General features: G+C 35.2%; 1 long non-coding RNA gene across 1 annotated transcript; it reads left to right on the top strand.

Moving 5' to 3' along the window:
* Positions 1-17,804: 17,804 nt before the first annotated feature.
* LOC112653223 (uncharacterized) lies at positions 17,805-30,725 on the top strand. The gene is made up of 3 exons (XR_003131981.2): positions 17,805-17,914; positions 22,154-22,352; positions 30,588-30,725. It is a non-coding gene; the product is annotated as an uncharacterized LOC112653223 (long non-coding RNA).
* The last annotated feature ends 41,364 nt before the right edge of the window (positions 30,726-72,089 follow it).

Raw genomic sequence — 72,089 nt, 5'->3', positions numbered from 1 at the left:
CCTGAAAAATTGGGCTCTAGCGAAAAATGGTTATACTTCAGGATATTCCTCTACTAAAATACCTGCTATTTCATTTATGGATAATGTTGTAATAACCAAAGTCACAGTATATCTGGGTTTTGCTTCTCCCTATTTCAATCCTAGGACATGTTATTGGTGTTTGTGTAGCTAGTGCCATTGCTGCTACCCGTGAAAAAGAGATTTACATGAATGTATTATTTGATATTGCAGATGGAGGATGATTCCCTATTTAAGTTGTGTTTGTGTTAGTGGGAGGGCAGGTAATTAACTTGAGTGTAGCAGTGGACATAAGGGCCAAAAAAGTTTGAGAAAAGCAAAATACTTGAAAGAGTCCTGGAAAAGAAACTTGGAATGAATGTTTCTTATGTAAAAATATTACTAGCAGCATATATAAAGAATCATTTTGAAAATGCATGATATCACTAAGGGCCATATAAAATGCACACTGTGTCTGCATGTAACAAAGTGCACTAAAATATTTAGTCAACTTGATCAGCATATGCAATGTATCATATTGAGAACCCATCCTAATTTTTTTATTGTTTATCCATGCAGTTACATTTAGCAGTTTCACCAGAGTTGGAAAGGTAATGGTAGAACCACTAAGATTTTACTGTTTTCTCTACAAAATAATAAATCTTTTTAAAAATCTTTATTTCCTAAATTGCTCATTCAAAATCAGTTTATGCTCATTTTATGTAGAGAATGACTTCTGTAACCCTTTAGGGGCACAGGAAGTCTGGGGAGTGTCTGGATAGCCTGTCCTGATACTTCACTAAGTTCTTCTGACACAGCCAAGGCATTACTCTAAGAAAGGAAGAGTATCCATTGGGGTTTGCTATTGGTCACTCATTGGTCTGGCTTCATTTTGGGACTGTTCTAATTAGAAAAAAGAAAAGGACACTACAAAACTAACACTGTTGATGCTCCAAAGTCCTTCAAAGTTTAGAAAGATGGCCTTCTAAAGATTAATGGTAGCTCGACTTCTCAGTGCTCAAATTGGGAAAATAGACAAAAATAGTTGACTTCTGTTACTTCTAATAAGACACAAACCTTTAACTACATGCAGAAGGTTTGGGAAGAAGCATTAAGTACACAGCAATAGCACAATTCTTATTAGCTCCTCAAAGGATACCTGGAGACTCATGTGTAAAACATCTTTTACTTTTCCCAAGTACATATGGAAATTACCTTAGATTTTTATCATTCATTGTCCTATCGATCTGGTTTCTTAGACTCTTTTGTTCTCCAGGAAATACTCTTTCTACCCTTTTGTTCCTCTTCCAGGGCCTAAAATACACACAAGCATCACATCTTGAAGCCTCTGTGACTTGCTGGGTAAGACTTAAGGACTTCAGAATCAGGGCAGCCTGGGTAGCTCAGCGGTTTAGCACCGCCTTCAGCCTAGGGCATGATCCTGGGGTCCTGGGATCAAGTCCCATGTCAGTGTCCCTGTGTGTAGCCTGCTTCTCCCTCTGCCCCTCTCTCTCTCTCTCTCTCTCTCTCATGAATAAATAAATATTTAGAAAAAAAAAGGACTTCAGAATCTTCAGAGAAAAAAAATCTATAGGAAGTTATTAGTATTTTTCTAACTAATATTGATAAATTCCGAGTTTAACTTTAATTCCTTTAACAGAATATCTCTTTACCTGTCTTTCAAAAAAGACTCTCCATATACAATAAGTGAACACAAAGGGGGAAAAAAAAAAAAACAAATGTGGATGACAGGAAAAGAAAATCTTGTATTGCCTACATATATTCTCTTCCTGACCCTCAAAGTTAATTATTTCTCTCTAAATGCATTTGTAAAACCAATTTATTTGAGAAACCTTGATAAGAGACCTTATAAATGATATGTTCAGGTGACTGACTCAAAACTTTCTACCTCTTACTCACAGTATTAATAATTTTGATGGATAAAAAGATGTGCTAGATAGAGGTCAAATTTAGGTGGCTTCAAGCCTAAAAAAAAAAAAAGAAAAAAAAAAAAAAAAGCCTAATTTCATTTTTTGAGTAGATGGAATGGCCTCAGTGGCCTTAAAAGTCACTGCAGTTTTATATGAGGCTTGGCAAATTCCCAGTCCTTTGATAGGGACTCATGCATAGGCATAGAGTACAAAGGCCCTGTGCAGGTCGAGATGATCTCAGTATTTATGTTTTGGCACCAACAGTCCATGAAAAATAAATGGCTTATCTTAGCAGGTCCTTCATATTTTTAAGAAGTCATTTAACTTCAGCTATATTTCAGATTAAGGGCTATTAAGATCTTTAGTATACCTAAAATGCTTGCATTCAAGTTCATTTCTACATCATTAATTCACTATGTCTGCCTGTTTTAAATTACTGAGTTTGTGGATAGAGATGTTTATTTCATTAGGAGGTTAAAAACATTTTCCCTAGAAATGATTCTCTGAGTAAAGCCTCTTGGTCCTCTTTCTTGATCAGAGGTGGTCATACTTGATAGACTTTAGGATCTACCTAAAAGCTGTAAGAAGTCTGGAAATACCACAACTGAAATTTTTTGCTTTTGTTTTGTTTTTGTTTTTGCTTATTTTATTTTCATGTAGTCTAAGCCAAATTGTAAATATCTGCCTCCCCACATGTACTGCATATTCTTTTTTTCCTCATAGACACACTATTCTTATTTCAAAGTAAATGATTTCATTAATTTCCATTCCCCACAAATATAAGTTGCTACTCTCCCCCAATCATACAAAGTCACACAAAACCTACAAATATGAGATAGTTGGTTGCCCACACTGAGGCTTCCCCAGTCATTTCCAGCCCTAAAGTATTCAGTCTGCAAGATTGGCCTTTAGTGAGGAGCTACAAATATTGAGATACTTGCTAAGAATTTAGAGAAAAGAGAAGAAAACACACGTGCACACACACACACACACACAGACATGCTAAAATGAATAACTATTTCATTCTCAAGAAGCTTGCAATCAAGTAGGATGGATAAGATCAAGAGAATGATGTGAGGAAATTTTTCTTAAGGGATCTTAGAAAATCAAGTAGAACCCTGCTACTCAACATTTTCAAATTAATGGTGTTGGCATCTGTTGGTATCTGGTTAGAAATGAAGACTCTCAGGGCCCACCCCAAACTTAATCAAATTTGCCTTTTAATAACATCCATAGCAAAATCCTGTACAGAATAAAGTTTAAGAAAATTTGTGCAGGAGTTATGGGGTTCTAAGTTGAGATCAAAAATTTATGTGAGGAAACGACAGTATTGGAGCTACATCTTAAATATAGAAATAGAGAGGGAAGAAACATAATAATCAAAGTCACATCAATTGTACAAAGAAAGGCATTATCATCCATAGGTTACTGTCTCTGGATGGGTTATATGGTAGACCATATGGAATGAAACCAGAATGATCAGCTTGTCCTTAATATTTTGTTGAGTCAGAAATTGACATATATTACTACATAATATTGTGGGTACTATTAGTGTTTTGATTTTTCTTTCCCCAAGAAGTTGGGACCCAGAGAAGGAGCAACACTATCCCCAGATTTAGTAATGGGGTAAAAACTTAATAAATTTGCAAGTCTGTAGTTAGAGGTTGTCTCAGCCTATTCGGGCTGCTATAACAAAATATCACAGACTGGGTAGCTTGTTCTCATGGCTCTGGAGCCTAGGAAGTCCAAGATCGAGGTGCCAGCATGGTCACATTCTGTGAGAGCCTTCTTCCTGGTTCACAGCCAGTGCCTTAAGGCAGAAAAGGCAACGGATTGCAGCAGATTCTCAAAAAGAATACTAATTCTATTCATAAGGGCTCCACCCTCTTATGATCTTAGTACTTTGCAAAACCATAATCGTTGGGAGTTAGAATTTCAACATACCAATTTGGGTGGGGGCAGTGATTTGGAAGAGCTTGGTTCTTGTTTTATGGAGTCAAAGAATGAACCACGGACAAAGGAGAGTGAATAAAGTGATAGAAGTTTATTAAGCAAAGATACAGAGAAAGCTCTCAGAAGTGAGAGGGGTCCTGACAGGGTTGCCACTGAGGGCTCGTAGGGTTGGTCTTTTATTGAAAGCCAACTAGGGAACCTAAAGCTTTTTAACATTATCTATTGATAGCACCATTAAAAAGGGACTAGTGATGACATCCTTAATAGCTTACTTCTTCTTTGGGGTCTGGTTACTCTTTGTTGGTCACAGATGACTGTCATAAAAAGACACCCTCACCACCCACACCTAGGGCAGGGTGGTCTGGCTTGTTCCCTTATCTCTGGTTTCCTTACATCTCAGCATTTTCAGAATTTTTGTGAGCCTGCTTCCGTGGTCCCTTATGTCACTAACTCAGGAAGACACAACTATGAAGACTATAGCAGATACATTCAGAATTATCTAGTTCTATTCTCAACTTGCTCTATAACTATTCTCTACTACTCTAATAGTTCTATCTCAGACTAGTCTTAAAAGAAATCCTATTTGGGGAAAAAAAAATCATATTTGAGAAATGGTCATCACTGGGATTCTTTTTCATCTGCCAGTATTGAGATACAAGAATTTTGTTCTTACTCTGTAGTATTAAATATTATGAATTTGGATTTTTGTCAGAGCCTTTCTTTTTGGCTACTGTAGCAGAGAAAACTGAGTGCTGTGGAAAATGAAAAGCCTTCAATAATATAAAAAAGGACATTGTAGCTGCTAAAATCATGTGAGTTGATGGAAGAAGCTGCGAGGATATGCATATATCATAAATTTTGTATAAATATTTGAATTTGTAATAAGCCATTATTTTATGCTTCTATATTCATGTGTGAGTATAATACTCATACAGGGGTGTATATGTAGGTATATATATCTTTTTTAAAGAAGAAAAGCTTTTTAACTGAGGTTTTATTTTCCAATTGAAAAAAAAAATTACATATATAAAATAAATACTGAGCCAAGTCCTATTTGAGAGTTTATGTCATTGATAGGAAGTAATTACCAAAAACATGAACGTGTCCTTTTAATTCAATAGACTTACAATTTGAATAACTGATAATAAGTCACCACACCTAGCAAAATGTATTCTACTCATCCTTTTGCTCTAGGTTTTGATCTACATACTTGTCTGGCAGTGAAGTTAATAATTATATTTCATAGATCGAGATTGTCCCTAGGAAACTATACAAAACAAAGACACTACAGGAAAATCTGCCATTTTACTCAATTCTAAATTCAATCCAAAACATATGCTCAGCACATAAATGATCTGAATACTGGCTTAAATAATTAAGATACCGAAATTAATAATACAGTGGCTCTGTCCTCGAGAAAACTATTAAAGGAAACAAGTATATTCAATTAATTATTACACAAAATAAGTCTCCTGCAAATTTTTTGAGATTGAAATTATTAATTTCCTATGAGAAAATAGGAAATTCTTGACAGAGAATGTGATATTTAATCAGTATCTTGAAGGTTTGGTAGGATATCAAAAATTAGAAAAGGGAGGAAAAGACTTTTCTATTCATTAACTTGACAAAGCCTAAGGACTGTGAGCAATCATGGCACATGTAGGACATGGCAAAATTTTGAAGTTATCAGAGGCAATAGTGTGTTAAGAGGAGTGTTGGGGAAAAAGAGGACAAGAAAGCAATGCTGAAAGTGAGTGGATAGGTTTAGGGAGCATGATGTTATAGAAAGAAATAAGTGTTTGATCTTTGTCCCTGTACTTGGCCCAGAGCTAAAAGCCTTGGAATTTCCTAGTGATAAGTGCAATAAAGGTGAAAGGGCAGTTTCTTAAAATTCATAACAAAGTCCTTTCAACCACACTTGCATTTATGTTAGTGAATTAATTTTTGAAAAGCCTCAGGAATGAGCATTTATCCCAGGGGCACTATGTGATTACAGGGTTGAAACTTTCAGCCCCATCCCCTAACTCCTGGGAGGGGAGAAGGGCTAAAGGTTGAATAAATCATCAAGGACAGTGATTCATTCAGTCATGTCTATGTAATGAGGCCTCTGTAAGAAACTCTTACTGAAGGGAATCTGAGAACTTCTGAGTTGCCAAACATGTAGTGTTGGGTGAGCGGCACTCCTGGAAAGGGTTTGGAGGTCCTCTGCACCCCTTCCCCTATGCTTTGCCCTATGTATCTCTTCCACTCGGCTGCTCCTAAGTCATATAACCTTTTATAATAAACTGCTTATCGAGTAAGTAAGCTTCTAGGAAATTATAGGGAGGTGATAAGAACTTATAATTTAGATAGCCATTAAATAGTCAAGTGTCAGAAGCAAAGATGGCAACCTGAACTGGTTATTGGTGTCTGAAGTAAGGGGCAGTCTTAGCCTCTAAGTTCTGCTCTAATTCCGGCAGTTAATGTCCACATTAATTTAAATTGTAAGACATCCAGTGGCTGTCCACCAAAAATTGGAAAATTGCTTAGTGTGAGAAACCCGACATATTAGCATCAGACTACTGAGTGTGGTAGTGATAGAAACTACACGAGAAAATTGTTTTTTCCTTTCAGACAAAAAAGTCCTACAAATAAGCAGCTATGTCAAATGTTGTTGGAATAGTTAAGGCAAGATATCATAAGAAAGTACTTTTTTAAAAGGGGTTCAATAGAAAATGGAGAGAAATTGGAGACAGTATAAATGTCTTTTTGTTTTGTTTTTAAGGAATTTATACAGGGAAAGAGAAAAAGTGGTAGCTGAAAGGTAAAATGGGTTTAAAATAATTTACTGTGGTTTGCTTATTGTGAAATATAAAGATATGTTTGTTTTCTGACAGGAATAAGGCAGTAAGCAAGGAAATATTGATGAGGTCTTTGAGTGCATAATGAAGAACAAGGAGCTTGATATTGCATTCTCAGTAAAAGGACATAGGCCATCGTAAGTGGGCCCCGGTAGGTATTGTTGGGTAAATCATAGTAGGAAGAACTAGTGAGAATGGAAATTCTTATAATTGCTACAATTTGTGTGTGTGTGTGAATTAGGATAAAATAATATATCAGCTTATAACGAGGATGAGATTGTTGGAAATTATAGCTTTTAGAAATGAACAGAAAATAAATCCTATTTCACATTGCACAGAAAAGATAATAGACTAAGCATCACAATCCTCTCTGGGGGGTCAATTATTAGTGTGACACTAGTGATATTAGTGTGCATTATTTTGAGAGAAAGTACAACAAACTAAAATGAGAATGGGTAAACCATTGGATAGAAGTAGGTTGTGTGGCACAAACACTGCAGAAGGATAGAAAGGTCGGTGTGGGGAGTGTATAGAGTAGAATGCTCAAAATGATTGACAATAGCATAAAGTTAGCTAAAAAGGGAATAAAGTTCATGAAGAGGATGATAAGAGGTGAACAAAAAAGTGCGTCATTGGATTTGAACTTCTATTTGAATTAAACATTTGCTGTCAGTGGAGTAATAAGAGTGTGATTTGAAAAGCATTGATATGATAATGGACTGGCTGAGGTAGGATGGAAGGCAACATCATCGGAGGAAATTTGATCCTGGAACTGAAAGGAGTACAATTTACGTGGATATTGAAATCATCAAGAGCAATAACAGGCATATTATTGGAGAGAGAGGGACAATGATCCGAAAAATAAAATATTCAGGGAGGAAAGAGGAGAAAGGGTGGGTTGCAGAGGACTACAAGGAGTAGTGGTACTAGAAGATAGAACACACAGGCCCTGGGATTGATGGTAGAAGATGAAGGAAATATTTACAAGTGCTCAAAGAGTCCAAAGGCTTTTATTTCTAACCTTGACTTTAAGGGTGCACAATGGAAGTTAGGGAAATGGAGGGATGTAGCAGATGGGGTGAAAGGAATATGTATAGGATCACGAGAATTACAGTGCAGAGAGTACGGTGTGACTTCTGTTCCCACGTCTCCTGTTGGATAGGAAAACAAATGACAGAGTAAATGCTGTAGGTGTCAAGAGAGAAGGCAAGGTGGGAGGAGTCTGGTCAAAACCGAGGATGAATTCTGGGGCCCCCACCTAATGTTGCTGATTGAGGTGGGGATTCCAATCAAAGGATATTATTACAGCTTAAATCAGTTCGGAAGGACACGGTGATCTTAGCATGAAAAAACACTTCTTTTAAGTTTAAGAAAACATACAAAAATATCTCTAGGAGTTCAGTAGTAGACAAAGAAGATTTAAATAGGCACAAATCATAAGATGAAAAAGTGAAAATATGTGCCTACCGTAGTCTTCAAAATTCGGTATTTGAACAAGTAGATAATTTGCAGGCTGAGAGAAGACATTTGCAATATTTATGAACAGCAAAGGGCTCACAGCTAGAGCATTTAAAGAGTTCTGACCATGTATAAGAAAATGTTAAGCTTTAGGAAAAATAGTAGAAATATAAACAGGCAATACAATTAAGTATCTGAGAGGGGAAAATACTCAAGTTCTTAAGAAAACAAATCTTTTTTAAAGATTTTATTTATTCATGAGAGACAGAGAAAGCGAGGCAGAGACACAGGCAGAGGAGAAGCAGGCTCCATGTGGGGAGCCCGATGTGGGACTCGATCCCAGGACCCCAGGATCACACCCTGGGCCTAATGTAGACGCTCAACCGCTGAGCCACCCAGGCATCCCTAGAAGATAAAATTAAAACCACAAGCAATAAGAGACTGATTTACAGCCCAAACCCTCCATCTGAGTAAGTATAAAAGTTTCACAGCACTAAATGTTGTAAGGATCTGGACCAAGCATAAATCTTTTTTATAGTGAAAATAAAATGAGTACGATCGTTTTCAGAATGCATCTGCAACATCTAGTTAAAGGTCCCAGTTCTCCTGACTCTAACACCCTCCTTTTCATAGATCTTCTTGAGAACCTCCATAGCTCATAGGCATGAAGCAGCGTTGTTTATGAGGGTGAGGATTTGGGGGAGTCTCTGCAGACTGGTTCATCTCCAGAAGGCCCTTGATGAATACCAGTGATCCAAAATCTCCTCCAAAATACAGTTTGCTAATTGCTCCTGGTGTAAAGAAGAAAAAGAGCCTTCCTAGTATAATGTTCATTAGGCCATCGCACACTCATCTACTTTGTCTGGAACTACCAAATATGTCCACATTCACCCGTCCTCGTCCTCAACTCCCCCAGCTATTCCAACCTCAAAGACACTCCCAATTGCCTGTGTTCCCTCTCTCTGTCATTCTGCTTCTCTAACCATGTTCCTGCGCCTCCATCACCACGTTCTTACCCTCCTTGCTTTTTACCCACCCCTTTTCCTATTTTTCCCAAACCCCAGTTGCCCAAAGTGACTCGAGATCTTGGTCCTGCTCCCCATCTATTCGCCACCAGAGAAGTGAAGTTAAATGACTTCAATTGCCTTCTCTCCTCAACTAATTACTTTAGTCGCTCTACATGTAACAAGAAGGAATTCCACTAACTCCCCCCCACACACACCCAACTGGGAGGGATTTTCTGTATAATTGAGAGGTAGGAAAACATTTCCATCAAAAGCCAATACGAATTCCAAAATACAAATCCATGGGACGATTATTTCCATAAACCCTGGATAGCATCCCCTGAGACACGTTTTTGTTTTGTTTTGTTTTGTTTTGTTTTTTGTTTGTTTGTTTTTGGCAATTGTGCCTAATGGTATCTATTGGACTAAATCCTAATTCTAGCTAATCTTATTAGCCCTTATCAAATCTTCAACCAGATGCTTTTCTTAACTACTCTGTGACCTCAGATCTTTACAGGCACTAGGTAATCCAAAAGGTCTATAAAAATGTGTTACAACTCTAAGCTTAGGTGTAAAATTTCCAAAACTAAGAGCAATGTATGAACTTCCTTTCTCATCATGTTCCTAAGAAGAGAAAACAAGAAATTGGAAGTAAACCTAAAAGATTTGCCTGCCATTACAGATCCTTTTGGGGGCAGCTTTTGTGCTTATGGGCACTACACTATGAGTCATGCAGGAGGTTCACTAGAAATCCTGCAATTTATGAACTTTGCTCCTGGAAATTATCAGGACTCAGGACAATCTTGCCCCAAATAATCAACATCATTGCCAAAGACCTCCAGGAACTCTAGTGAAGGTCAGACAGGATCGGATGTGGTTCTGGCTTCCTAAGGATCCACCTGTGCAGTGACTATGGTGACTGCCATGTATCTGTTCCCTGAAAACTCTGATGTTGAAGCCATCAATGAATATATTCAGCCCACACACCAGGAAATTTGTTGCGTCACCACTGCCATCCTTACTCTATTATCTAAGGACACTTTGGGCCCAATATTCTTTTTACTCCTGACTGGCTCCCTTCTAATCTCTGATCTTTTTATTCTTATTCAAACTTTGATACCCATTATTTTTCTTCATTTTTATGTGTATGATGTGCTTCTCCCCAGCCTTACTAAAGTGTAAGTGACCAATACAAATGTAGGATATTTAAAGCATCCAATGTGAGGACTCAGGAATCACTTTTCTATTTTTGCTTCTAGCAGATGAACTCCCCCCGCCCCCTACAAATAAGTGATGCTATAGAGCATTTGTCTTCCTCTGTCTGGTTTATTTCACTTAGCATAGTGCCCTCCAAGTTTATCCTGAACCATGTGGTACCAAATGACAGAATTTCCGTTTTTTTTTTTTTTTTTTTAAGACTAATACTCCATTGTGTATACACACCCATGATACTCCTAGCATTCATCTGCTGATAGAAACCTAGGTTGTATTTTTTTTTTTCCATTTTATGGCTACCGTGAACAATGCTATGAACATGATGAATACAGGTATTTCTTCGAGATAATGATTTTGTTTCCTTTGAAAGTATACTCAGAAGTAGAATTGCTGGATCATATGCTGGTTCCATTTTTAACTTCTTGAGGAACCTCTGATATTTTCTAAAGTGCCTGTACTGGTTTACATTCCCACCAGAATATAAGGGTTCCTTTTTCTTCTTCCCATTCTCACGAGCATTTGCGCTCTCTTATCTTTTTCATAACAGACCTTTTAACAGGTGAGGTGGGATCTCATTGTGATTTTGACTTACATTTCCCTGATCATGTGTGATGTTAAACAATTTTTCAAGTACCTGTTGATCATCTGTATGTATTGTGGGTATTATCCCTTTATGTGGTTTACAAATATTATCTCCCTTTCCATAGTTTACCTTTTCATTTTGTTGATTGTTTCCTTTACTTTGCAGAATATTTTTAGTTGGAGGTAGTTCTGCTGTTTATTTTTGCTATGGTTGCTTTCATTGTTATTGTCAAATCCAATCCAAGTGTTAAGGAGACTTAAGGAGACTACCGCCTATGTTTTCTTCTAATTCTTTTTTTTTTTTTTTTTTGGTTTTAGGTCTTACATTTAAGTCCTCAGTCCATTTCAAGTTAATTTTTGTGGCTAGTATAACCCATTTCATTCATTTGCATGTGGTTTTCCAGTTTGCCTAACACCATCTATGGAAGAAACTACCAATTCCTAATATTCTTGGCTCCTTTATTGAAAATTAATTGACCATATGCATGGGTTCATTTCTAGGCTCCCTATTCTGTTCAGTTGCTCTCTGTGTCTCTTTTTAAGCCAATACCATAATATTTAACCTACTATAGCTTTGTAATAATGTTTAAAATTAGGAAATGTGAGGCCTCCAGCTTCATTCTGCTTTCCTAACATGCTTTGGCTATTTGGAATCTTTTGCTATCCATACAAATGTTGGGAATTTTTTTTTTTTCCCATTTCTCTGAAAAATGCCATTGGAATTGAATCTGTGGATTGCTTTGAGTGGTATGGACATCCTAGCAATATTCTTACAATCCCTAAGCATGAAATACTTCTGTATATATTTGTGTCCTCTTCAATTTCTTTCATCATTGACATAGTTTTCAGTGTACAGAAATCTATCCTTGGTTAAATTTATACCTTTTCTTTTTGATATTGTTGCAAATGGGATTGTTTTCCTAATTTCTTTTTGGGGTAGTTTCTTGTTAATATATAGAAACAACTAATGTTTTTATACTGATTTTGTATACTGTAATTTTACTGAAATTGTTGATGAGTTCCAGAGGTTTTCGGGTGGAGACCTAGTGTATTCTTAATATAATTTGAGTCCTATAGGTGTCAATTATAGGTAGTTGACAGGATAGTTGATAATAGCATCAGCAAACAAAAATAATATACTTCCTTTTCCGTTTGAATGCCTTTACTTCTTTTTCAAGCCTAATATGCCAAGAAATTTTAGTACCATGTTTGGAAAAAGTGGTGAGTTGATCTTTTGAGGTTTTGTTGTTTTGTGTGTGTGTGTCTGTTTTATTTGCTTATTTCCTTTTCTCTACCAACCCTGAGCTTTGTTGTTGTTGTTCTTCTTCTTTTTTTTTTTTTTTTTGTTTCTTTTAGGTAAAGTTAGATTTCTCTTGTTTCAGGACACATGGCTGGCTCAGTGGTTGAGGGTCTGCCTTGGGCTCAGGGTATGATCCTGGAGTCCTAGGATCAGGTCCTGCATTGGGCTCCCTGCATGGAGCCTATTTCTCTCTCTGCCAGTATCTCTGCCTCTCTCTCTCTCTCTGTGTCTTTCATGAAAAAATAAATAAAAACTTAAAAAAAAAGAAGATTTCTCTTGTTTCATGAGGTAGACTATATTCTTGTAAATTTCTTAGAACTGTTTTCATTGAGTCCCAAAGATTTTGGACTTTTGTGTTTCATTTTCTTTCATCTCCATGTGTGTTTATTTTCTCTTTGATTCCTTTGTTAACCCATAGGCTTTTTAGTAGCCTGTTGTTTAGCCTCCACATGTTCATGTTTTTTTCCAGTGTTTTCTTGTGATTAATTTCTAGTCTCATACCATTGTGGTTGGAAAAGATGAATAATATGATTGCAATCTTAAATTTATTGACACTTGTTTTTTGGTCTAATGTGATCTGTCCTGGAGAATGTTCCATTTGCACTTGAAAAAGAATGTTCTTTTGTTTTTAGATGGAATGTTCTCTCTGTCAAGTCCACCTGGTCTAATGTGTCATTCAAAGATACTGTTTCCTTATTGATTTTCTGCCTCAATGGTATATCCATTGATGTAACTAAGATGTGAAAGTTCTCTATCTACTATTGTATACCTACTAATTTCTCCCTTTATGTCTGCTAATATTTTCTTTATGTATTTAGCTGCCTCAATGTTGGGTGCATAGAAGTTTATAATTTTAAATCCTCTTATTGGATTGACTCTTATCAGTAGGTAACTTTTTTTTCCTTTTTGTTCTTTTTGTCCCTTATTACAGTCTTTGTTTTAAAGTCTATTTTGGGGCAGCCTGGGTTGCTCAGTGGTTTAGCGCTGCCTTTGCCCCAGGGTGTGATACTGGAGACTCGGGATTGAGTCCCATGTTGGGCTCCCTGCATGGAGCCTGCTTCTCCCTCTGCCTGTGTCTCTGCCTGTCTCTCGCTCTGTGTGTCTCTCATGAATAAATAAATAAAATCTTTATTTTATTTTATTTTATTTTATTTTATTTTATTTTATTTTATTTTATTTTATTTTATTTCAGTCTATTTTGCCTGATATAAGCATTGCTTCTCTGGCTTTTTTTTTTTTCTTCTATTTGCAAAGCATATATTTTTCCATTCTTTCAGTTTGATGTGGCTGTAGGTCTGCCAAGAGTCTCTTGTAGGCAGCATATAAATGGGTCTTTTAAAAAAACAATCAGTTCTTCCACCCTATGTCTTTTGATTAGAGTATTTAGACAATTTACATTTAAATCATTAAAAGGCATGTACTTAAGGTCATTTCAGTAATTATTTTCTAGTTATTTTTGTAGTTGTCTGTTCCTTCTCTTTCTCTCTATGATTGGTGACTTTCTGTAATGTTATGCTTGGCTTACTTTATTTTTTCCTGTATCTGTTAGAGGGTTTGAGTTTGCAATACTATGAGGTTCATATCTAGAATCCTAAGTTGTTAACAGTCTATATTAAGTTAACAGTCATTTAAGTTTGAAGAGATTCTAAAACAACTTTTTTACATCCTCCTCCTCACATTGAAAGTATATGCTTTCATATTTTGTAGACTTTTATCCATCATTGTCTTCTTCTTATGGCTGCTTTTAAGTACCTTTAGCATTTCTTATAAGTACCTTTAGCATTTCTTATAAGGCCAGTGTAGTGGTGATGAATTTCTTTAATGTTTGGGAAATTTTTTATCTTTTCTTCAATTCTGAATGACAACCTTGCCAACTAAGTACAGTATTCTTGGTTGTAGATTTTTTCATTTAGCTCTTTGAATATAATATGCCATTCCATTCTTGCCTCCAAAGTATCTGCTTTCTGTCTCTCATGAATAAATAAAGTCTTAAAAAAAAAAAAAGAAAAAGAAAAATCAAAACATGAGGATGGCTTAAGGGATCTCTTGGACATCAAGTGAACATTCACATTATAGGGGTCCCAGAAGGAGAAAATAAAGGGGAGAAAACTTAATGAATAATACCTGAAAACTTTCCTAACCTGACAAAGGAACCAGACATCCAGGTTGAAGAAGCACCAAAAGTTCCAAGACGGTCCATAGCAAGATAATTAAAAGGCAAAGGTTAAAGATCTAGAGAGAATCATAATAGCAGCATGAAAGAGCAAAGTATTATCTACAAGGGAAACCTCATTAGGTTATCAGATGATTTTTCAGCACATACTTTGGAGGAGATCTAGGGCTGGGTCTTTTATAATCCACTTACTCTTTTAAACCTGGGCTTGCCTGCCTTGCCTGGGGCAACCTGATGCTCTTTGAGGAGGCAAACTGGCTATGGTGTCCAGATTCTGTTCCCAAGGGAGAGGGGAAGTATAAACCACAGCATTCACAACTCCTCCTTCCTGGAAGTTTCTTTGCTATTTGGTGGAGTTCTAAGGTTGGATCTTTTATGTACCAGTTGCTTTTTTAAATGGTGGCTTTTGTGTGTGTGTGTGTGTGTGTGTGTGTGTGTGCGCCCAGAGCACAGGAATCTGCTCATGATTTCTCACTACTATCCCTCCCCACTGCAGTTTGCAGCATTGTTCCCTTTGTTACTGTGTCTACTTTTCTCTTCCTTGTTCTCTATATGGTTTATCTTTTGTTGTGCCAAAGCTGTCCAGTTCTTCTGAAGGAATTACTCTATAAATAGGTGCAGATTGGGTGTGTCTGTGGAGGAGGTAAATTCAGGGCCTTTCTACAATGACATCTTGGACCAGAAATACCACAAAGTATAATCTTTAAGGGAAAGCCACATGCTAGCTATTTTCAAAGTGCAGGGCGGGGGGGGGGGGGGGGGGGGGGAAGGGGGGGGAACATTTATTCTTAAAGAAATAGTAAAGACCTGGAAATTACATAGTGCACCTGGGGCTGTACAGCAAGGTTGTGGGGAGAGGGAATTTCCCTTCTTGTAGATAAGCAACATACAATATCGCAGATCCTTGCCTTAGGCCCAGGTGAAAACTTGTATCATAGGTGCATACAGTTGACTCTTCTGTCTTAATAGTAGTTCTGTGTTAAAAAAAAAAAAAAAAAATCAAGATCACCTCTGGCAAAGCAATTGTTTTTGGGAATTATTGGAGCCTGAGCAAAACAAAAATATTTAATTTAAGGGCACCCATTTTATAGATGATATAATGTAAGCTCCTAGAACAAATGAATTTATTTTATTTAACCTTGTCTTCAGCATTTACCACTTACTGTGGTATATTACTATTACATGCTCAACAAAAATATTTTACAGAGGCCAAAATATATATCTTATTAGTATCAGGGCTGGTATTATAATGCAAGTCTCTCAACTTCTAAAATGATCTCTTAAATATTTTTTCTTTTTTTTTTTTTTTCTTTTTAATTTAGGAGACAGAATGTCTTTAAATCTAGAATCTCAGGCTTCGTTGCGGTCCTGAGTCTGCCTGTAAAAATCATGTGGAAGATAGTTTATTATGAATCTTTTGTCATAATCTTTTATTTAAAGAATTGCCTTTAACATTTTACATACTTAAGTACCTAGTTATATCTATTTTACCTCTGTGAAAAAGGAAACCACAGACCCCACATGAAGCCATTTGTATTAAGAGCCACATTTGTTTGTTTCAAGTTTTTATTTAAATTCCATTTAGTAGCATACAGTGGAATATTAGCTTCAAGGTTAGAACTCATCATTTACATATAACATTTAGTGCTCTTCTCCAGTGTCTTCTTTAATCCCCATCATCAATTTAGCCCATCCACTGTCTTTCTCCCTCTATCAATCTTCAGCAATTCTCTATATTTAAGAGTTTGTTTTATGGTTTTTCTCCCTTTTCCCCCCACATATTCATCTGTTTCTTTTCTTAAATTCCACATATGAGTGACATCATATGGCACTTGTCTTTAACTTATTTCACATGGCGTCCTATACTCTAAGTCCATCTGTGTCATTGCAAATGGCAAGACTTCATTCTTTTTGATGACTCAGTAATATTCCATTTTCTGTATATACCACCTCTTTATCCACTCATCAGTTGATGGACATTTGGACTTGCTCCAAAATGTGGCTATTGTTTGCTTTGTTTTTAATTTGGCTATTGTTAATAATGCTGCTATAAACATCATGGTGTGTATGTCCCTTTGAATCACTATTTTTGCATTCTTCAGGTAAATACCTAGTAGTACAATTGCTGGGTCATAGGATATTTCTTCCATACTGTTTTCCAGAGTGATTGCACCAGTTTGCATTCCCACCAACAGTGCAAAAGGGTTTTCCTTTTTCCACATCCCTGCCAACACCTGTCAGTAACACATTTCCATTTGATGTTAATTTTATCCATTCTAACAGATGTGAAGTGGTATCTCATTGTGGTGTTAATTTGTAGTTCCCTGATGATGTTGACCATCTTTTCATGTATCTGTTAGTGTCTGTAAGTTGTCTTTGGAAAAATGTCTATTCATGTCTTCTGCCCATTTCTTAACTGGATTATTTTTTTGGGGGGGGTGGTTATGAGTTCTTGATATTGGATACTAACACTTTATCAGGTATGTCATTTGTAAAGGTAGCTTTCTAGTTTTGTGGATAGTTTCCTGAACTATGCAAAATGTTTTTTTTATCTTGATGAAGTCCCAATAGTTCATTTTTGCTTTTGTTTTCCCTGTCTTAGCTAATAAGAAATTTCTATGGCAACAGTCAAAGAGGTTGCTACCTGTGTTCTTCTCTAGGATTTGGATGTATTCCTGTCTCACATTTAAGTCTTTCATCCACTTTTAATTTTTTTTTTGTGTATGGTGTGAGGAAATGGTCCAGTTTTTCCAACACCATTTGTTGAAGAGACTGTCTTTTTCCCCAGGGGATATCCTTTCCTGCTTTGCTGAAGATTAGAGCTGTGGGTCCATTTCTGGGATTCTGTTCCATGGGTCAATGTGTCTGTCTTTGTGCCCTTATCATATCTTGATCATTAGAGCTTTATAGTATAACTTGAAGTCTGGAATGGTAAAGTCTCCAGCTTTTTCTTTTTCAAGGTTGCTTTGGCTATTTGTGGTCTTTTGTGGTTCGTACAAATTTTAGCATTGTTTATTCCAGTTCCGTGAAATGCTGCAATTTCAACTCCCCCAGGAAAGTAATCTTTAACTAGTTAACCTGGAATGTCCCGGTCATCACTAGGGAATTAAATAATATAGTCTTTGCTAAAAATTTTAATTTCCTTTTTCCACTCCCTCTCTACCTTATAACAAAATAAAACAAAACTTTTCTGGAGCTTGATGGGTGATGGAGCTCTTTTCTATTTGCTAGATGGGAGGGATGCTGACTAGTGAATCATTTTAATAAATTTTAAGTAAATATAATAAAACCAGTTAGATCTTCACTTTTATTCAGCTGTTTTTTGTTTTGTTATTGTTATTTAACCAATTTAGTGGCAGCAACAGGATCCAGAACAGACAGATGTTGGCTTTGGGGAACAAGAAGAAATATCCTAAGAACCCTCTGAGTTCACAGTCTCTCACTGTTACCAAAGGCCTTGGGTAAGTTCACTCTCAGTTCTGAGCTCCATTGTCTTTGCTTCTTGCTCCCAGTCTATTTGATTTTCCCTTATAATTCAGGGCAGCTTAAACTGGCAGACACAATTCTCAGGTTTTTTTTTTTTTTAGTGGAAAACCCTAGCCATTGCCATATTGGGAATTACTGGAGGTTACCTGCCAGAGTTGGACTGGGTCCAATTTAAAGACTGGTTTGGGTGTGGGATTAGACCAGGTCTGATTTGAGCTGGATTGAGTTCAATTTAGGAACTGTACTGGGCCCCATTTAGACTGGACTGGGTCCAGTGGGGGGCCTCAGGTGAATAAAATTTGTTTTAAATGGGATCTTTAAAAATCCAAAGAGTTAAGCGTGACACATTCTGGCACACCTGCTTATTTTATGTCTTAGCACTAGGGTTGCAGAAGCAGGAGCCATAAATATTTTCAAAAATGGCAAAATCTTACTAAGCTTGTTTTGTGTCTTGAAGAATTTGGCTTGGTAACTAATATGTTGGGGGCATCAAAATAAGGCCAGACAGAAATGTAGGCTACACTCCATTTATAGCTGGGTTCCAACCAAACTGCTGCCAGCCCTCAGGATAATTACAAACTAGAGTCCCACAGGCCATTAAGAGGAGCAACCCCATTTGATAAGATCATTTAAGAAGTGTACTTAGAAGCAGACTTCAAAATTCCAAAAATAGTTTCATTGCAGAAAGCTGATAAAAAAAAAAAAAAAAAAAAAAGATGCAAAGAAGTACCTATTGCAAAAGACTGTAAGATGGACTCTTGCTGCTTCCCTCTCTTCTCCTTTACTTAAATACTCATTCTAGTGGTCTGTTTGAAATGCCTTTTATGCAAGTGTAAACAAAAGTCCACCAAATTAATGGGTCTAAAAACACCTCAGTATCTACCTTCAAATAAGCACCCCCCTTTATGCCTCTCCCAGAGTTGATGAGACTCTGAGGGGTTTTCTGATAAACTTCTGCATTAGTCTCTTGAACGGCCAAGGGAAAACTAGAATAAACAAAACAAATTTATTCTAACACAGATAGATGGTTAGGTCATTCCTTCAACATCCAGGCTAAGATTCAATTCTTTGAGGAATTAAAAGCAACTGTCTTTAGGTTAATAAAACTGGAAACTCAGCTCAAAAGGCACTCCAGAGTTTATCTCTGTTTACTTTTTATCTCAAAGGGCTTGTAAATTACTGGGCTTACAAATCCAAATTCTTGGAGGAACTTGCATTCTTTCCCTATGTCTCTGAAAATAAAAATACAAACTTTAGGGAGATAATTCTTATCAGAAGTATAATGGGGAAATGTCCTTTGAATGAAAAATCATGTCTTCTCTAAAACGATTTAGTAGAAAAATCTCAGGCCATCTGAGCAGATCTCTTTAAGTTGTTACATCTGTCAGAAAAAGTTTGGGTCCCACTGTTATCCAACAACCAATGAGTTTTGCCTTATCATAGCCATCTCATGGCTAAAAATTTTTAAACAATAACTGTAAGATCTCTGTATGTTTATGTGTGCCTATTATAGATTCGTGACATTTTCTACTTCTGAGTGGTCTCACTAAAATTAATTTATCAGAGGTCTATTGGATTGTTTAAAAATGAGCACTGGAAAATTAAGCACTTATCTTAAAAATATAATAGAAACTAACCCCAAAGTTTTCAAGTTCACATGATTTTCAGCAAATAAAAACTAATTTGGTGGTTTAATATATAAAGACATGTCAGAGTTATCAACATTGGATATAATGCAGACATAACATTTTATTTTGGGTTTATTAGTTGAATGAGCTCATATTAGATCTTGAGAAATCTGTCAAAAAAAGTAGCTTTGAATGATGGTTGATTTGGTCTAATGTCCCATGAGGTTTTTGTGGGTAATCTAAACACAGTTGTTGGGAGCAAGTGATTTAGATAGATATAAGATAAAAGTTAACCTAACTCTTTAACCTCTTAACAATAATTGTGTTTTACATCTGCTTAAAAATACTTTCCAAAATCTTTTTGGTAACCTGAAACTTAGAATAGTGATATATTAGGTACCGAACATAGGTTTATCTACTCTTCCTTATCACAGAGAAATTAAAGATACATTTGAGTTTTTTAGGAAGCATTTTTTGTCTTTTATTCAAAAGTTGTACCATGAAGAAGCTTGTTTCTAGAAATTATGAAATGTATTCAAAAATTTGTCAACCTGAAAGAATGCTACTCTAATAGTTCACAAATGATTGCTACTTGGTTTTCTTAATTTTACTTAGGAACCTTTAATTTCTAAAATTAAGCAAACTAAGGGCTAAGAATTCTAATTAAAATATGTGAATAAAACTATTAGAAATAAGAGGAACCTCTCTGAATGCAAAAAAAAAAAAAGAAGAAGAAGAAGAAGAAGGAAGTGTGTATACTTTAGGTAATAAAAGTTAAGAATGGAAATTCATTTTTGTTGAGGGAAAAGAAAGTAATGTTGTCCTAAAGTAAATGTAGTTATTTGAAAGGAGGAAAATAGAGACAAAATCCAACGGCAAAAAGTTATAGATTTGTGGCAAAGGAATCTCTGAAAAGTATGTTTAATGAAAAGTAAGCTTAGTCAAGCTGGCTAAGATAGATATAAATAAGAGTTTGAATATTTAAAGGACACTGATAAAAATTTAAATTCATTTTTTTTTTTCCTCCGTTAAAAGGACAAAGTTTTCTTAGGTTGTTTAACTTTATTGTAATCGGCCTAGAAAAACAAAGATTCTGTGTTTTGTCTTCATCAGGTTGTTGGTTACTTAAGTAAACTCAGCCTTCCTGATATTAAAAGAGCTAAGTTTTGCTCAAGACTATGTAACTTTCTGTATTTACCTGTGAAGTCTTATCACTTTGGTTACATAGAATACTCTTGCTTCACAGTCACCTATGGTCCTATTTAGTCAAGTGTCCAAATCCAAATTCTAAAGTGAATAATTTTGACCACAAATTAACTTTGAAATATTGCAGGGAGTACCTGGAACATTTCAAGAATTTGTTTTCTCATAGGAAGTTTAATATTAAACTAATGTGGCTTATTTGGTTTGCTAAATTATATGGAGAGCATTGTCAAATAGGTCATGCTAAACCTTCTTAGCTTACAGTGTGTGGGTAAATATATATATTATAGTCATATTAATATTAGTGTTGTACAAATTGTAAAAAAATTATCAGGATATATCAAAATTTTAATGCTATCAGTCATAATCTTAACAATGTTTTATGACCTAGAAATAACCCAAATTTTTTTGTTAACTATATTATGAGTTCTAATCAGACCTTTGAAATGGCTGTTTACCAACAGTTCTTGTTTTATTCAGATGCTTTTACAAAAATTTTCAGGGAAATTTATGGAAAGGAATCTGACAAGTCTGTTAGAATACAAGTTTTTGGTGACTTTCATATCATACGACTGAACTGAGTAAGAATTCCCAGAACTAATGGAAAAATGAACAAGCAGAATGAGTAACAGAGGTCAAAATGAAATGAGGAAGAGGACCCTAATTTTTGTGACTTCTCGTTTTAAATATTCCTGGCTGTATGTTTTACTTTATTAGGCCTTAGGAAGCCTTTTAAGCCCATGAACAATTCAGTGAGATATACTTAATCTCTCCAAAATTCAAAAACTCTTGATCTTTTAAGGTTTTCTTAAAATCTATTCTATCACTCTAAATTGACAAAATGATCCAATCAAAAAGCAAAGTAATTATTCATAGATATGTGTGTATTGCCATTTTGTTACTTGTTTTGTGGTTTCTCAAGATTCTTTTTCTGGTCTTTTTTCTCCTTTATGTTTATGTTTGACAAAAGTTACTTACATAAGTTCAATGAGAATCTGTTCTTCCCATGATGGAACACGTTTGAAAATAATGGTTATATTTGACTGGAATATCCTATATGAGAGAGATGAGGGCTAAAAAACAGTTACTTTGCTTACAAGCTTCCAGCAAAGTCATTTTAAAAAAAGAGTTTAAGTGGTCAATTACTATTCCTGGGATACACATATGTAATCAGGCAAAGTTTAATGCAAACATATTTTGCTATTAAAAAATGGAGAGTGATTATATAGAAATAAATATTTTTATACTTTTGTATTAGGTTCTAATCCTGTTGAGGTTCCGGTATACTTGTAAACTGAACTACATCCTAAATTCTTCTCCTTTTTGTAAAAATCTGTCTTTGACTCTTCAAACTAACATTTCCATTTGTATCCTACCCTTCAGATTTGGATTCAGTAAAACAAAGACTGCCCTTGAATCTCCTTGAGACTTACTGTAGCAAACATTCCTCCCCAGTCAGTAGCAGCCAAACCTCAGGGACTTAACCCTTGGACATGCATCTCATAACTGCAAAAGGCTCCACGTGACAGATTCCAGAGACCTTCTGATCAAATGGATAGGAGGAGAAGTAGCTGACTTTGAGGTAAACTGAATCCTTCCAAGATTACAACTTCATATTTTACACACGAAATCCTTTCTTCTTTCCTTTTTTCCCTTTCCTGTGACACAGGCCTCAGTCCATTTCTAACAGGGTAACGTTTGCCTTTTAGAACCCTGGATTTGACATCAAAACCTGCTATTTGTCCATTAGCAATGCCACCTTAGTGAGAGTATTTTGTGCCCCAACAAGGTTTGCCTTTGTGAGGGTTGTCATTTTCCTTGGGCTTATGCATGCCTAATGATTAAAGAAAATGGCTTAAAAATCATGAACCTGAAGTTATGACCTGTGAATACCACACACACAAAAAATCAACAAAAGCTGCAAGAAATACAGTGCAGTAGCTCAGAGTGGCGCTAATGCCTTATATTTTGATCACATCTCTCACTTAAGCTGAGAGTCTATGTTAAGAGCCCCATGTCAGAAAACCAAGACTTACTCCCAAACCTGACTGTAGTTTCAACTCCCCCAGGAATGTAACATTTAACCAGTTAACCTGGAATTTCCTGGTCATCACTAGGAAATTTACTGATAGACCCCTCCTGTTCCTCTTAAGAGAACAACCTTGCCTAAAAACAATGTATTCTTTGCTAATAATTTACTTTTTACCACTCCCTCGCTACCTCTAAAGCCTTTCCTTTTCTGCAGCTCGATGGAGTTCCTGTTTGCTAGGTGGGATGCTAATTCACGAATTATTTAGTAAAGCCAATTACATCTTTAAATTTACTTAGTTGGATTTTGTTGTTTAAACCTAAAATAGCCTGAAGAAGTAGCACTTATACCACATCTCATAGATGAGGGATCAGAGGTTCCAAGGTGACAGAAATAGAAGGGGTCAACAACGAACTTAATTCTGGAACTCTTTGCCACTGAGACGTGTACTTCAAGGGAAAGCTTACAATACCCAAGTTTTTGATTGAAAACAATTTGAATCTTAGTTTTCAATCTATTTTTAACCCTTGCTAATGAAAGAAATATGTAAAGCTATTAAATGCCGACAATAGCCTTGCCTTCTCTCCACTGCTATTGTTGATTTGTTTCCTTCTTTACTATTGTTAAAAAAAAAAAATAAATTCAATTGAGTAAACTCAAAGATGATATTGGCTTTATTTAATGATTCATGAATCAACCATTATTCTTTCTAACAAATAGAAAGGAACTCTGCAAAGCTTCAGAAAAGAGAAGGTTTTTAAAGGCACAGAGGGAGTGGAAAAGAAATTTATTAGCACAGGGTGGATTGTTTCAGGCTAGGTAACCTACTGATGGGGAACAGAGGGGTCTTATCAGGGATTACCTCACCAGTGCTGACCAGGTAATTCCTGGTTGATTAGGTAAAGGTTACATTCCTGAGAAAGGCTGAAAAGGCAATTATATTAGGTATTAAATCTTGATTTGCTGATGTGGGGCTAAACACAAGTGATTCTATTTTGGGTCTGTTGTTTCTTTTTAGCATTATCAAAGCCTTAGTAAGAAATTGAAGTACTTTAGAGATACCATGCAATATAAATAATATTAAATGAACATGTTTTGTACCCAAATTCCAGCTTAAAAATTGAAATGTTTCCAAATTGTTGGGGCTCTTTACATAATTCATGTAAATACACTCCATTTACTACCTCTTCCTTCACTGTATAGCCACCATTCTTAATAAAGTGGTTATCATTCCCAACCAATATTACAGGAAATGAAAATTTATTTATGCAGTATTTATAATCAGTGGATATAAAACACTATAATAGGTTTTTTGTTTCATTTTGTGTAATATGTTTTTAAATAAAAACAAATCTGAACTCTGCCAAGAAAAGACTATCTGAAAAGACTATTGCAGTAAGAAAAACACCTAGACATTGAGATCTGCAAGTATTTCAAAATCAAACAGAAAAGATTTATATAGAGAATAGTAAGCAGGGTCAAAGAGAGTCAGCAAGACCTGAGAGGGAAAAAGGTGGCCTAACACTTAATGTTCCTTCCTGTTGCCAGCTGATCATCAGAATGAGCTTTAAAGGGAATATGTTCTATCCCTTTAGTATACCTTAGAATCCTGAGTAAGATAGAGTTCATAGGACAATGGGGAGACAGGAAGCCTGACAAAATTTTGGCCAAGCCACATCAGTGAATTAGTAAATAGGCAAGTGTGCACACCTTGGCCATCCCCTCTATGTTTAAGATAGACAATTCCTGTCTTTAAATATTATTCAAGATGCATAAGAATTGTGAAGTTGGAATTTGTGGTTTCCAGGGTTAGATTGGCCTTAGCTTTTTTTTTTTTTTTTTTTTTTTTTTGGCTTGATGGACTAATTGTATCATCTGTTGAGCATGGTTTTGGACTATGAGTAGTTAGAACATTTAAGAGATCAATAACTTGGTGGGAACTATGCCTAAGAATATAGTAGAGAAGGAGTTGACCAAGGTGTCGACAGGGGAAGCTCCTAAGATTCCCCATTCCATGGTGCACCAACAGAAAATAGCTGTGTGACTCCCACACATGAGGCAAATGAGAAAATAATCACATAAAAATCGATTCCAGGGGCTGATGTACGTCTACTCAGAAACTAGGTAAGCTGGTAGACACCACTCCTGCTGTCTCCCTGCATCCTGCCCCAACTCAACAGAAAAATCCCTGGAAGGAGCTTGCATACACATCTGCACCCCAGCTTTTGCAATTACAGCCAAGAGACAGGTCTACAAATGTCTGATTCTGATAGCTGAAGGGGCTTCCATTCATGAGTCCCACAGGACTGTAGCAAACAAAGAAGCAGTTGTTAACCAGCTATCTCACCAGGGCTCTGCACAAGAGGGAGCCACCAAAATTGCCCATTCCCCGGTCTTTCACTAAAGTCTTAATAAATTTAAAAAGGTTGAAATCTCACCATGTATTCTCTCCCAACCACAATAGTATAAACCTAAAAATCAATTACATGCTGGAAAACTTACAAATATGTGGAGATTAAACAACATGTCCCTGAACAACAGATGGATCAAGAAAAAAACCAAAGGGGAAATCAAATAGTATCATGAGACGAATAAATGGAAATGGCAATACAACATACCATAAACTCAGAACAAAAAGCATTCCTAAGAAGGATATTTATAGAGATAAATGCTACATTAAGAAACAAATATCTCAAACAATCTGGCTTTATTCCTCAAGAAAAAGAAGAGCAAATTAAGCCCAAAGTTATCAGAATGAAATAAATAACAAAGAGCAAAAATAAATGAAATAGAGACAAAAAGATCAGTAAAACTAAGAGCTATTTTAAAAAAAAAAAGATAAAATCAACAAAATGTTAGCTAGACATACCCAAGATAAAAGATTAGAACTCATATCAAATTCTAATGATAGAGAAGACATTACAACTGATAATATACATATACAATTATATGCCAACAAAGTGGACAACATGAAATAAATGGATAAAATCCCCAAAACACAACACATCAAGACTAACTCATGGGAAAAAAAAAAAAAAAAAAAAAAAGACAATTTGAATAGACCAATTACTAAAGTTTCTCAAGGAAGAAAGTGTAGGACCAGATGGCTTCATTGGTGAAATCTAAGAAGAGTTTTAAGAGGAATTAATACTAATCCTTCTCAAACTCTTTCAGAATACAGAAGAGGAAGGAATACTTTTTTCTTTTTAATTATACTGCCTTCACAAAAAATACATGGGAGTTAATTTTGTTCATTATTATTTTGCCAGTTGCTATCTCCATGACCTAATTTTGTTCTCTTAAATACATTTTATTTATTTTTGAAAACACTTAAAGTCAGGCTAACACACAGTGTAATATTAGTTTGAGGTGTACAATACAGTGACTCAACACTTCCATACATCACAACATGTACACACTCTTCATATCCATCACCTATTTCACTCATCCCCTCACTCACCTCCCCTCTGGTCACTATCAGTTTGTTCACACACACACACACACACACACACACACACACACATATATGACTACATATATATATGTATTGATCAATAGATACTTGGGCTGTTTCTGTAATTTGGCTATTGTAGAGAATTCTGCTACAAACATGAGGTGCATGTACCCCTTTGAATTAGTATGTTGTTTTCTTTGGATAAATAACTAGTAATGTGATTGCTTGGTCAAAAAGGTAGTTCTATTTTTAACATTTTGAGGAACTTTCATACTGTTTCCCATAGTGGCTGTACTAGTTTGCACTCGCACCAACCTTTCTCCTTTCTCCACGTCCTTGCCAATACCTGTTTTTTCTTGTGCTATTGATTTTAGACTTTCTGACAGGTGAGAAATGATAACTCATTGTACTTTTGATTTGTGTTTCCCTGATAATCAGTGATGTTGAGCATCTTTCCATGTGTCCATTGGCCATCAGTTCTGTCTTCTTTGGGAAAATATCTATTCATTTCTTAACTGGATTATTCTTTTTTTTTTTTGGTGTTGAGTTTTATAAGTTCTTTATATATTTTGGATACTAATCCTTTATCATATCTAATTTTCAATTATCTTCTCTGATTACATAGGTTGCCTTTTAGATTTATTGTTTCCTTCACAGAAGCTGTTTATTTCGGTTAAGTGTCCCAATAGTTTAAAAAATATTTGTTTCTTTTGCCTTGGGAGACCTTACTAGAAAGAAGTTGCTATGGCTGATGTCAGAGAAATTGCTGCTTCTGTACTCCCTAGGATTTTTTTTTTTTTTTTTTTTTTTTTGTTTCAGGTCTTGAATACATTTTGAATTTGTGTATGGTAAAATTAAGTGGTCCAGTTTCATTCTTTTCCATGTTGTCCAGTTTTCCCAACACTATGTTGAAGAGACATTCTTTTCCCCATTGGAAATTAACCATATAATTGTAAGGTCATTTCTGTGTTTTCTATTCCTTTCCACTGATCTGTGTGTCCATATTTGTGCCAGTACCATAATGTTTTAAATACTACGGCTTTGTAATATAAAGTCTGGAATTGTGGTGCCTCCAGCTTTTTCTTTTTCAGAGTAGCTTTGGCTATTTGGGGTCTTTTGTGTTTCCATATACATTTTAGGAATGTTTGTTCTAGCTCTGAGAAAAAATGCTGGTGGTATCATTAAATATGTAGTGATTGCATTAAATATGTAGATTGCTTTTGGTAATATAAACATTTTAACAATATTTGTTCTTCCAACCTATGAGCTGGAATGTCTATTTTTTTGTGTGTCATTTGTGTATTTTATAGCTTTTAGTGTACATTCACCTCTTTGGTTAGGTTTTGTCCTAGGTATCTTACTATTTTTGGAGAAATTATAAATACTATTGATTCCCTAATTTCTTTTTCTTGCTTTATTATTTGTGTATAAAAATGCAACAGATTTCTGTACGTTGATTTTTGTATCCTGTGACTCTACTGAATTCATTTATCAGTTCTAGCAGGGTTTTTTTTTGTTGTTGTTGTTTGTTTTTGGTAGAATCTTTAGGGTTTTCTGTATATAGCATCATGTCATCCACAAATAATGAGAGTTTTACTTCTTCTTTTTCAACCTAAATGCCTTTTATTTCTTTTTGTTGTCTGACTGGTGTGGATTGGACTTCCAGTACTATGTTAATAACAATGATGAGGGTAGAGATCCCTGTCTTGTTCCTGACTGTAGAAGAAAAGCTCTCAGTTTTCCTCCATTGAGGATGATACTAGCTGTGGGTTTTCATAAATGCCCTTTTTATATTGAGATATGTTCCCTCTAAACCTACTTTTTTGAGGGGTTTTATCATGAAAGGATGTACTTTACCAAACGCTTTTACCGCATCTATTGAAACTATTAAAATGATCATATGGTTCTCATCCTTTCTTTTATTAATGTGGTATATTACATTGATTTGCAAATACTGAGCCACACTTATAACCCAGGAATAAATCCCACTTGGTGTATTGTTGGATTTGGTTTGCTAGGATTTCATTGAAATTTTTTCATCCATTTTCTTCAGGGATATTGGTCTGTAGTTCTTTTTTTCAGTGGTGTCTTTATCTGGCTTTGGTATCAGCGTAGTTCCTAGAAAAAATTGGAAGTTTCCCTTCCTTTTCTATTTTTTTGGAATAATTTAGGAAGCATAGGCACTAACTCATCTTTATATGTTTGCTAGAATTTGCCTATGAAGCTATCTGGCCCTGGAATATTGTTTGTTGGTAGTTTTTTTTTGATTACTAATTCAATTTCTTTACTGGTTATCAGTATGTTCAAGTTTTCTATTTATTCCTGTTCCAGTTTTGGTAATTTATAGGTTTCTAGAAACACTTTCAAGCTCAGAAGGCCCATATTACCCTGAGTAAAGCCAGACCAAAAAAAAAAAAAAAAAAAAAAAAGGTCACTATCTCTGTTGGGCATCCTCAATAAAATATTACTGTATTCAACAGTACATTATGAGGATCATACACCTTGATCGAGTGTTATTTATTCCTGGGATTGCATTATGGTTCAACTTCTACAAATCAATGAATATGACATACCACATTAAGAAAATGATAAAAATCATGTGATCATTTCAATTGATACAGAAAAAGCATTTGACAAAACATCATTTTATTATAAAAACCCTCAACAAACTGGGTATAGAGGGAACATAATTCAACATTATAAAGGCCATATATGATAAGCCCATAACCAACATCATTCTTAACAGTAAAAAACTAAAAGCTTTCCTTCTAAGATTCAAGATAAGGTTTTCTATTCTCACCACTTCAATGTAGTACTGGAAGTGCTAGCCAGAGCATTAAGAAAAAACAAAAACCATCCAAATTGGTAAGGAAGAAGTTAAACTGTCACAATTTACAGATGAAGTGATACTATACATAGGAAACCCAGAAGACCCAATCAAAAAACTACTAGAATTTATCAATTTAGTAAACTTGCAGGATACCAAATTAATACCCAGAAATTATTTGCATTTCTGTAGCAAAAAGAGAAATTAAGTAAACAAATCCAATTATAACTGTTACAAAAAGCATAAAACTGAAGATGAAGATACTCTATGATCATGGATTGGAAGAATGTTGTTAAAATGTCCATACGACCCGAGGCAATCAATAGATTCAGTGCAATTCCTATCAAAATGCCACCAGCATTTTTCACACAGCTAGATCAAATAATACTAAAATTTGTATGGAACCACCAAAAACCCAAATAGTCAAAGCCATAATGAGAAAAGAATAAATCTTGGGAAAATCCCACATTTCCAGATATACTACAAAGCTGTAGTAATCAAACATCATGGCACTGGCACAAAAATAAACACATAAATCAAGGAAACAGAATACAGAGTCCATAAAGAAACCCAACTTATATGATGAATTCATCTATAACAAAGAAGACAAAGTATATACAATGGAAGAAAGCCTCTTCAATAAATGATGCTGGGAAAACTGGGCAGCTACATATAAAAAGAATGAACAGGACCACCTTCTTACACTAAAAACAAAAATAACCTCAAAATGGATTAAAGTCCTAATTGTACAACATGAAACCATAAAACACCTAGAAGAAAACATAGCCAACAATTTGATATTTTTCTTGATATGTCTCCTCAGAAAAGAGAAAAAAAAAAAAAAAAAAAAAGCTTTTGCCTGGCACAAAAACTATCAACAAAATGAAAAGACAACCTCTTAAATGGCAGAAGATATTTGGAAATGATGTATCTGATAAGGGGTTAATATCCAAAACATACAGATAGATATACAACTTAACACCAAAAAAACCAAACCAACCAAAACAAAGACAAATAATCTGTTTTAAAAATAGGCAGAGGACCTGGATAGACATTTTTCTGAAGACATCCAGATGGCCTACACAAGTATAATAAGATGATCAGCGTCATTAATCATCAGAGAAATGCAAATCAAACCACAATGAGATAATCACCTTCCGTGTTTCAGAATGGCTAGAATAAAAAAAAGACGAGAAACAACAAGTGCTGCTGAAGATATGGAGGAAAAGGAACCCTGTGCACTCCTGGTGGGGCTACAGGATGTTTCCTCCTCTTTATTATAAGGTCGTTTAGCAGATCTTTAGTTGGTTGGCCACTTTACTGGTTTAGATCTTTGTCTCCCTTCTAGCTTAGCTTCTTCAAATTTCAAAATCCTGTTCATAGTAGTATTAGTACATACTTTAGGCAGGTATGTTAGTCAAGATTCTCCAGAGAAACAGAACCAATAGGATATATAGACCTAGATGTTAGACATAGAAAAAGATTTACTATAGAAATTGTCTTACAGTGTTATGGAGGCCAAAGAAGTCCCAAGATCTATCTTCTAAAAGCTGCTGGACCAGGAGGCCACTGGTGAGTCCAATGTATGAGAACTGGAAGCTCCAATGTTTGATGGCTAGAGAAGATGGGAGTCAGGAAAATAAAGTCAATTGGCCTTACCTCCACTTTTTTATTCTGTTTTGGCCCTCAATGATTGCATGGTACCCACCCTTACTGGTAAGGGCAGATCTTTATTCAATCTACTGATTTAAATGTTCATATCTTCTGATGACACCAGCTGTCGGGACATCTCTTAGCCCAATCATGTTGACACAAAACTATCACATAGTATATAAAGTTTTCCTTTTATTTGTTTACCATTTGTTCATGAAAATGTAAATTCTATAACAGCAGGGTCTCAATAAATTTATTACTCTATTTCAAATTTCTAGTACCAGTTATTGAGCAAGTGCTCAATAAATATTTATAGGTAGAATTTATAAGAAAGTAAATGATTATGGGGAGAAATATATATATATCTATATTACATATACTCCTATTTCATGTTTTTAGGAAACAGTAAAATATATATAATAATGCTTAACACATTATCACTGAAATGGTATCTTTGTAGAACTTGAAATAGGCTTTTTAATAATCAAAGGAGTCCATGCCTAAGTCTGTAATATTAATAAATGAGCTCAGGGATATATTAAAGAGCATAGATGATATTAACCTTAACCAATTCACATACAGATTTTAAGTATCACTTCAATAGTTATTAAGAAACCATCTAATTTAAACTTCAAAAAGTTCAAATTAACTGCTCCAAAAAGAATAAAGCATAGGGAATAATCTTTCACAAAAAATCATATCATTGTATAATTTTCCAGTGTATTCAAGTGTTTATCCATTTACAACACAGGTATGCCTGGAATGTTTTTGTTTTGTTTTTTTCACAAAATAACAGAGAAACTTACCACACCATTATATAATCGGACTTTTACTGTATAGAGGATACTATCCATGCACATAGAACAAGAATTTGTAAAATATTCTTATTTATAAATACACCCTTATTTACTTACAGAACTTTTTTATATATTTTTAATATTTGAAATATTTATGAAATAGTGTTTTTTCATGACAGTAAAGACAATATAGTCTTTCTCTACATGTGCTCATAAATCTCAATATTTACTATTTTGCGATATTCAAGAAAAAAAATGTACTATGACATTGTTACAAAATAAAGCCATTTTGCGATTATAGTTTACCTTCTTTCCAACCCAAAGCAAGCTGAACTAAATTTAGCAGTATAATATGATGTTTTTACTTTGTTTTATGGTAAAATTTCCCATAAACCATATGGTTATGCAATATTTGTTAAGCATTGCTTATTGTAGAAAAATGGTTTATCCTTTTTATTGAATTCATTCATTCCAAACAATATGTCAGTTCAATAAACAGATAAATTAATACAAGACTGATTTAGAGAAGTATTTGAAAGAGACTGAAGATCACTATGCAGTCCCTTAAGGGGAGAATATATTCAAAACCTGTGGAAATGTGAATCTTAGATATTTGACTGAGTTAACTATTGAATTCAGGTTCATTAAAACTTACCATTGAATTTCTGTTTAGAATGATCAAAGTGGAAATTTTTAATATGATTTTGTCAAAAGGTTTTTATGTAATAAAACAGATTTCTTAGGTATATGACATCTGCCTCATTTTATCCCAGGAGTCCTCATAAAGAAATAAGCATATATTCATGATTTAGAGTATAGATTTCTAAGAAAATGTATCTATCCTAACTACTATATTTCATTCAAAACTATATGTGCCCAAAATCTATCATAAAATTCATCACTTTATAATACAAATCTGTTCTCTGGTATTTGGAGGATTAATACAAATTTAAGATGATTTTCCCAAAGCAGAATTCAATTATATTTCTATAAAAAAAATACCAAGAACCTTTCCTTAGAGCTTTATTTACCTATGTTATTTCCCTCCTTTTTTTTTTCTTTTTAGTTTTTCTAAGAAGCAGATGCAACTGAATTCAGACAGCCTTTGATAGCTTTTTTACTACAATTTAAAACTAAGATGATCTAAGGATATCCACAGAATGGAACCATAGATATTTAGGAATTGGCTATTCACTCCTATTTTCTGTTAGCCAATTCCTCAGTACTTAGAATGGACATCCTCTAGTGATTCAGAACCCTTGATACTGCACAGCAGCACAACACTGTATGAGCATAAACTGATAACCTCACTCGACTTCACAGTTTGATAAATATAAAAGGGTTGTAACTGTACCACCACTTTGGGTTATTACCTTGTTCAATTGTTTTGCCTACTAGAAGGCAACTGTTTTGATGATAGCTAATGAGGCAGGTTCTAGTACATAAAAATTATATATTCATGCTCACACTTAGGTTCTTTGGTAAAGACCAAAAAGCCAAGAGAAGTTAGAGAAGAAAGTCAATTAATAAATGGAATAGATCAGGTAAGTATTAGAGGAGTCATTTTTACTCTTTGAAGCTAATTTACATTTCATTAATATGTTATTAGTTTCATGGACTACATATGCCCTATTATATCTTACTAAGGATCTTAGTTTTTCCAAATTATGATATTGCAAATACTTAAATTTGGAGACAAAAAAGTGGGACAGATGGCCATTATATCTGTATGCAAAATGAGAAAATTTCAATGTAATATGAGGAAAACTACCTGCCAATAATTCATTTTGTAGCTTCCCTTAATTTGACAGAATACAAATAATAAAAATGTTAATTGCACTGTAATACCAGTTACACTAATGAAAACAAAACAGTGATATCAACAACAAATAACCAGAAAACATGATCTGAATTCTGATAAAAATGATTTAAATAGGTTGTGAAACCGGAAGGTTTGAGTGATGATGTATGCAATGAGGGTTTGGGTGGCAAAGGTGTTCTTATTCCCTTTTAGAAACCTGGATAATTTCAGATCTTCAGGGCTGGACTGACTCCATAATTCAGGCCAACTGGATTTCACTAATGCCAAGGCAGTAGATGGTGTTTCCAAGGGAAACATGCTGTTCCTTATACCCAAAGGGCATAAAATATAGATTAACTGATGTGCCACCAAATAATATCAGATGGTACTCTTGAGGAAATACTGAAAAAATTCTCCAAATGTATAAAGTACTCTTTTAGGGCTGCCTGGGTGGCTTAGTTGGTGAGCATCTGCCTTCAGTGCAGGTCACGATCCCTGGGTCCTGGGATTGAGTCCCAAGTCTGGCTCCCCACCGGGAGCCTGCTTCTCCCTCTGCCTGTGTCTCTGCCTCCCTCTCTGTGTCTCTCATGAAAAGATAAATAACATCTTTAAAAAATTACTCTTTTAATGAATTATATTTCCTGAATATTTGTAGTGTTCTTTAACTTCCTCTGGAGGTAATACCAAAGCAGTATTAAGCTCAGAAAGAATATAACGGGTCAAAAGAGCTAAAAATAACATTTAGAAATTTCTTCCAACCATCAATATATCAAACCAATGAACATGATTAACTAAAGTTAAGTGCCTAGAATAGACCTCAATATATGTTAATGATAATCACTATAATAGGACATTAGTGGGAAGTATATTGATGATTTTTTTCATTTTTAACTCTACCAAAGCATTGAGACATTTTGAAGTTATAGTCTTTGAGTGAATTAAGATAAATAAAAGACTTGTCTAAATATGTAATAAGACTGACTGTAGTTTTATTCTGTTAGAGAAAAAGATGCATATTTGGAAATTCGGCAGTAATTTAAGAGAATCCTCAGTCCATCTAAAGGCCTTTTGAATAGCATCATAGAAATATCTATACTAATGACCATAATAACAAATACTTTCACAATATACGGTCTAATGTTTGTGGATGATGTTACATTTATTCTTTATACCATCTTGATTTGAGTGGGTCTTCAAAAATGTTCTTAAGTGGTTATTAAAATTTTATACACTCGTTGCCATATGTAAAAATTAGTATAGGATACTTTTATTACTGCTCATTATTTTCACTAAGTAATGCAAAAGATAATTGAGTGTTCAAATAAATTACAGCATATGTGGTGGACATTTATTTCCTTTCCTTTTTAAAAAGATATTATTCATTTATGTATTGATTTGTTGAGGGGCGAGGGACAGAAGGAGAGGAAGAGAGAAAATCTCAAGCAGACTCCTGAGTGTGGAGTCTGATACTGACTGGATCCCATAACCCTGAGATCATGACCTGAAATCAAGAGTCAGATGCTTAACCAGATGAGCCACCCAATCGCCCCACCTTCTTTCCCTTTCTTAAAGCACAAGCTCTGTGTCCTCATATAAACTTCCATCCAGATATTCACAAATGGGTGGACTCATTTTTAAGGTAACTCTCCTACCTTATTACTTTATTTAGGAACAGAAGCCAAGCTGACAACGGCATGACATACTTCAGGCCACAACTGGACGTCAAAGACAGTGACATACATCAATCCTACATCACAATCAGACTTTAAAAAGGAAGTCTGATGAAGCTTCTAGAGGAAGACAGGTTTTCTTGCTTTTCAAATAAAGCTACTTAATGAGACAACCTAAATAAGAAGCTTGTCCCCCAGAAGGGGAAGCATTATAAAGAACTACAAAAGAGGGACACCTGGGTGGCTCAGCAGTTGAGTGTCTGCCTTTGGCTCAGGGTGTGATCCCGGGGTCCTGGGATCGAGTCCCACATCAGGCTTCCTGCATGGAGCCTGTTTCTCCCTCTGCCTGTGTCTCTGCCTCTCTTTCTGTGTGTCTCTTACGAATAAATAAATAAAATCTTTTAAAAACTGAAGAAAGAACCTGCTTGTAAAAACATTCCTGAAGAGAGATCTCCAGCTCTATTTCTAGATTTAGACTAAATGGGGAACCTAAAGAAGCTCTTGTGCTTAAGTCTTTTGTTGTTTGAATCCAGTAGTATTCTAAATGATTTTCAGTGTTCATGAATAGAATCAGTTTTTATACTTTTGATGCTGAATCTACTGTTAATTTTTCTCCATTCATAGTAAAGTTAATTTTTTTAAAGATTTTATTTATTCATAAGAGCACAGAGGGAGAAGCAGGCTCCCTGCAGCGAGCCCGATGTGGGACTCGATCCTGGAACTATGGGATCACACCCTGAGCTGAAGGCAGGTGTGCTTAACTGCTGAGCCACCCAGGTGTCCCAGTAAAGTTAATTTGTAATAGATAACGTGCTTGTGGGTTAAAAGAGTTGATAATATTGTGACTGTAACTATCACTGTAACACTAAAGTGTATAGAAATTAACAGGGGTCATTTGATGAAAGTGTGGAAACTGAGTTACAGAAACAAATTTGTGGATAGACCAAGTATTAAAAATTAATTCCTTGAACTGTCTCAAGTTAAAACTGAAATTTAAAAGAAAAAGATACCAGTTGGGAGAGATCAAATCATGTGTAATTTTGGAATGGAAACCCAGAGTGTGGTAAGACCAATCCTCGCCAACTTTCATATTCCCATCAGAACACCCTTTGAGTGATCACTGGATCACTCGGGTCAACACAACTGCAATAACCCAACTCCATGCTTATAGCTAAGGTTAATATCTTGCAAACACTACCTGTCCATCATGGATCGCTATGATTCTGCACAGTATCACCTTGATTTGGGACACAGGTGGACCTAGCTGTCTATCACAAAAATAGCAGAAGTAAAAGGGATCTGGAGACTCCTGGGTGGCTTAGTTGGTTAAGCATCAGACTCTTGATCTTAGGGTCATGAGTTCAAGCCCCATGTTGGGCTCATGTTGGATTGGATTTAATTTTTTGTTTTTAACTTTTTAAATTGAAAATTAATTAAAAATTTAAATTTTATAGATGTTTAAACTTTTTTAAATTGTTACATTTTAAATTAAAAATTTTTTAAAGGCATAGGAGGAATCTGGCAAGCAAAAGGTGACACTTAATAGAGTCAAAAGTCACAGTTCATTTTTGCCCAAATTTCGTTTCTTAAAATCACATGCCCACTCCTGAAGTAAGCAATGTAAGAATATCAAATCCTGAAAGAAGTGGTGGGGAGTAACTTATGTCAGATGGTCAAACCTAAAATCAAAGAATCACCCATGTATAATCCTCCTACACAAATATTTTTAATATATATAATCAGTAACCGTATCTTGCAAGTATATCCACCCCCTTTTTAAAAAAAAATATTTATTCATGAGAGACAGAGAGGCAGAGACACAGGCAGAGGAAGAATTAGGGTCCTCATAGGGAGCCTGACGTGGGACTCGATCCCGGGTCTCCAGGATCATGCCCTGGGCTGAAGGCAGTGCTAAACCGCTGAGCCACCAAGGCTGCTCCCCACTTTTCTCATTCTACCTGTAACACTTAGCCCCTATCAGGTGTTGCCTTAGCAATGTCAGAATGAATCTCAATGCCCACTGCCTCCATTTGAGCCACAATAGGAGGCCCAGATACCCTAAATCACCTACCATCCTATTGGCTCTGACTTCCACAAAGCTCCGAGAGTTCTAGGTGTTGCCTTTTCTGACCCTCTTTATCGACTCCTGAAACTCTTCCTCTGACATATGTTTCAAAACCTATTTCCCTGTGTCTTCAAATGGTTCTCTACATTTTCCTTTCTCTTTCTTGCTCTACCTGGAACCTAGCTCTCTCTTGGGGACACTGCTTCCCCTGCTGCCCTTCTAACTAGAAAACATTTCATCTCCTATGTCCATCAGAGTACATTTCCTGCTTGTTCTTTATTGCTATATCCAGACTGCTTAACCCACCAGACCTTTGCCATCAACCTTTACTATTCAGTTATTTCCTGCCTCCATGCACCCCACCTCATTGCTTGAAAATTTGAGTTCTCTCTTCACTTGCGGTGTCTCCAAAATAACTCCATATTTTGTCTAATTTTAATATTCAGGTGCTGATATTTTCCATAATCTCTTCTCTCAGTTACTCTATCAGACACTAATCTGGGTGCTCCAAAGAGATTCTGCAAATGTAATAAAGGTCTTCCCAACAGTGGAAATTAGATAAGGTGATCTTATCACCTTATCTCGAGTGAATCTGACTTAATTAGATGGGCCCTTAAAAGGGGACTAGGATCTTTTGGGTAAAATAAATTTTAAGCATGAGAGAGATGTCTAATGAGGGATGTCTCCGTAACTGGCTTTGAATATGCAGAGGGACCATACAGCAAGGAATGCAAACTGCTTATATGAGCAGAGTGGGTGCCCTGAGGTGACACCCAAAAAAATATGGTAACCTCAGTCCTACAACCATGAGGAACTAAAATTGCCAATATCCTGAATGATCTTGTAAGCAGGCTCTTCCCAAGAGCTTGTCTAACATCTTTGGGATCTGTCCTGGGATCAAATCCGTGCTTGACCTTATGACCTACAGGATTGTGAATAAATGTTTCAAGCTACCAAGTTTTTGGTCATTTGTTATGTAGCAATGGAATACTAACAGTCAAACTGAGTCTTCTACAAGCCTACCAGTTCCTCCATGACCTGCCCCCTCATCCCTAAAGTTCTCACACATGTCCCCTTCCCCAGGTGCCCTCTAGTTGACACTGACTTCTTGACATTCCTTGAAGTTCTATGAATGTGTAAGCATGTTCCGAATTAAGATCTTTTTATTTGCTCTTTTATCCTAGGATGTTCTTCCTGAAATATCTGCATGGTTTACTCCTTAGCCAATAGTAGGTCTTTTGTTGAATATACCCTTTCCGTGAAACCTTTTATGTGAAATCACAACTCCTTTCCCACCTGCAATATTTTGCATTCCCTTTTACCTCCCTTTTGTATATATTATCAGCTATACTATATTACGTGCTATTTATTAACCTAATTTATTTTATATACTCTAAAAATACTTTCTTGTCTCATCAGTGAAGGGATTTTTTTTCTCCCTAGTTGATGATGCAACCCTAATTCCAAGAAGAGTATCTAGCATATAGAAAGTAGTTATTTCATATTATTTGTAATAAAAATAAAAAATATTCCTTCTCATTCTATTGCAAATTCAGTAATCTTGGGTATAGCAGAAGGCTAAATAGAGGTTGTGGCATTTAGAACTGGATTAGGGACCTACCTTTTAGAATTTTGGTGACAATTCAGACCCATTCTATTTTTGGGGTTCTTCAAGGAATCTTTAGAACATAAGCTTATAAATAAGTTATCGTAATTATTTCCAGTCAATACTAGCACAAAGATGTGAATAAGCAAATTTTATAATTATGCAGACCAGATTCTGTTTCTGTCAATACCATTGTAGTGACTTTTTCTATATATGTATTTTAATTCTAATCAATAAGCAACTAAAATCGAACAATTCCAAAGCACTAACATTCTAATACAATAGGAGACTGGTAATTCAATACAACAAAAGTTGATCTGTGGGATAAATTCTATCATTTCTGTATGTACTTTACCATCTAGTCACCTAGCTTTATGGTAGTTAACAGCTACACACACACAAAACAAGGAGCTACTGGATGCATAAAACAGTTGTTAAGCTATTTCCTGACTTTTGCCAACTACTTACGGTTTTATGGTGATTTCATATATATGCATATATGTGTATTTTTCTTCAAAATAACTTAATTCTTTCCCTTTTAATATCTTTGGACAAAGCATATTTCCTCATTACACATACATTGCCCTCTTCAGTATGAATTATTGCAGAATACGGTTTACTTATTTATTTTACAAAGGAGGAGAGGCAAAAGGAGAGGGAGAGAGAGAATCTTACACAGGTTCCATGGGGGGCCTAGAGCCTGACATGGGCTCAGCCTCACAACCCTGAGATCATGACCTGAGCCGAAATCAAGAGTCAGATGCTTAACTGACTGAGCTACCCAGGAGCCCCTGCATATCACTGTTTATATTATCTTTTCTTCAACATTGCTGTTTTACCCAATCTTTAAGAAAAATACCAATTCCTGAAATAAAATTATATGTATATAAAATTTAGAACAAACAGAAACTTATTTATCTTTGATTTATGTATATAATTTATGTATCAATGTATATGTAATATATAGCAAGGTTATTACTGTTATTACAATTTTATTACTATGATTATTGAAATACTGGTCCCAGCTACTCAAAAAGACCTTTAAAAATGACCTTCTACTGAACTTATATTTAATAACTGCTTCCATGTTTATCTCACATATAAAACTGGCTAAACTGATGAATACTGCTCTTTTAACTTGTCCACGCTTTCCAAAGCTCCATGCATATAACAGATCAACATTAATCTGTACCTGACTCATCCTTCACACATCTGTGACTCCATTTCATCATTCCCTACTTCCATAGTATTTTTCTCTAACTTCTAATACGTGCCCATGGGAAGATACCTGGAAATGAAGATGTAAACGTTGATCCTATTGTGCAGATCAATCACATTTCTGCTTGTCCCAACAATTTTCAACTTGCTGCTAGAATCAAGAAATGATGCACATTTCATCATGCCAGAATGTACTATATAAGCATATCCTGGTTAGCTAAAAACACATTCTTATAAGGCATGCTGGGACTCAGTTGGCTATAGTGTGGTGGAGAGAAGAAATACGACTCATTCACACATTAAAAACGCAGTGAACTGAAAACCAGGACAATCTCTGATTCTATTTCTGGTTTTCCTACTAATCCCCTCATTTCCTCTATTAACTCTAGAAACATGCTTAACAGCTCAGTGAATTCAGGAGGTAAGACTATCAGAGATTTTTAAACTGGCAAGCTATATTTTTATTTAGTACAAAATTGAATATTGTTCTTAAAATAGTCTGGATTTGTAGCTTTTTCTGAAAAAGTATCAGATGGAGGGGAATGTCTATGTTCCTGTTTTTGCCAGGCATGACAAGTGTTTGCTCTCCGGGCCCACCTTCTTGAGCTACCACACCCCCAGCTCTCTTGAGTGAAGTACGTGGGGCCCACTTTACACATTTTTGCCATTTACCTGCCTCTGTGTATATTCATATTTGCAACCCATCAGCTAAATGATTTCTTCAGTCCCTTCCTGCTGTAAAACAGGATTTCCTGGTAACTTTTCTTTAAAATGCTATAATGACTTCCTACTGTTGCAGATCATAGCTGGTATATAACATTCCTCAGGATGAAACTTCTGGGAACTTCCTTAACAGGATGGAAAGGTGTTAAGAGAATTTGAATGTATTTATTGAGATGAATCAAGATAGTTTGGTTTTGATGATGAGTGAGTTCTGACATGAAATCCTGGATTTATGGGACCTGTGGAGCCTGGACTAAGGTGCGAATAGGGCGAAAGGGTGAAAGAAAGCCTAACATTTAACCCAAACAGTACCTGAATGTCAAAAGCAAGGTAATGTGAATATTCTAGTAATGGCAGGAGGCAGCCTACTGTGAAGGAGAATTCAGCTCCTCCACTGTATGCCTCAAACCAGTCTGGTATCTGATAGGAACGTTAATGAGTTATAGGGTTAAACTGCTTTGTGTTGCCTGATTGAAAGTTTAGTGTTGATGCTAGCTTTTAAAATGCTAATAAAAACTGCAATTTAACCTCTGAGATTTATGCAAAATTACCGGCACTTTCCTTTTAATTTGTCAAGAGGTAGGACTTCAGGTTATATAATTCAGTAATTGATCTGTGTTTAGAGTCCTGTTGACAGGAAAATCCTACCGATGATAAAAATAGGAACTAAAGTAGTCCTCCACTACTTAAACACATTCTTTCCTCTTTCAGTGAAAGCACATATGCAACTTGGGAGGCAGGACAAGTGGGAACAGTTCTGCACTGTGAGCCATGGTCCCTTGCATGGCAGGGTGGTTAGCATCACTGTTCCTTGAACGAGAAATGCCAGCAGACCCTTACTGCCATTCATTTCCAAATGGTCCCAAAGTAGAAAGGATGTTTACAAACTACGGAGGAGAGGGGGAGAACTAATCCCTGTCAATCTCACTGATTTTTTTCTCCTAGATTCTCTACCTCTGTCCTGACTCCAGCTTCCCCTCCACCCACAACTGCACCACAGTTCCATGCAAATTTTGCATTGCTTCTGACAAGGCACATTCGTTTTAATCCTCCAAGGCTGAGCTAAAATTCTATTTCCTTACAGTGGTCTTCATTGACCATCATTTCAGAGTAGACTCAACTCATCCTCAGCTTGTTATGTGACATCTCTTTCTTGACTCCTTCCACCTCTTCCATCTTCTCCCTGTTTTTTTTTCTCATTCCCTCTTTCTCTCTCCACACACTCCTATATACACACCCTTTTAAAAATTATTTTTAAAGATTTGAGAGAGAAAGTGGTGGGGAGAGGCTGAGAGAAGCCCCAGGCAGACTTCATTCTGAGCACAGAGCCCAAAGCAGGCCTCGATTTCACAACCCTGGGATCATGCCCTGAGCAGAAACCAAGAGTCGGGCGTCAACTGCACCAGCCAAGTACCCCTATTTTTTTAATTTTTAATTTTCATTTGAAACAAAAGCCACTGGCATCCATGTAGTTTCCTAAACACCCTACCCCCATTTTTAAAGAACTGGTATACATGTGTAGTTTATAAAGAAACAGAAGCTTAAAACTGAACTGGAAGATTCATAGTATCATTGTAGATTAAGATACCTGGCTCTGTTGTGTGCAAATTAGGTGCATTTGAGTCTATCAAGACTTGTGAGAGCTTATACTTAATTCACAACACAGTGTCCTGTGACCTTTTTGAATAATAGTGAGTACAGATACGAAGGCGGAGTCCCTCCAATACAAGTACTTCAGTGCTAGGCCTCCATGGGCAGGAATACAGGGTAACTCTGGCTTATTAACATGTCCAAATCGTTCATTCCATCGTGGTGCCTTTACCTCCCCTCTACCATGAGACTTCAGGAATGTCAATAAGCAACTTCTTAGCTAGGTAACAGTTTTATATATTAAGAATAAGTTTATGTTGGTCTTTTAAATATACATATATAAAATGTAATATTACATATATAATCAAAATAAATTATACTAATAATATATCAATATAATAATTAATACTATATTAATATAATTATATATAACATAAATATATTATGATACCATATATTATATAATTATATTATAATAATATATAAATATTATATATGATTATATTATTACATATATAATCTTATATATATATAATATATGTAATTGTAGGTTATTTCGTGAGGTATTTTGAAGATATATAAACTGGCTTAACCAAGCTGGCTTAACAGTTTTTCTTAGTGCTGCCAATTTATATTCCCTTCCCTTTTTTATATCCTTTGAGGCATCAAGATCCTTAAGGTCATCAAGAGTTGGTGGTCCAAAAGTTATTTCTGCTTTTCTAAAATATAACCTAGAGAATAAGCATAGTTTTTTTTTTTCAATATCTCATTACCAGTAATCTAAGTTTTAGATCTTTAATAGCAAAATTAGCTCCATTATTAAAAGTTACATTCTTAATATGATTGTATTTTCAGATAGTCACCAACCCATGGTTCTCCGTTTTAAAACACTTTGGTCTTAAATACCATTTTTAAGTTTGGCAACGGCTGTGCCTTTTATAAAGTGTTTTCAAATATATTATCTCACTTAATTCTTGCAACTCTACGTGCAGCCATTAGTAGATGCACTTCCCCATAATTTCTATTAGGGCAATAGTAGAAGCATACTAAAAGGCACGCCTTTGACCTCAAGTTTTTCTTGCTGCAACTCACCATGACAGATACTCCTTTAAATAAAATGTTATTTAAATGTTTAATCCAAGCCCAATATTGCCAAAAATCTTCAGCATTCGTGACAGAGAAAGGAAAATAGGCAGTAGGTAAGGATGACCATATGTCACAGTTTGCTTGGGGTGTCCCAATGTAGGCCTGTTCGTCCTGTTGTCCCAGAGTTCTTGGTGCATTATCTGTCCCACCCTTGTCCCTTTCAAGGGGACTCTAACTTAAACCATAAACTCTATGCCATCTCATATTAAACAGTGGAATATTTGCTGAGGAAAACCGAGCATATATGAAAAGCAGACGATACACAGCACAAACAAGCCTGAGAAGAAATGGAGGCCATTTAGGGATTCTATCCAAGATAGTTCAAGCTAAGCCATTCTTGGAAAGCCCCAGTTTACACAACCAGTGGACGTCTGGCAGATAATCCATTCAGGTAGTGATCTGAGCAGCACGGTGGGTCAATGTTTACTCAAGGCTGTATTGCTCTCAATCAATGTATTAGAAAGCCTACTTCCCTTCAGCTCCAATCCTCTTCTCCCAGTCCTTTGTTCAAAACAAACTTGCTTGTCAAGAAAATTGAAGTCAAAACCATCAGGGTCAGGCAAAGGGGATTTTTACCACCGCTAAGAACTTCAGTGATAATTCCAGAGACTGGGCTGGACTCCAGAAATCTGTTGTGTGATGATCACAGAACGGGCTGTCACATCATCTTTGTTCTCTGCTCCTAAAGCAGAACTGATGGCAGTGCTTTGCAGTTTCTTTTCAAGGATGAAAAGAAGACGCGGGATAGGGCAATAGGTAGAGACCATATGGAGATTTCCTCTCATTGTATGAAGAGCCTAGGGGTGCTCATTCTTTATTCAGGGCCTTCACACAGCTGCTAAGAATTAAGTGACAGTTTTCATCCACCATACCGACCCCTACCTTGATTTACTGAAGTGAACGAAAGGGGCTGGGGGGTGGGGGAGCTATTCCACACTGGCATATTGTTGTTTGCCAGAAGATGTAAGTGAGCAAATTAAAATGAACAACTTTCAATAACTTCAGGAGTGAAGGAAATGATGGGAAGTAGTCAACTGATACTGAAGACCTGAGGATGGCAAGAGCCACGTTGTGGTTGAAAGAAATGCTTGTAAACCCAGGTCATAGCAGCCCAAGGCTTTATAGCTTCTGTCAAATATTCTGTGCATATAAAAGCAAAGCTCAGGGTAACTTCTAGATAAAATCAGGATGCAGGTGAACTTGTCTACTCCTTTTTACCATGTTTCCCTTCCAGGATCTAGTCTTCTCTCTTTGGTTCACAGTGCCTAGATATTTCCCAGGATGAGTTTAGAGCCCTTGGCTCAATACCTACCACCACTTACACCGCATGTAATCACCATCAGAACTATTTTCCAAATGCAGTACCCTCCAAACCAAATACATTCACAAATGGGACACGTGGGTGGCTCAGTCGGTTAAGTATCTGCCTTCGGCTCAGGTCATGATCCCAGGTTCCTGGGATAGAGCCCTGTGTCAGGCCCCCTGCTCAGCAGGGAGTCTGTTTCTCCCTCTCCCTCTGCTCCTCAGCCCTGCTTGTCCTCCCTTTCTCTCTCTCTCACATAAATAAAACATCTTCAAAAAGTGCTTTACAAAATAAATTTCAGGTTATTTTCATCACTCTGTTTATTGCAAAAAAACATCCTATCTCTTGCTTTTTTTATTTAGGTTGCCAGTAAGAAAGGAATCTAAAATGATCATTTTTTTTTTTTTAAGTCAGGACTACATGTTTAACTTAATTTGCTCTCTATGTGGTAATAGTTAACTCTGGAAAAAAAAAATGTACTCACGGAAAACAAAATTCAATAAAGTTGACTCATGATATCAAAACAGTAAGAGATAATGTTTGGAGGAAAGAAGAGTTGAGGTTTCTAAAATTCCCTTGATGTTTTTAAGGGTTTTGGTATCCAGATATGTTACAAGCGCAGTTTTTGAAGTTTTTAAAAGGTACTAATACATCATGGAATTTATTTTCCAAAAAAAAAAAAATTAAAAGGGGGAAACATTTAGCCTGATCCTAAGCCATTTTAAGGATAGAAAATATTCAAGTTAAATTCACGACTATAAAGTACTAAACTCTCTCTGAAGTAGAAAGTATTAACTCTTTGGTATGAAACAGGGAACTCGGATCCCACAAAGTAATTTCCTTTTGCACCTGTTATTTTAAAATGCAAAATTTCAAAGAATCTTTACCAGGAAATGCTTCAAACCTTGTCTCCGTGTCTGAGCTCTGAGAAAAGACTACTGCCCCTGGAGAAGACATTCCTACTGCACTTCTTTGTTTAATGCTGTCACGGATGATCGGCACTAATAAAAAGTATTTACCACATTATATGCTTTCCATTATGATAGAACTCTTCTATTTGAAAAGTATCAAGCATCTGTGAGTATAACTGCAGCCCAGAAACTGTAATTTTTCAAAACCATCTTGGCTACCAGGTTGGGAAAGGGTCTGTTTTTGGTTGTCTACTTTTTATGTAACACTTGCACACAGTCTTGATTTTTACTCTGAGAATTGATTTTTTTCATACCAAACCATTTATACCTCTGAGATAACATTGAGAATACACACATATACACATGCACGCACCTCTTTCTTTTTTCTTTTTTTTTTTTTTTTTTTTTTTTTTTTACCAAAGCAAAGCTAATAAATGTGAAATCCTCTCTCTGCACTCAAGATATCAAGGTAAGGAGGATACGTTTGAAAAATTGCTCTAATACATCAGAAAATATAAAAATCAATAAGCTATAAAAGCTAAAAAGCTTCTTCAATTTTGTCCCCTTATTGCTCAGCGTAGGTGGCCAAGGCCCAGAGAACAATCCAAGGTTGCAAAAAGCCGTTATACATCCAGTTGTGTATTGCAGACAATATGTGCAGCTCTGCCAGGAAGGGACAAGTGTGCATCTGCCAAAGAACAGGGAGCTCTGAATGGCCTCTAAGTTCCTGTTTGTTTAATTGAGAGCTGGAAAGTGTGCTTGAGAAATCAGGCAGTGAAGACTGTGTTTTTTGCCACTTTTGTGTAAAAATAAAAGATCTGAAGAGTATTCCCTCTTCCTTTCTTTTCTCTGCTATTTTTTTTAGGCATAGGACATGTAGGGTACTTTATGTCCATGGACATTACTATGAGACTCTGGGAAGGCAATGAAATACAGCACTTCATGCTCAATAAAGCCTATCCTTCAGTCCTAGAGGGCAAGAATAATCTTCCTGAAAATTTTAAAATGGTCTTTTTTCCCTACAACATGTACAGGGCATGCAAAGGTTTATTAGAATGAGTCAATGGCATATATGGCTACACAAAATTATTTTAGGACAGTAATCTCCAAATTTTTTTTTTCATCACGCATCACTACTGCGACGGTGTTTTTAAGTAAATGTTATCAGTATCTATTTTTAAATAGACACACATGCTAATAAATCATGTGTGTTGTATATCATGATTAACAAAGGATTAGATAAGACATGAATATACAAAAAATTCCTCCATCACCACAAATCATCTCGAACACTGGCCTGGGATGTTCAAAACACACTTGAGAGGTCTCAGTTCTTCAATGTTCTAATGTTCTGTGAGGCTACAGTCTCTTTACACTAAAGGGGTCAAGAAAGGAAGAGTCCATCTCCTCTCTGCCTTTACTTTTTCCTTGAATGGAACTTATGTATGGCACATAATGAAGTACAGTGTAAGATTCCCTTGGCATTCAAGAGGAATCCTCCTAAAATCTTTACAAAATCTTAAATTTCAAAATCTAACTCCTGCATTTGGGTAGAATGTGGCCCATTAACTCTCAGTATCCATTCCCTTATCTTTCTAGAGTGCTCTCCTATACCACAGAGGTTGGAAACCTGTGTTCCCTGAGGTCCTTCTGAATACAAATTAGGGTTCAACAATTGGATGTACTCCACAAGAACCAAAGCAAATAGATAAGGCAAATGATGTCTCACTAATGATCTGGGCAATCTTCTAGGAAGTATGATTGTGGACATATTTAGTTTTTTCTGCAGCTGACTTCGAGCGTCCAGTCATGGGCATCATGCATGTTGAGAGACAACAGCTATGGATGTGGAGGCTCGTTCTGGACAGCAGCTATAGTGGAGTTTTCTTGGACTAAATTGTCCTAGCATTGGTTTCTTGCTTTCCTGCCCTTTTGACAGTGACAGAACTAGTTGCTCCCTTGGTGGACAGTTACAAGCTTTCTGAAAGTCTCTCCTGAAGCTTAATATGAAGTTTGCTTCTGTTCTTTCTATTGTGTCAATATGCTCTTCCTTAACTCTATTAAATCACTTTCTGCTCAAAACGGTTGGTGTAATTTCTGTTTCTTGTCCTGAAACCTGACAAAAATAAGCATAAAATATGCACATGACAAGTGAAGAACCACAAAGCAGCCCTGAGAGGAGTTTTCTAGGCAAACCATCAACTTCTTTGTCAACAAAAGCCTCATTTCAAGAGTGATTCAAATTAGTACTTCAGTAAAATTACTGATTACTATTTGTCACTTAAGTCTAAGGTTGATTATGAATATTTGAAATTTCATGCTAAATGCCTGAATACCAAAAGACTACTGTACTTGTTTAGATTTAAATTTGAAAGCCATCACAATCTCAATAAAGAACATATAACATGTAAGTAATACAAACATGCTCGTATAAAATGTTTAGTTGCTATTTCATCCTGCTAGATTATATGCCAAAACACACAGTAAGAGTTAATAACGGAAAAGTCACTTTGCCTGAAAATACATGGTGAGTATGTCAGGTAAGGAAATCATGTGCTAAGTTGATCAATCACCAAGGGTTACTGATTTCCATTCATTTTCAATTTCAAGCAAGCACTCTAATAGCCACTGTGAAAAATAATAATGTATAACTTTGTTGACTGAATTCCCAACTGTAGATTTCATAATTATAGGAAATCAAATGATGAATACTTCTACAGGTTCCTTAAGGACATGAGTAACGCAAAGTCCTTAAGGAATTTAACTGTAAAATTTGTGATTTTATTTATTATTATTATTTTTAATTTGTGATTTTAAAACAAATGTAGAATGCACTGAATGGTAGAATTGTACAATAGGGATGCTTGGGTGGCTCAGTGGTTGAGCATCTGCCTTCGGCTCAGGGCATGATCCTGGGGTCCTGGGATGGAATCCCTCATTGGGTTCCCCACAGTGAGTCTACTTCTCCCTCTGCCTCTCTGTCTCTCTTATGAATAAATAAAATCTTAAAAAAAAAAGAAATTGTACAATAAATTTATCTAAGTAACTGAGCAGCCAAATGTATATTTTTCTCTTGTTTAGCATGAAGATTAAACATTTGCATTTTAATTAAATTTGAATACGTGTTTATGACAGAGTTGAAGAAATATGTTTAGATACTTATAGTAACTCTACAGATATTTTATATAAAATACATAATAAGATCAGAAAAAACATCTAAGAGTTTATAAAATATCTTGCACAGAAATGAGAAAATCAAATATTTTTTTGAAGTTACATATGATGGCTCTACTGCCTCTAGTTATTAGAAAGATAGAAAGGAGAAAAATATAAACCTGGAGGAAAATACGTATGCAACCTCTAATGGTTAAAAGTTTAGAGATCAATTCATCATTACCCAATCAATAACATCAACTTTGATCAAAAGCTCAAAGGGGAGATCCCTGGGTGGCTCAGTGGTTTAGTGCCTGCTTTGGCCCAGGGCATGTCCTGGAGTCCTGGGATCAAGTCCTGCATGGGGCTCCCTGCATGGAGCCTGCTTCTTCCTCTGCCTGTGTCTCTGCCTCTCTCTCTTTCTCTCTGTCTCTCATAAATAAGTAAATAAAATCTTAAAAAAAAAAAAAAAACCCTCAAAGGATTAAAAGAATGAGTGTCAATTTTTATTTTGATAAATTGGAGATTTAGAAGTATGATTTTAGAATGTGGCATATTAATAAATACATACATAATCATAAACACGAATACCCACAGTGGTTTCTGTTTTTATCTGTTAAAGTCTCTTGTGTTGTTATTGTCTTTATGAATTCAGATATTACATATTACTTGCTAATTATCCCTTTGCTTTACTCGTTACAGACTAATATAATTGTAGACACACAAAACATACACTCTCACACACAAATCCTTTCTGTCGAAATACTTGAAAGATGGGGCCAAGCTTTACTAATTGTGTCAGACCAATGAGTATATCTTGCCAGTTACACTAACACTTCATAAAAGAATCCCCTTTCAATATTTCTTTCAAAAAAAACTTCCACTCCTTTCAGAATCTCCTATGTCTTTGTCTCTCAACACCTTTCTCCAACTCCTGATTTACCCCTTTGCTTACTTTACATAACTTTCCTTAGGGCTTGTTCCAATCTAGCTCTATTTGGCACCTTTCAGCCTCTTCTCAATTTCTCCTTTAGACCCACTATTCCCTCACTGCAGCCTTAGAAGGCAGACTAGAGAGGTGATTACAAATACCAAGGACTTCCATTTTTTTCTTGTCGTACATAGTAGTTGCTCAATAATCTCATATAATTAATTGCATTTGTTAATTAAAAACAATTCACATGATTTAAATACTATTTAATCAACAGGACAGGAGACAAAATGATTAAAAGTAGTATTTAATGTTTACAACTATTTAATAATTTCATGTTTGAAATAGGTATTTCCTCCTAGGCAGAAATTAGTATTATGTATTGCCACTCTATGCATATCTGCCAACAGTAGGCCTGATTATGGACAATGTAAGCCCTGGGGAGAAAGAGTCAAAAGCTCGGATAAACACAGAATTAGTCTTAAAAGCTATGTTTTTGGGATGCCTGGGCGGCTCAGTGGTTGGGTGCCTGCCTTTGGCTCAGGTCGTGATCCTGGGATCCAGAATCAGGTCCCACATCAGGCTCCCTGCATGGAGCCTGCTTCTCCCTCTGCGTGTCTCTCTCTCTGTGTCTTTCATGAGTTAAATAAATCTTTAAAAAAAAATAAAAGCTATGCTTTTATTAAGTTCATCAAAGGAAAAAACATAGGGGAAGAGGCAGTGCTGGTATGAACAAGTATTTTCAAAAATTAATTAGGTACATATAATAAGCATAAAGTCTAAACTTCAAGGTAAAATAAAACAAAAACACTAATTAGCCATCATTTCCTTAAGGTTGCAGAATGCTTTGCCTACAAGGTCACGAGTGATATTCATTTACTACACCTCACCTTTCTAAATATGAATGAATGACAGAGAGATGCCCAGTAAAATGTGTTTCCAGGGTATGAATCTTCCATGCAATATCTAGAGGGTCACTATTTTTTTTAAATTTTTTTAAAAATATATTATTTATTTATTTATTTATGAGAGACACAGAGAGAGAGGCCGAGCCATAGGCAGAGAAGCAGGCTCCATGCGGGGAGCTGGATGTGGGACTGGATCCTGGGACCCTGAGATCATCCACTGAGCCACCCCGGTGCCCCCACAATCACTAAATTTATAAATCAAAAATAAATTCTTATGTCATATCACAAATATTTAAGTAAATATCAATGACCCAAGTTCACATAACAAATTTAAAACAGTGTCTTATTTTGACCAGGACTTAAAGAATTTCAGATAGGTAGAAACTAAAAGTATGGAATACCTGGATGGTTCAGTGGTTAACCATCTGCCTTTGGCTCAGGTCATGATTACTGAAACCCTTTTTTTTTTTTTTTTCATTTAATTCAACAACTGAGTAGTTGTGTTATTTCAGAGACTGTGTTAGGTTCCAGGGATTTAGGAATGAGTAAGTAAAAGGTTAAGTAAAAAGACTTAATGAGCATTGCTGAAGAGACAATTGAGTCAGGAAATGCAGACCACTCCCCCTGAGGAATGTCAGAGGGTGTGTGGCTTCTGAGAGCAATGGTTTGGAAATTTGGTAAAGAACCACACAGATTTCTAAAGTTATTAGAAGAACTTAATGGAAAAAGAGCACACATTTATTGTTTTAAAAGGATTAGCATAAAAAAATAAAAATAAAATAAAAGGATTAGCATGTACTGTGTCACAATGGCTCAACTAAAACTGAAAACAAATATTGGATGGAGTTACATCAAACTGCCATTCCAAATAGTTTTGCAGTTTTTTCCCAAAAGTGTTTACTTTTTTTAGTGCGGGGAAAATAGATAACGAGTGTTGTTGGTTGAGTGATGGATGCAGTAGAGGATACAAGGACTGTAATTTTGAGACAATTAATAATAAGCTAGTAAGCCAACTCATCATCAGTCCGAGAAGGAAAATTAGACAAAGGTGATCATGTTTTCTTGGAGAATACTGTTGAGAAAAGCACAGGATATCTTGATGGATTATAAACGAAACATGAAAGGTTTTGGTCAGAAAGTGTGGTACTAGCACACCTTTTTTAAAATGTTAAAAATGAATTAATCCAGGTGATAATGAAATCCAAAATGTGGCTACATGTTGGGATTAATGATACACGATGGTGCTGAGATCTTCTCCAATAATAGTGTCATAACTTGACAAGATCTCTCCTTGTCTTTACATGAACGTTCTACTCCCCAACATTTGGGCCTGGCCTATTAAGTATGATGTCATTGTACATAATGCTGGATCTTTCCAGGTTAGTGTAATTGCTTATGTCTTCCTCATCAACTAAGTATCTAATCAGCCAACACGTAGCGTCACTGTGATAGTTGCTGACAGAAGAAAGATGAATCCATAGAATTAGCCCTCAATGAGTTCATGACCTAGTGTGGGATAGAATTAGTTACTGGTCCTTTTGGGTCTCAATTACCTCATTAGTAAAATCAACCTCGTAAGATTGTTATAAGGATTAAATGAGCTGATCAATAAAAAGCACTTGGCATAGTGCTTGGTCCATTCTAAGAATGTGATAGCAGCTAAAGTTAACATTCCTGGCATGAGACCGGCCAGGCCCAATGTGCAGATGCAGCTGAAGAGATGATGTGTTCAGGGAATGGCAAAAAGCCTGATGTAGCTTCAATGTAAGTCAAACTTATTCTATAAACTCATTTTACTATCGGTGTAAAAAAGGCAATTGGTAAAAAGAATATGCACTGATAATTTTTACTAGCATTCAAAAGCCAAACCGAAATTATTTTCCAACTTTGAGCTAATAAATAAAAAATAATTTTCAATTATTTTTCAACTTTAATTATGGCTCTCTTCCAACAATTTAGGTAAAGAAAGGCTGATCCTTTGAGTGCACCATGGGTATGGGGGTGTGTGTGCTGCGTGTATGAAAAAGAGAAAAAATTAGGAGACAAATTATAGGGAAAAAGGAATTGCTACTCAAAGTGAATCTTTTTTTCCTTTTGTTTGGTAAACACATAACCTTAGGGTCTGTCCACTTGGTGATCTAGAAGTCAATTTCACCAAACAAATCCCCCAAAGACAGACCATCACTGTCATCCCTCTGATCAAAATGATGAAGAATCCTTACTCCTCAGAGGAAAATATCCAACTTTTAAAATGGGCTTTGCAAACTCTTCTGAATCTACATGCAATTACTCCCAACAAGACACTCCTTTCCTATGAAACCCATACACTCTATGAAATCCTGATTTTTTTAAATTTACTTTTATATTGCACTCCCTGTGACATTTGCCACTGTTCTATCAGGTCTTTCCATTCTTCTAAAAATTCAGCTTAACTCTCAAATTTTACATTTTTTTTCTTAAACCTTCAAGACTGCTGTAATCTCACTTAAAATATTTTGCATAATATAACATTCATCTTTCCAATAATTATGCTGTCCACAACTTTCTACCATTCAATATTTTTATGAATATAATATATCCCCAATCAAGACCATAGATTCCCCAATGCCCAGAGTTGTATACTACTCACACGTCCAACATTTCTGGTATCTGATAGATATTCAATAACTAATACACTTAAAGGCCATTTCTGGGCAAAACCATTTTGAGCACAGGTACATAATTTTATCGATGAGTAATAAGCAACTGAAAAATAGTTTTGACTCTGTCCTTTCTATGAATCTTCATACAGTTTATAGAGGATGTGGGAATATGTCATGGCCCAATTTATAAAAACAGATCACAATTTACAGCTCTGCAGTGCCTCATTCCTGTAACCGGCTTTAGGAGAATATGAACGCTGTCAGTAAATGGCTAAGAAAACTAGATTAAGAGACTTATATAATTTAAATAACTATACTACATCCTGGCAATTATTTTTGAAAGGACCAGGACTTTCACTATTACTGTTGAACTTTGTATTGCTTTTCTTTATTTGTGGAAATGAGGTGAGCATAAAAGTGTTCAAGTGTGTGTGTGTGTGTGTGTGTGTATGTGTTGTGTGTGTGTGTGTATCTTCTTGATTTGGGAACTAAATACTCCATGGCAAATCAAGTTATTTATTAGTTTGCCAGTACTAAAAGCCAAGTTCACCCCCATTAATGCATTTGATATATACATTAAGGGTAATTTGTTTATTAGAAAGCTGAAGGAAATTTCCTCTCTCCCTATTGGTACGGTGCAGACACTATAAGCATAAAATCAAGTATATATTGTCTCACCTCAGATATCTGTTATGCCATACATCCAGAAATGTTTAATATTTTATTTATTTGAGGGATAGAAGGAGGGCACATGAGCAAGGGAAGGAGAAGGGAGAGGGACAAGTAGACTTAGCACTGAGCATGCAGCCCGACCCGGGGCTAGATCCCAGACCCGGAGATCATGACGTGAGCAAATTCAAGAGTTATATGCTTAACCAACTGAGCCACCCAGGTACTGTACTCCCAGAAATATCTTCTAAAGAAAATTTTAAACTGTATTGTTAATTTATGTATCTATTTAAAAATAATAAAAATGGTGTTTGAGTGATTTATAATGAGATTTATACACACACATACTCTCATAGAATTCTGTATTTTCTGCTTTAAGGGAAGGTAGCCATGTCTGTTACCTAAAAATAGTTAGTTTGGCTAGAGAAATATGCCAAATAGTGAAATATGCCAAATAGTGAAATATGCTCTAAGTTTAACAGAGAAGATTCCATTTATTAATCATATTAACCTATTAAACCTATTAAAATGAGTTAATATTCTCTGGATACACATCCATAGAACACATTGTGTGTATGAATAAATAATTCACATTATGAAAGCAAAAAGTAAAAGTCAGTGTAGTGGCATTTTTTTCTAACATTTAGATATGCATGTTCATAAAAATTAATGTATGCTCAGAACATTTAACAAAATACATAAAACAGTGATATTTAACTCATTTTTTTGCTTTTAGGCTGGACTATATACAAGTAAAAAGCTTTTATTTTTTTATTTTTTTAAATTTTTATTTATTTATGATAGTCACACAGAGAGAGAGAGAGGCAGAGACACAGGCAGAGGGAGAAGCAGGCTCCATACAGGGAGTCTGATGTGGGACTCGATCCTGGGTCTCCAGGATTGCGCCCTGGGCCAAAGGCAGGCGCCAAACCACTGCACCACCCAGGGATCCCAGTAAAAAGCTTTTAATGATAGCTTATCTTTTATAGTAAAACCAGCAAATAAATAGGTTGCCGCTATAGGTGAACAATCAATACTGGGTAAAATATTTTGAGATTCTAAGAAAAAATGACCATATACTAATTATATGGGTTTAATATCACTCTTTCAGAGAGATCCAGCTTTTTCCCTTATTGTTGTTCTAAAAAAGAGTAAACTCTTTTTTTCATCCCAGCATTGAAGGAAAAAATTTGGTATGATTTGTTTCATATAGAAATGGTTTCAGATAGAAATTCTGCAAGATCGATTATTCCAGTAAAAATATACTTTTCTTTCCTGGTATATGTAGTTAACAGCCATAATTCAGTAGTGGTCTTGGCAAAAGTACCTTAGAATATTTCGAATTATTTCATGAGTCAGGGTAAGGATACCTGGGTTTACTGTAGGAAAGGAATCCTTTCCTTTCTTACACTGTTGTTTGAGACAGCAAGCATTTTTCTTAGTGGAGCAAAATCTTTGCATACAATGTTAATAGGATTGGCATTTTTTCAATGAGTAATCATTTTGTAAAGATGTTTCCACATTTACTGCTTTTCCAATATCAAATATCACAGCCGTAGAGTATTTCACATATTTCTTTGAGGCCACGTGGGGTATCCTAATATCCAAAGCAAACCACCATTCGAGAGTGATTACATAGTTAATTCAGAAGTAAGCATTAATTAAATTTCTGTTTAAAAGACCATGCCTCTCTACAAATTAAATTTATAAGTTCAATCAAATATTCAATTACCTTTTAAAATTATATATTGCTAAATTAAGTAATTGTAGCTGGATTTTTCACTTCTTAAACTGTTATGTTTATATCATGTAGCTATGTCTCTGAGTTCTCACCCAGAATAATGGGCAATGAGCCCATAGAATCATTTTGCTGTAAATGATGTTCAGGGTGACCCCAGGCACAATGTAGAATGCAGCAGCCAAGTACTTGCTCATATCCAAAGTTCCATATACATGATTGCAATTTCAAAGTCTCAGTAGCATATTTAAAATAGAAATTTAAAACTGAAGTGTCTTTGCAAACAAAGATATCTTGCCTTTAGAAACTCTTTACATTCTTTCCTGTTTGCTTCCTATTTTCATGTACAAATCCCATGAGTAAAATACAGTAAACAATTTATTTAACTTACGTCTGTCACGAAAAGGAAGTGTAATATTTGATGACAAAGCTCCTAGTGTTATCTTCAACACCAAAGAACTTCTATTTGATTAGAAAAGTTAATTATATGCATATAAAGAGCTGAGATGCTAACAGCTAATTACTCATAAAGGGAAATTAAATCTAATTTTCTAACTGACAGTTGCTATCTGGTGGTATTTTTATTAAACAAAACAAATTCCAATTTACTACAGTGGAAACTCTAAAATTTTATGGGGCACAATCAGATGTATATAAATTAGGTTAAAAGCCAATGAATACAGAGGTTTGCAGCAAGTCAGCACAATTTTATCAATGCATACTTTGTTTTTGTTTTTGTTTTCACTGTTAACTATTAACAGCTAAACTAAACTATAATGATACACTGGAAAAAAAAAAAAAAAAACCCTGGGGTCTGATTATCTTTGCTGCATTGCCATTTGTTTGCCTAGAGTATTATGCTGAACTAAAGTGCAAAATTGCCTGGGATACTGAAGCTTTGTGCACAATTACAGCTACTTTATACTGGTGATCCTATCTGTTTGGTATTTGAGCTTCACTACTGACCCAGAACTTATTCATTCATCTCATAATGAAGCAAGGCCTTTAAAATGTGCTGAAAAATAATACACTCCTAATTAGGAAGACATTGCTGCGGTTGTACCCAACAATGAAACAAAAAGAGGACAATAAGAACAAAGGCATGAAGAACGGTTTTACTTGGATATACAAGTTTTAAACTGAACAGCTCCCCTCAAAGTAGTTGTCTCAGGGAAAGCGTGACTTCCAGGTAGAAGACATTACTAGTCAAGATGGCAGGAAGACTATACTGAGCCCTTAGGAAATAAATACTAGCACGTTAAAAAATAGTTGTTCAATCATTGAAATATTGGTGTTGCACACATTTTTAAAAGATGATTCTCTTTTCTTTTGTTTAGAGCAAGTATATTCATTAGCAACTAAACAGTGGCCCAAAGACTAGCCATTGTCTTTGTTCCAATTTTCCAGTTGCAGATGGTCTGTTAATAGTACCCAATTCATGGTTGTCATAAGACAGTGGGAGTAGCTGCCAGTCGAGAAACATTTCACAGTGATCTTCTCATATAGCCGCCTAAACAAAAATAATGTCATTTAAAAATTAATCCTAAAGGTAGTCCTATATTATTATGATTTGCTGTTAAGTTCTAACAAACAAAATATACATGTTCTTGATTAACTTTATGAGGACTCTGACAGTTGAGTTCACCTGGAATTATGTGCAGTAAAACTTTTGATGGCAAAGAAAGTGAAAAAGAAAGAGAAAGAGAAAGAGAAAGAGAAAGAAGAAAAAAAAAGAAGAAAGAAAGAAAGAAGAAAGAAAGAAAGAAAGAAAGAAAGAAAGAGAAAGAAAGAAAGAAGAAGAAAGGAAAAGAAAGGAAAAGAAAAGGAAAGAAGGAAAGGAAAGGAAAGGAAAGGAAAGGAAAGGAAAGGAAGGAAAGGAAAGGAAAAGGAAAAGGAAAAGGAAAAGGAAAAGGAAAAGGAAAAGGAAAAGGAAAAGGAAAAGGAAGAAGAAGGAAAGGAAAGGAAAGGAAAGGAAAGGAAAGGAAAGGAAAAGGAAAAGGAAAAGGAAAAGGAAAAGGAAAAGGAAAAGGAAAAGGAAAAGGAAAAGGAAGGAAAGGAAAGGAATTATTCCAGACTGGTAAACGTGGCTATTTATTCAGCAGAAGCTATTACATCCAAATATGGTACATATTCTGAAATGTAGCATCTTTATAACATGCATGGAAGATATTGGTTTTGTCTGGAAAATACATTTTTAAAGTAACCATGAATTAATTTCAAATTTCCCAGTAAGCAAATAAAAAATCACGCTGTATATTAAATAGTGTGGTGATCATTTATGATTAGGTATATATGGATAATTCTATGGAAATGTTTTAAGTATTGTCATAATTTATGTAGTATGATGAAGGAGGCTTTGTTAAATCAATACTGTGGTGACTATGTAATATATAGGAAAATTATTCTTGATTGAATTTCTCTCTTTTAACATTAATACTATAATAGGAGAATATAAAACAGTGCATAACAATTGTTAGAGCAAACCTGAAAATCAAACTTTTAGCTAACTTGTCAATTTTTCTTTCACCAGTTGATTATTACACATATGCTTTCCCATGCACACAAAGCAAAGTTTAAAACAATTAATAACTGGGACTTCTGATACTTTCTCCAAAAGATTGTCTAATAAAACGTTTACCTCAAAGCACTTTTATGAGATATCCATAATTCCTAGCATAGAATCAAACAATATTTTTGATAAGTTAAATTGAACTCTGAGTTTATTTTATTGTTGCTAGAAATATCTTAGTTTTCCAATAATAATTTTATACAGATGAATGCTTCTCTCAGTGTTAGGTAAACCCCATCTCTCCCCAGATTCACTCTTCTGATTCTATAAACTATATAAAGGCAACAAAATACTTTCCAAGAAAGACCAAGCTTCTAGCTCTATAAATCTCTAAGACCCAAAGTATTAGACGTAAGCCTGGCTAAATTCCCACAAGAGGATTTTTACTATAGATTATCAGAGTAGGCGAATGGAAATGAACTAAAGAAGTTCATGTGTTTTACAGTGCTTCCAGAATGTGTCTTTGGACTTAATACTTCACTCAAATCACATGTCTAGTAAATGCGCTTCAGAATTGTCATCATGGTTTCAAGAAAGAGCACAGCTTCAGTGTTTCCCGCTTTCTCCGATTTGAACTACTTCAAGCTAACTCTCCCACCCTAATTCTCTAAAAGTTAAAAAAAAAAAAAAAAAAAAAAGTCTTCACAGTCTTTTCCATTCATCACAATCATTCTGTTCTCCTCCACTAGGCACATCTTTAAAAAGGCAAAATTCATGCTGAAATTTTCAGAACATAGTCATGTTAGAGGGCAAATATTTTTAAATTAATTAAAAGAATAAGGAAAGAAATGTGATTACACTGGTTTTTATACTTTCCTACATATTTTTTTTTATTGAAAGTTTTTTTTTTTTTTTTTTTTTTTTTTGTCTCGTGGATTCAAATTAATTTCTGGGGTCACTTGTTCTCAGCCTGAATAATTACTTTAGTATTTCTTTCAAGACAGGTCTTCTAACAATGGAATCTCTGTTTTGTTTATATAGGAATATTTACCTGATCTTTTTTTTTTTTTTTCCAAGATAGCTTTGCTGAATATAGGGTTCTTGGTTGAATTATATTATTTCCTCCAGCACTTTGAATGTATCTTCCAGCCCCCACTGTTTCAGATGAAAATTATTTGTTCATTTTTTCAGGGTTTCCGTCATTTTCCTCTGCTACCTTCTCAATTTTATCTTTGTTTTTCAACATTTTGACTCTGATATATCTGAGTTGGGGTCCCTTGGTTTTTATCCTTCTTGAGTTTCATTGAGCTTCTTAGATGTGTAAGGTAATGGTTTTCATTAACGTTGGAGCATTTAAAGCCATATTTCTTCACATTCTTTTCCTGCTCCTTTCTATCCTTCTCCTTCTGATATTCCCATATCTTGATATTCTTAGTGGTATCCCGCATGTTAATTTTTCCTCATCCTTTTTTCTTGTTTAGGATATATCATCTTGATTGATCCACTTCAAATCAAATCTGAGACTCAAACCCACTGCTTAGCCGCTTTTGTGAAATTTTCACTTGGTTATTACAGTTTTCACCTCCAGAACTGCCTTTCAAAAAATCTCTTTATTTGCGGTCCCTATTGATTAGCCATTATTATCATACCTTTTTGTAATTTTTAAAAAGTGGTTTTAGTTCTTTTAACATATTTATTCTAGGTGCTTTAAACTTTTGGTCTTCCAGGTCCAGCATCAGGGCAAGAACCCCCCAAATTAGTTTCTATTGTCTTTTTTCCCCCTACGTATAGGTCAAATTTTCCAGTTTACATGTCTCATAACTTTTGCTAAGATTTGACATTTTATATAATATTGTTGTCTTATATTATTACATTTGTCTTACATTATTACATTACATTTGACATTTTATATAATATTGTTGTCTTATATATAATATAATTGTGTTATCTCTGGAGCCTGAACTCCCGCCCCTCTTTTCTTGGGGTTTGTCTTTATTTGGTCTTCATTTAGACTTGGCTACAGTAATTCTTTGAAGTCTATTTCTTCCACACTGTATGACTTTTAATGGGCCTACTCTGAATTTTTTCCTGATCTGGCTTTCAGGGTCTACGTAAATGACTTATTAATTAAAGGCTGTACTTAAGCCACCACAGGCAGTTACATTTTTATCCTTTATAGTTGTATGTATATGTGGCTTGCAGTTCATGAAGTTTACATTTTTTTCCTATGTTCACTAAGAGACTAGTAGTTCAGAGATTATGTCTTCAGTCTTAGAGTATGCAGTATTGTACATGTGAACAGTCTTCCAGACTACCAGTCATTAGTATGATTTTATTTTTAATCCTGGACTCCTAAGATTTGTCCTGAGTCAGAGTAATCTATTGTTCGACCAGTATTTGTTGGGAGGTTGGTAAGCATGTAAGCCACATGAGCTCCCTATATTTTGTTGTTGAAACTGTGAGTGGCATGGGAATTATTTTATAGTCTTCCTGTTGTGGGAAATCTGATTGCTTCTGAGTACAGTACAGCTAATATACTATAGAAACCTGCCAGACTCTTAGGGAATAGTGTGATACTGGACAGGTATCTTACTGGCTTCCCCTCCCCTCTTGTTCTCTCTAGATAGTCTGCTGTTTTGATTGTTGTTACATCATTAAAAATAGCACTACCAGTCCCTCTTAATTGCTCACCCATTTGTTTTTTAAAGTATCAATAGGCATGAACTTCTTCAGGCTCCATTCCAAATATGGGCATATTTCATTTTATTGGGCTTTACTTTATTGAGTTTCAGAGATGCTGCATTTTACAAATTAAAGGTTTGTAGCAACCCCGTGTCAAGCAAGTCTATCAGCATAATTTTTCTAACAGCGTTTGTTCACTTTGATAATTCTCACACTATTTCTAACATTTTCACTATTATATTTGTCACGGTGATCTACAATCAGTCATCTTTGATGCAACTATTGTATTGTTATGGGGGGCCATGAATCATGCCCATATATGAAGGCAAATTTCATTGATAAATGTTATATGTGTTCTAAATGCTCCACCAACCTGCCAGTTCCCCATCTCTCTCCCTCTTTTGGGGCCTTATTATTCCTAGAGACACAACAATATTGAAATTAAGCCAAGTAATAACTCTAGAACGGCCTGTAAGTGTTCAAGTAAAAGGAAGAGTTACAGGTCTCTCACTTTAAGTCAAAAGCTGGGAATGTTTAACCTAAAAGACTTAGTGGAGCTCAATGCCCATGGGTAAGAGGTTGATACCATAAAGTTCTAACTTGGACATAAAATGACAGTTGCCTTTATGTTAGACTATAAAAACTCTTCACAATGCATAAGACATGTTTTCCCCTATATATGTTAACATGTAAATATAAATGTTAGGAAATGTTTATCAGTTTGTGACTTTTAAATTAGAATTTGGTTGAAAATATCTACAGGTACAGGTACGAGAACTATTTGGTGTTTATCTTCTACACATAGAGAAGAATTATAAATGGTTCTTCCGGATCCCTGGGTGGCGCAGCGGTTTGGCGCCTGCCTTCGGCCCAGGGCGCGATCCTGGAGACCCGGGATCGAATCCCACGTTCGGGCTCCCGGTGCATGGAGCCTGCTTCTCCCTCTGCCTGTGTCTCTGCCTCTCTCTCTCTCTCTGTGACTATCATAAATAATAAATTAAATAAATAAATAAATGGTTCTTCCTGGGCTCAAACACTCCTCACCAGAGTTTTGTATGATGTACTACTTTCTATTTCTTGACAGATAAATTCTGTGTTGTCTGTAAGCTCTATATTATTAACCACATTCAAGGAAACTGTTGACTTTTATGTTTTGAGGAGTATGTATTTCTAAATATGTTTTTTGTCTTGAAAGATTAAAGCTATAGGCATGTACAAAGAAAATATCAAATTTATAAATATTAACTATATAGTGTAGAAATCAACTATGTATGTAAAAATACTTTTGCCAGTCTGAATCTTTCAGGGAATTAATGCTAGAAATTTGAAACAAAGATTTGAGTGAGCTGATATGCACTGGATAAATACAAAGGATATCAATAAACATAGTTAAGACACCTCAAAATCAATGATTCACCTTAGGGAGGAAGGCCTATTCAAAACCAAGACAGGCTGAAAACTAGGTCTCTGGTGTCAAACAGCCAAGTTACAGATACAAAGGAGAAGTTCTTGAATTAAATTAAGAAAGCAAGATATTACTCATATGGAAGAAGTTTGAGCAGCCTCTATAGAAGACCAAACCAGCCACAATATCCCTTTAAGCCATATCCTAATGCAGAGCAACGACCTAACTCTCTTCAATTCTCTGAAGCCTGAGAGAGATGAGGAAGCTGGAGAAGAAAAACTTGAAGCTAGCAGAGGCTGGTACATGAGGTTTAAGAAGCCATATTGATAACATAAAAGTTCAAGGTGAAGCAACAAGTGCTAATGTAAAAGCTACAGGAAGGTATCCAGAAAATCTAGCTAAGATAATTCATGAAAGGGGGTATGTTAGACAACAGATTTTCAATGTATACAAAACAGTCTTTTATTGGAAGGTGAGACCCTCTAGGATTTTGTAGCTAGATAGAAGTTGCAATATTTGGCTTCAAAACTTCAAAGGACAGGCTGACTCTCTTGGTAGGGCTTAATGCAGCTGATGACTACATTGAAGCCAATGTTCATTTACCATTGTGAAAGTCCTAGGGCATCTAAGAACTGTGCTAGATCTACCCTGCCTATGCTCTATAAATGGAACAACAAAGCATGGATGACAGCACATCTGTTTACAACATGGTTTACTAAATATTTTAAGCCCATTGTTGAGACCTAACGCTAAAAAAAAAAAAAAAAAAAAAAAAAAAAGACACCTTTCAAAATATTAGTGCTCATTGACAATGACAACAATGACCAAGAGCTCTGATGGAAATGTACGATGGATTAATGTTTTCATGCCTGCTAACACAACATCCATTCTGCAACCCGTATGTCAAGGAATTTCTACTTTCACTTCTTAATTTTTAAGAAATACATTTTGTAATGCTATACCTGCCATAGATAGGATTTCTTTGATGGATCTGGGCAAAGTTAATTGAAAACCTTCTGGAAAGGTTTCACCATTGCAGATACCATTCAGATATTCATGATTTCGTAGAAGAGGTCAAAATATCAGTATCAGTGGAAGTTTGGAAGAAGTAGATTCCAACCCACATGGATGACTTTAGGGGTTTAAGACCTCAATGGAAACAGTAACTGAAGATGTTGTAGCGATAGCAAGAGAACTAGGAATTAAAAGTGGAGCCTGGAAATGTGACTGATTTGATGCAATCTCATGATAACTTTAATACATGAGGAGTTGCTTCTAATGGATGAGCAAAAAGAGTAGTTTGTTTGTTTTTTTGTTTTGTTTTGTTTTGTTTTTAATGCAATCTTCCCTGGTAAAGATCCTGGGAAGATTGTTGATAGACAACTAAAGATTAGAATACAACATAAATTTAGTTGATGAAGCAGCAGCAGCAGCCTTTGATAGGGCAGATCCTAATTTTGAAAAAAAAAAAAAATATTGTGGGTAAAATGTTACCTAACAGCATCCTATGCTACAGGAAAATCATCCATGAAAGGAAAAGGCAATCAATAGGCCAACTTCATTGTTCTGTTATTTTAAGAAACTACCACAGCCACCCCAACCTTCATCAACCACCACCCTGATTGGTCAGCAGTCATTAACATGGAGACCCTCTAACAGGAAGAACATTGTGACTCACCGAAAACTCAGTTGATGGTTAGCATTTTTTTAGCAATAAATTATTTTTTAAAGTATGTACATTTTTAAGACATTCTGTTACACAGTTAATAGACTACAGCATAGTGTAAACATAACTTCTGTATGCCCTGGGAAACAAGCAAACAAAAAAACAAAACATCATTTGACCAATTTTATGGCAATATTCATTTTATTGTAGTGGTCTAGAATGGAACCCACAGTACCTCTGAGGTATGTCTCTATTTTCTCTGACAAAAGCCTAGAGATAGCCAGTTCCAGGGTTTTTTTTCAAAACTCATTATTATGTGACTATAATTACATTTACAATTGTTTTACCACCTTTTTGTTCCCCATGGTGGGTAAAATATAGTCACTTTGGGTCTGTTACCACATCCTTATTCTAGAATATAAAGCAACAGAGAAGAGTCAAAGATCTTTTCAATGTGAGATATTTCTTTATACTGCACAACTTCAGAAGACTTTACAATCTATTTCACTGGCCAAAAGGTGCCAATAACATATATTGCACATACTCTTTCATTTTGAAATTAGATCACATACTAAGATTGAGTGCCCAAGTAACTCCTGGCTTTGACTTGGAAAACCCAAAGTACATCTTTTTTTGGCAATTTGAATAAATATGGATAAATTAAGAGCAATAAAATTAGTCTCTCATGCAATCAAGTTATATTTGAATTGTGTCAGTGATGGAAATATTATCAATAATATAAACACTAAATATAAGAAGTTAATAAAGATATGTTCAAAGGCAAAAAAGCTAAAGAATAGCTTTGCTAATAGATACCTTGGTTTATTTATAACTTAGGCAACGAAACAGTCATTTTATTAAATATCATCACTTTTAAGTAGTACATGGTTGTGTGCCTTGATTATCAAATGTTATTAGATCGTTAAAGATAAAATTATGCATATATCTGTAATTTATGCAGAACAAATATCAAAATAAATCTATAATGAATGTTTACAGCATCATATTTGATTTATTTAATATACACTTAAAATGAAAGCATTTTAATTGCTTCTTCAAGCAGATTAGCTCTTCAAACAAACTAAATGGAAGAAGTCTTAAGATTATATTTATACATACATTTTTTAATGCTAGACACTTCCTTTATGAAATTTCTTGTATAATATTGTCAGCAATGCCAAAGCAACAAAATCATTTTTATTAAATATAAAGCTTCTAACCTAAGTTCCTGCATGATTTTACTCTTTGCATTACAAAAATAACCATCAGCAGCTTCTTCGACATATGTCTATTCTACTGCAAAATACATGTTGTTTCTGCACCATAATACACAGAACAGTATGTCTTGGTATAAAACTAAAGTGGATTCTAAATTCCAGGATAAAGACTATTACTATTACCCTATAAAAACTGATTGGAATTTATAAGAGATCATAATGATTTAGTGTACGTATATCATAAATATGTATAGCATAAGTGGGTAGTGTGGTGTATATAAATATAAATAATGCAGCTTCTAAAATACATAATTTTTACCATAATATATGGTTGTGGATGGAGTTCCATCATTTCTGTTAGAAACAAATAGGAATTCTCTATCTTTCTTAAAAATATTTATCTCCTCATTTCACAGGACAAATGTTCATGATAAATCACAGCATTTCTAAATTGCTGGTGGAAGATTTTTCTTAAAACATTTTCAAGATGAGATTTTAAAAGCAACTTAAATCTGCTTAGAGGTGGCTGAATTATTGTTCTGTTGCTGGTATTCTTTTTGTTTGTTTTTTATAACCTATGGATTTGGCCCTCCATGTTGTCTCTGATTGATACAAAATTATAGAAGAAATTCATGTCATTTAAAAATCTCAGATTCTGAATATGACCAGGATGGTTCCCAGATTTTGTGAAACTTGGAATCCTGGTGATTGCTCTTAAAATTTTCAGCCCCTGCTAAAGTTTACAGTTCTCTTTAAAGCTAACTTTTCACATCTTCTATTTTTCTCTGCATACCAAAATCCTAACCATCTTAAATCCAATCCCATCCCTGATGATGAGTCTTACCCTGACCTATCACTTTTTTTGATTTTCTATATGGCCTATTTTCCACTCCATGTATTCGATATTTGCTGATTCACATATCCAAAGGAATGTTTCATGGCTAAAAGCCCCAGAGGGAAAACACTGAGAGAGCAGAACTGATTTCTGTTATTACTGGGATTCATCTAACCTCAAAGGATATATTAGGTAACATCATAATTTAAGAAACAAAGTAAAAGATCTGGAAAGAGGTAATGAAAGTTACCACACTTTTATTTTCCTTTATAATGGTTCAGTCAAGCTTTTCTCATTTAGATTTATAGTAGCAAATGATCACTTCACCTCATGAAAAAATGCCTATGCCTATATTATATCTGAATTTTCTTTCTGAATGGTCCATACAAAATATTAAAAGAAAGTGAAGCATAGGATATAATGCTGATACAGTTGGAGAGCATGCAATGAAATCTTTTGATCCATGAAGAAAAAAAAAAAAAAAAAACAGACCTTTTTAGTTATATCATCCACCAAAATACTTTAAAAAAATACTTTGAGAGAAAGTCTGGGTTTACTATGAAAATTAAATATATGTCTTCCCTCTTAAGAGACTAGAATACTTTTCCTCCTGTCCCCAGTCTTTGACCATAAATATCATAAACTACTATATACCAGGGAACAAACTGACATAGTTAACCTTGCCCATCTAGTATTTGGGATCATTCCAAATAGGTTGGACTTTTTGAAGTACTTTCAGTGATATAAATGGATTAAGTAAATTATTTTTTAAAATAAAACATACACATACAAGGGTGCATAAATCACAAATGCATACCTTAATATTTTTTACTGACTGACGATATCCATTTACCCAGTAAGCAGATCAAGAAACAAGTATTAGTATTATGTCTGAAGCTCCCCACACACTAACTCCAATAATTTAAAATCTAATGAGACAGAAAAACTTAAAGACTGGAGAAAAGGCAAGATGGTGGAAGAGTAGGTTTCCTCATTTCATCTGGTCTTCTGAGCTTAGATAGACAGCTATCAAATCATCCTGAAAACCTATGAATCCAACCTGAGATGTAAGAAAATAATGGCTGGAATTCCACAAATAGAAAAGTGACTACATTTAGCAAATCAGGAGTATGGAGAAGACAAATGGAGGTGATATATTGGAAGTTAGAGAGCAAGGGAAGGGACCCTGTGAAAGCTGGCTACCTGAAAGTATTGTAGCCCTGGAGCTAACAGTCTCATTTGGGGACCTTTAGAAATCTGCTCCAGTGAGACTCCCCTGCCTGAAAGGTGCTCAGTAGTGAAGCAGAGTAGAATCCCAGGTGGGACAATGGGGTCTCAAGATCTCTGGAGTCTCAGAAGAACAGGGGTTCCTGAACCAGCAGCATTCCCAAGCATGGGAGTGAGGAAACCGGCTACAGTCAGCAAGCCTGGGAGAGGGCTCTCAGATCAGTTTGCCATAAACCATAAACTGCAACACAATTGAGTGACTGCTCTCCCTGTTGGCTCCCTGCAAAGGCCTCTGCCTTCCCCCAGGAGACGCAGAGCAGCTGGGCACCAACCAGGGAAACACTCCCCGCCCCTCTCTCTCTCTCTCTCTCTCTCTCTTTTTTTTTTTTTTTTTTTTTTACTGCTTATATTATGTTCTGTTTGTCTTTGCATTTGTCTTTTCTGGTTTCTGATCTCTTTGGATTTGTCTAGTGTGTATTTTGCTTGGACTGTGGTTGATATTTTTTGATAGGGCTTACTCTTCTATCCATTCTTCTCTGGACAAAATGACTAGAAGGAGGAATTCACAACAAAAGAAAGAACCAGAGGTAATACTCTCTGCCGCAGACCTATTCGATATAAGTAAAATGTCAGAGATGGAATTCAGGATAACAATTGTAAAGTTACTAGTTGGACTTGAAAAAAGCAATAAAACACACTAGAGAGTATCTCAGTGCAGAAATGAGACATAATTAGGCCAAAATTAAAAAATGCTGTAACAGATGCAGTCCAAATGGGAGGCTCTAACAGCTAGGGTAAATGAGGCAGAAGGGAGAGTAAGTGACAGAAGACAAATTGATGGAAAGGAAGGAAGGTGAGGAAAAGAGAGAAAAACAATTAATGGACAACAAGAAGAGGCTTCAAGAAACCCGCAATGCCATAAAATGGAGCAATATCAGAATTACTGAGGTACCTGAGGATGAAGAAAGAGAAAGAGGGCAAGAAGGTATACTTGAGCAAATCATAGCTAAGAACTTCACTAATCTGGAGAAGGAAAGAGGCAGTCAAGTCCAAGAGGTACAGAGGACCCCTCCCAAAATCAATAAAAATAAATCAACACCCCAACATGTAATAGTGAAGCTTGCAAATCTCAGACATAAAAAAAGCAAAGCTCAAGACAAGAGGTTCTTTACCTTTAGGGGTAGGAACATGAGACTGGCAGCAGACCTCTTCACAAGGACTTGGCAGGCCAAGAAGGGTTGGCATGACATATTTAAGATAGTAAGTGAGGAAAACATGCAGCCAAGAATAATTTATCTAGCAAGGATGTCATTCAGAATGGAAGGAGAGTAAAAGAGCTTCCAGCTTATAGAAACTGAAAGAATATGTGACCACCAAGCCAACCAGGCAAGAAATATTTAGGGGAATTCTGTAAGTGAAGAGAGAGCCCAAGAGTAACATAAATCAGAAAGAAACAATCTACAGAAACAAGGACTTTATAGGTAATACAATGACACTAAATTCATATCTTTCAATAATTATTCTGATGCAACTTCAGGGTTGGCTGCAAGAAATATTAAGAGTGACCATATAAGTGAAGAAAGAGCCCAAAAAACTAGGGTAGCAATCCTCTTATCAGACAAATTAGATTTTAAACGAAATATTATAGTATGGGCTGAACCGGGACACTGAAAATGTCTATCCTTAGTTAAAGGGTCTGTTCAACATGAAGATCTAAGAATTACAAGTCTTTATGCTCCTAATTTGGCAGCAGCCAATTATATCAGTTAATAACCAAAGTAAACAAACACTTTGATAATAATACAATAATAGTAAGGGAGTTTCTATTCCTCTTACACTGTTGGTAGGAATGGGAACTAGTGCAGCCACTCTGGAAAACTGTGTGGAGGTTCCTCTAGAAGTAAAAAAAAAAAAAAAAAAAAAAAAATAGAGCCACTCTACAATCCAGGAATTGCATTACTAGGTATTTGCCCCATTGATACAAAATGTAGTGATCTGAAGGGGTACCTGCACCCCAGTGTTCATAGTAGCAATGTCCACAATAGCCAAACTGTGGAAAGAACTGAGATGTCCACTGATAGATGAAGGTATAAAGATGTGGGGTGTGTGTATGTGTATATATGTGTGTGTGTGTGAATAAAATAAATATATTATTAAATAATAAATTTATTATATTAAATAATATAATTATATTAATATATTGATATATATAATTTATATATGTTCCTATATATTCAGCCATCAGAAAGAATAAATACGTAGCATTTATATCAACATGGATAGAACTGGAGGGTATTATGATAAGTGAAATAAGTCAATCAGAGAAAGACAATTATCATACGGTTTCACTGATGTGTACAATATAAGAAGCAGCACAGATGATCATAAGGGAAAGAAGGGAAAACTGAATAAGAAGTCATTGGAGACAGAGGAAAACTATGAGAGACTCTTAACTATAGTAAAAAATACTGAGGGTTCCTGGAGGAAAAAGTGGGTGGACAGATGGGGTTATTGGGTGATGGGCATTAAAGAGAGCATGTGATGTGAGGAGCACTGGGTGTTATAACAACTGATAAATCATTGCACACCATATCTGAAACTAAGTCTGTACTTTATGTTGGCCAATTGAATTTAAATTTTAAAAAAAGAAAAACTTAACTATAAAATTATTAAAAATTTGAAACCAGGGATCCCTGGGTGGCGCAGCGGTTTGGCGCCTGCCTTTGGCCCAGGGCGCGATCCTGGAGACCCAGGATCGAATCCCACATCGGGCTCCCGGTGCATGGAGCCTGCTTCTCCCTCTGCCTGTGTCTCTGCCTCTCTCTCTCTCTCTCTGTGTGTGACTATCATAAATAAAAATTAAAAAAAAATTTGAAACCAATATCTTTTATAAAATGTTATAAAATTTCATTTTTATTATACTGTTACACAATGTACAACACAAATACTACATAACAGATATGTTAACCATTATAAATATGGTATATATATTACCAGCTATGTTATATAATGTGTTCCATAGCACAACATACATTTTAAATTTGTGATAATTTTAGAGTTTTCAGTTTCATTAGATTTTAACTTATTGATGGACAGAAATTTTATCTTTTTCATTGTTATATTTCCCACAGAAAAGTAGTAAATATACTTTGTAGAAAATAGGTAATAAATATGTATTGAATTTTTATTTTTCCAAAGAAATCTCAATAGTGCTTTACTTTGGGGATCTGCTAAATTTTTACATGCTTTGTACTGCATTTAATGTGTTGATGAAAACTTGTTTGTGAATAAATTAATGTTATTTGCAGATTTTGAAAAATTATTATCTCAGTTTAATATAATTTAAAATTATTTTTCTTTATCATCACTTGTAACTGCATGTCAAATTATGGCATACTGATAATTTGTTCTTTAAATTAATAAATTTTCATCCCATTATATTTGTGATATTAATACTGAACATTTAAAGAAATAGTTTGCAAAACTCATTTCAAGATCTTTATTAAGTCTTTCAAAGAATGCAATCTCTACAAAATGCAATCAAGCAAATGCATCCCTGGAATTTCTTTATGGTCAAAGAGGATAAAAATTATGTTTAATATTATCTAAAATGAGGGGTATGTGGGTGGCTCAGTCAGTTAAGTATCTAAATGTTGCTTTTGGCTCAGGTCATGATCTCAGAGTCCTGGGTCTGAGTCCTGCATCTGGATCTCTGGTCAATGGGAAGTTGGCTTCTTCCTCTCACTCTGTGCTCACTCTCTCTCTCAACTACATAAAATCTAAAAATTATATTTATTAAAAATAAAACACTTCACTCAAATTTAATTATGATCCTTCTATTTTTTCTTCCTTAATATATTATTATGAAGCTTTCAATTGATTTTATTTAATTTACAACATATTATTATTTAGGTGTATCTTTTTAAAAATAATTACAATTTTTTTAATAAAAAAATGGCTTAATTTAGAAGACCACAAAGTTAAACCACAAAAGACAATGGAATATACATCCAAAGAAGAATCCCCCTACCCCCAATTTTTAGGTTAATCTTAGTGATCTGAGATGTGAAACATTTCTATCCAAATTAGTTATGGTTTGCATACTTTTTATTTATTATAAGCAAAAACCATCATATACCTATTCATTTTATATCCTTTAAAATAATGTATGATTTAATAATCAAGAATAACATTCACATTCCACCATAAGCTAGTCAAAATCCTAAAAGGCACAGCTAAGGAGTCAATAAAAATATATATACAAAAGAAAAAACAAAGACCAATAAAGTATGAAATGAGAAAAGCGGGAAGTGGCAGTAATAAGGATAAAAATGATACATAGAAAGTACATAACAGTTTTAGAAATAACTCAAAACATAATAAAAATGTGAATGGATTACAATGAAATTAGAAAGTAAAAAAAAAAAGTAAAAATAAAAATACAAAGGGAAATATTCTATACATTGATAGGACATAAGTCTGACCAAATCACATATTATAGAGAAAATCCTAAGGCAGATTATAAAATGTAGGCATGACGAAGCAACATAAATATCACATATCAAAATTTGTGGGATGCAAATAAAGTGATCTTTAAAAGAATTTTTTTACTCTACTATTTCAGAAGGCGGAAACGAAATCCAGAAGCAGCACTGAATGCAAACATAAGGTGCTTCAGCAGAATGAAAAGGTGGTCTACTAAATGCTAGAAGAATTTTGCAAATGATATATAGAAAAGGGGTAATGTTGAAGATACATAATTAACTCATATCTCAACCCCCCCAAACTCCCATAATAATCTGATTAAAAATAAACAGAAGACCTGAGCAGACATTTCTCCAAAGAACATATACAACTTCATTATATAGCAGAGAAACCTATGGACAACATGGCAGGATGAAGAATATAGTTTATAGGTTTGACTCAGGGATCAGCTCTTCACTT

This window comes from Canis lupus, chromosome 3 (assembly GCF_003254725.2).
Source record: "Canis lupus dingo isolate Sandy chromosome 3, ASM325472v2, whole genome shotgun sequence".
NCBI classification, from domain to species: domain Eukaryota; kingdom Metazoa; phylum Chordata; class Mammalia; order Carnivora; family Canidae; genus Canis; species Canis lupus.
This window is presented reverse-complemented; position numbering and strand designations above follow the sequence as displayed.